General features: G+C 48.3%; 2 protein-coding genes across 2 annotated transcripts; both read right to left on the bottom strand.

Moving 5' to 3' along the window:
• Positions 1 to 1,860: 1,860 nt before the first annotated feature.
• On the bottom strand, positions 1,861 to 5,330 carry LOC149338078 (uncharacterized). The gene is made up of 4 exons (XM_089550263.1): positions 4,425 to 5,330; positions 3,842 to 3,941; positions 3,027 to 3,214; positions 1,861 to 2,408 (listed from the first exon to the last, which is right to left on the bottom strand). Exons 1-4 carry the CDS (start codon positions 5,118 to 5,120, stop codon positions 1,959 to 1,961), a joined length of 1,434 nt encoding a protein of 477 aa, XP_089406389.1. The 5' UTR covers positions 5,121 to 5,330; the 3' UTR covers positions 1,861 to 1,958.
• Positions 5,331 to 26,126: 20,796 nt separating this feature from the next.
• LOC149338077 (uncharacterized) lies at positions 26,127 to 28,915 on the bottom strand. Its single transcript, XM_089550262.1, has 4 exons — positions 28,691 to 28,915; positions 28,108 to 28,207; positions 27,293 to 27,480; positions 26,127 to 26,674 (listed from the first exon to the last, which is right to left on the bottom strand). The coding sequence occupies exons 1-4, from the start codon at positions 28,808 to 28,810 to the stop codon at positions 26,225 to 26,227; spliced, it is 858 nt and encodes a 285-aa protein (XP_089406388.1). The 5' UTR covers positions 28,811 to 28,915; the 3' UTR covers positions 26,127 to 26,224.
• Between the last annotated feature and the right edge of the window lie 42,233 nt (positions 28,916 to 71,148).

Below are 71,148 nucleotides of genomic sequence, written 5' to 3'. Positions count from 1 at the left end.
GTACCCCTCTGAGTGACAAGTGAATCTAAGTATAGCACGCTGCTTTCAATGAAATAATTCGACTCTCTCGTCTTCTTATGCTCGCTGGGGCCATGCAGAGGGAGATTTAGTGTGTGGTACCCTTCTGAGTGACAAGTGAATCTGAGCATAGCACGCTGCTTTCAATGAAATAACTCGATTCTGTCGTCTTCTTATGCTCGCTGGGGCCACGCAGTGGCATATTTAGTCTGTGGTACCCTTCTGAGTGACTAGTGAATCTGAGCATAGCACACTAATTTCAAGAAAATCACTCGACTCTCTCGTCATAATATCGTCTGTGGGGCGACGCAGCGGCAGATTTAGTCTGTGGTACCCTTCTGAGTGACAAGTGAATGTGAGCATAGCACGCTTATTTCAAGAAAATCACTCGACTCTCTCCTCTTCTTATGCTCGCTGGGGCCACGCAACGGCAGGTTTAGTCTGTGGTACCCCTCTGAGTGACAAGTGAATCTAAGTATAGCACGCTGCTTTCAATGAAATCATTCGACTCTCTCGTCTTCTTATGCTCGCTGGGGCCATGCAGAGGGAGATTTAGTGTGTGGTACCCTTCTGAGTGACAAGTGAATCTGAGCATAGCACGCTTATTTCAAGAAAATCACTTGACTCTCTCGTCTTCTTATGCTTCCTGGGGCCACGCAGCGGCGGTTTAGTCTTTGGTACCCTTCTGAGTGACAAGCGAATCTGAGCATAGCACACTAATTTCAAGAAAATCACTCGACTCTCTCGTCATAATATCCTCTGTGGGGCGACGCAGCGGCAGATTTAGTCTGTGGTACCCTTCTGAGTGACAAGTGAATGTGAGCATAGCACGCTTATTTCAAGAAAATCACTCGACTCTCTCCTCTTATGCTCGCTGGGGCCACGCAGCGGCAGATTTAGTCTGTGGTACCCTTCTGAGCGACAAGTGAATCTGAGCATAGCATGCTTATTTCAAGAAAATCACTCGACTCTCTCCTCTTCTTATGCTCGCTGGGGCCACGCAGCGGCAGATTTATTCTGTGGTACCCTTCGGAGTGACAAGTGAATCTGAGCATAGCACATTAATTTCAAGAAAATCACTCGACTCTCTCGTAATAATATCGTCTGTGGGGCGACGCAGCGGCAGATTTAGTCTGTGGTACCCTTCTGCGTGACAAGTGAATGTGAGCATAGCACGCTTATTTCAAGAAAATCACTTGACTCTCTCCTCTTATGCTCGCTGGGGCCACGCAGCGGCAGATTTAGTCTGTGGTACCCTTCTGAGTGACAAGTGAATCTGAGCATGGCATGCTTATTTCAAGAAAATCACTCGACTCTCTCCTCTTCTTATGCTCGCTGGGGCCACACAGCGGCAGATTTAGTCTGTGGTACCCTTCTGAGTGACAAGTGAATCTGAGCATAGCATGCTTATTTCAAGAAGATCACTTGAATCTCTCGTCTTCTTATGCTCGCTGGGGCCACGCAGAGGGAGATTTAGTCTTTGGTACCCTTCTAAATGACAAGTGAATCTGAGCATAGCACGCTTATTTCAAGAAAATCACTCGACTCTCTCCTATTCTTATGCTAGCTGGGGCCACGCAGAGGGAGATTTAGTCTGTGGTACCCTTCTGAGTGACAAGTGAATCTGACATAGCACGCTAATTTCAAGAAAATCACTCGACTCTCTCGTCTTAATATACTCTGTGGGGCGACGCAGCAGCAGGTTTAGTTTGTGGTACCCGTCTGAGTGACAAGTGAGTCCGAGCATAGCATGCTTATTTCAAGAAAATCACTCGACTGTACACGGGCCGGCATCGGGTGATGAACAACGTTTATTCCCGATAAGATGGCATATATATACAGTGCGCTGACGTACTCAGTCATGCGCAGATTACGCTGCAGCGAGTGACGTCAGACTTGCTCGGCTCTGCTACTTCTTCCCTTCTTCGAGCAAACCGTGTTCAGCGTCGCTCCGGTAGAGGGTACCGACAAGGTTCACGTCGCAACCTTGTGCTTCGACGTAGCTCTTGGCCGGGCTCTGTGCAAGGGTCTTCTTGAGGGGCGGAACTGGTTTCCTGTTGCGGACCAATCAGTCGTAGATGTTCTCGTGTGCGTCGAATTTCCCTGCCGTCTTCCGTTTTGAGGATCACCGAGCGAGGTTCGTTAGCTGGCCTGAGGACGACAGCTGGAGACCAGGTCCGGTTGATTGTGTCATACACGGTGACCTGCTGGCCTGGCGTCGCAGGTGGCAGGTACCTGCTGCCACAGTTGTAGTACGTCTTTTGGCGTTGGCGTATCTCACGAAGCCGACTGTGGACCACGTTGCTGGGTATAGCTTGTGGCTCCAAATGGCTTGTAGGCACCGGGAGAGGAGTCCGTGTTTGGCGTCCCATCAGCCTCTGCACAGGGGACTGTAGCAGATCATCACGCGGTGTATTGCGCCATTCCAGCAAAGCCATCTGAAATGCAGGCGTTTTAAGGGAACATTTTTTTAGAAGCTTCTTGGCTTCCTGCACCGCTCTTTCCATCATGCCGTTAGACCGCGGGTGGTAGGGGCTTGACGTGACTTGGGCGATACCTAGGCTGATCAAAAATCTTTAAACTCACGGCTGTTAAAGGGCGGTCCATTATCACTGCATAACTTCACAGGCAAGCCATGAACAGAGAAAATGTCAGAGCACCAGGAGATCAGCGAGGTTGCTGTGGTGGTGCGAAGTTCCCGCAGTTCGAAAAAAAAACGAGTAAAAGTCGACGATAAGGGCAAATTCGCGACCTTCGTAAAAGAACAAGTCAATGCCAACAACTTGCCAGGGTAGGGTGGGAACGTCGTGACTTAAAAGGGGCATTTTGGCGTTTCGCGGCTGATTTTTGAGACACACCTTGCAGGCTTTGCAGAATTGATCAATGTCGCTTGCCATGTTCGGCCAGAACATTACGTTCCTAGCCCTTGCCTTCATTTTATCCGCTCCAGCGTGTGCCGCGTGAAGGAGGCGGATCATGTCGTTTCTTTTTGACTCCGGTATGATTACCTTGTTGCTGCGAAACACGAGGCCATCCTGCGCGTGTATCTCGTCGCGGTACCCCCAGTAGGTCCGAAGTTGCTCTGGGACGTCGAGCTTATGAAGAGGGCAATCTGTCTCTGCATATTCCCGCAGCTTTGTCAGGTTGGTGTCGTCACCGGTTGCTGCAAGCAGGTCTTTCAAACAGTGCTCGGAGGCTGAAACGCAATCAAGAACATTGACTTGAAATTGCTCGTGTTCTTCCATGCATGCCTTACTGGGAAAACGGGATAAAGCATCTGCTAGGAACAGTTCTTTTCCAGGTTTATAAGTCACGATGATGGGGTAACGTTGCAACGTCAGTCGCATGCGTTGCAAGCGTAGCGGGCACTGGTGTAGTGGTTTACTGAATATGGCCTCCAGTGGCCGATGGTCTGTCTCAACTGTCACTGCATGCTGTCCAAATAGATAATCATGAAACTTTGTGCAGCCGTGCACTATCGCGAGAGTTTCCTTTTCTATCTGAGCATATCTTTGCTGGGAATCTGTGAGTGACCGTGAGGAAAACGCAACGGGGTGCGCTTCTTGCATCAGGACGGCGCCTACCCCGAACTGACTTGCATCAACTGATAAGGCAACTGCTTTCTTGGGGTCAAAATAACGAAGGATCGGGGCTGTTATCAGGGCCTGGCGCAACTTTTCGAAGCTTTCTTGGTGCTTTTCCGTCCATACCCATGCAATTTCTTTGTGCAGCAAAGACCGAAGAGGGGAGGTCACTACAGACATGTTAGGGATGAAACGTTGCACAAAATTTATTGTGCCCAAAAAAACTTGCAGTTCCTTACTATTCTTTGGTGCTGGCATTTCCAGAATATCTTGCACGCGTTGTGGATCTACTCGCAGGCAGTCCACAGTGAGCACGTGTCCCAGGTAGCGTACCTCAGTCTGGAAAAATGAACATTTCTTCGAGTTCAGTTTCAAGTTATGTTCGCGACAGCGCGTTAAAAGAAGCTGTAAGTGGTAGTCGTGCTCTTCTTTTGACTTGCCCCATAATAGGATGTCATCCATTACTACTGCAACGTTTGTCAAACCTTCTAGCACGCGGTGCATCGCTGCCTGAAACACTTCCGGGGCTGAGGCAATTCCGAAAGGCATACGCAGGAAGCGATATCGTCCGTAAGGTGTGCTCATTGTGCACAGCTTCGAACTTGCGTCGGTTAGTTTGATTTGCCAGAATCCTGACGCTGCGTCTAGAGTTGTAAAGAACTTTGCTCCGGCAAGTCTAGGCACAACATCTTCAAGGGTCGGCATGGGGTGGTTCTCTCGTAGCAAAGCTTTGTTTAGTGCTGTGGGGTCTAGGCAGATGCGCACTTTTTCTTTCTTAAGCACCGTGACCATATGACTGGACCATTCTGTTGGCTCATTTACCTTGGATATGACTCCTTGTTCTTCCATGCGCTGGAGCTCCTCTTTGACTTTTTCTCGGAGGGCCACCGGAACTCTCCTCGCCGGCACGACAACTCCCACGGATCCGGGCTTTAGCTTCATCGCGTACTCAATGCCTTTTAACTGCCCCAGTCCACTGAAAACATCTTCAAACGATTGCGCTGCTGGGTGCAACGGGTCGGCATGCACATTTTGCACGCGACAAATAAAACCGAGTCGTTCAGCAACTGATCCACTGAGAGTCACGGGCACGTGTTGGTCGACCACGAAAAACGTCTCTTCGTGCACTTTGTCGTTTGCGCGCAAATGCAGCCTAATTTTTGTTTTGGCCAAAGTTTTATGGCCGAAGAACGCTGTTAACGTTACGCGACATTCTTGGTGCGGTTTCCTCGGCAGTTTGTCGACATCCTTGCTTGAAATTACACAGCAGTTAGCTCCTGTGTCCAGCTTGCACGTGTATGGGCGTCCTTCGATGTAAACTGTCGCGCTCCAATGGTCTGAGGCTAGGGCACCGACGGTCAAAGTTTGCAAAATGAAATCACTGTCATCGTCGTCTTGCAGTTGGCGCAGTTCTTTTTTCGTACCTCTGTCCTGACGGGGCGCCAGTGCTTTGCATGCTTGAGCGAAGTGATTACGCCCACCGCAATTCGTGCACACCTTCCCTTGAGCCGGGCACATCACGCCACGGTGAGTGAGATAACCACAACGACTGCAAGGCCGTTTTCGCGGCCCGACCGCATGAACTACTGCGTCGCCTGCTGTTTCGGTGCCGTCACTGATTTCCTTAAACTGCTCCTTTCCTTGTTCGTGGGCTCGGCATATTGTAACTGTCTTCTCATACGACGGGTTTTCGGCAATAAGCTTTTGCTGTAAGCCTTTGTCTTGAACTCCCAGGCTAATCCGGCTGCGGAGCAAGCGGTATTCCAAGTCTCCGAACTCGCAGTTTTTTGCTAGTAGCTTTAGGTCTGTCAGCCAGTCGTTAAAAGGTTCCCCTTGTTTTTGGTCTCTTGATCCGAAGCGGAACTCATGGAATGTCAGGTTCGTCGATGGTTTGTAGAATTCCTCAAACTTTTCAAGCAAAATGTCGACGTCGTTCTTGTCCTCTACCCCGTCGAATTTGAAAGTGCTATAAGTTTTCCTGCCGTCTTCTCCAATCGTTACAACTAACGTCGCTGCTTGCACTTCTTTAGGCTGTTTGCTTAACTGGGTGGCCGTGGAAAACAGCATGAACTCACTTTTCCATGTTTTCCAAGCAGTCCATGCGTCGCCCGAGGTATCCAGTGGTTTCGGGGCCGGGAGCAGCGTCGACGGGGCGGACATAGTGAATGGGCACCGCTGCCACCATGTACACGGGCCGGCATCGGGTGATGAACAACGTTTATTCCCGATAAGATGGCATATATATACAGTGCGCTGACGTACTCAGTCATGCGCAGATTACGCTGCAGCGAGTGACGTCAGACTTGCTCGGCTCTGCTACAGACTGTCTCCTCTTCTTATGCTCGCTGGGGCCACGCAGAGGGAGATTTAGTCCGTGGTACCCTTCTGAGTGACAAGTGAATGTGAGCATAGCACGCTTATTTCAAGAAAATCACTCGACTCTCTCCTCTTCTTATGCTCGCTGGGGCCACGCAGCGGCAGATTTAGTCTGTGGTACCCTTCTGAGTGACAAGTGAATCTGAGCATAGCACGCTTATTTCAAGAAAATCACTCGACTCTCTCCTCTTCTTATGCTCGCTGGGGCCACGCAGCGGCAGATTTATTCTGTGGTACCCTTCTGAGTGACAAGAGAATCTGAGCATAGCACGCTTATTTCATGAAAATCACGCATCTCTCTCGTCTTAATATCCTCTGTGGGGCCACGCAGTGGCAGGTTTAGTCTGTGGTACCCGTCTGAGTGACATATGAATCTGAGCATAGCACGCTTATTTCAAGAAAATCACTCGACTTTCTCCTCTTATTATGCTCGCTGGGGCCACGCAGCCGCAGATTTAGTATGTGGTGCCCTTCTGAGTGACAAGTGAATCTGAGCATAGCACGCTTACTTCAAGAAAATCACTGAACTCTCTCCTCTTCTTATGGTCGCTGGGGCCACGCAGCGGCAGATTTAGTCTGTGGTACCCTTCTGAGTGACAAGTGAATCTGAGCATAGCACGATTATTTCAAGAAAATCACTCCACTCTCTCCTCTTCTTATGCTCGCTGGGGCCACGCAGCGGCAGATTTATTCTGTGGTACCCTTCTTAGTGACAAGTGTATCTGAGTATAGCACGCTGATTTCAATAAAATCACGCGTCTCTTTCGTCTTAATATCCACTGTGGGGCCTCGCAGCGGCAGGTTTAGTCTGTGGTAGCCGTCTGAGTGACAAGTGTATCTGAGTATAGCACGCTGATTTCAATGAAATCACTGGACTCTCTCGTCTTCTTATGCTCGCTGGGGCCACGCCACGGCAGATTTAGTCTATGGTACCCTTCTGAGTGACAAGTGAATCTGAGCATAGCACGCTTATTTCAAGAAAATCACTCGACTCTCTCCTCTTCTTATGCTAGCTGGGGCCATGCAGAGGGAGATTTAGTCTGTGGTACCCTTCTGAGTGACAAGTGAATCTGAGCATAGCACGCTAATCTCAAGAAAATCACTCGACTCTGTCGTCTTAATATCCTCTGTGGGGCGACGCAGCAGCAGGTTTAGTTTGTGGTACCCGTCTGAGTGACAAGTGAGTCTGAGCATAGAACGCTAATTTCAAGAAAATCACATGACTCTCGTATTAATATCCTCTGTGGGGCGACTTAGCCGCAGGTTTAGTCTGTGGTGCCCGTCTGATTGACAAGTGAATCTGAGCATAGCACGCTTATTTCAAGAAAATCACTCGACTCTCTCCTGCTCTTATGCTCGCTGGGGCCACGCAGCGGCAGATTTATTCTGTGGTACCCTTCTGAGTGACAAGTGAATCTGAGCATAGCACGCTTATTTCATGAAAATCACGCATCTCTCTCGTCTTAATATCCTCTGTGGTGCCACGCAGTGGCAGGTTTAGTCTGTGGTACCCGTCTGAGTGACATATGAATCTGAGCATAGCACGCTTATTTCAAGAAAATCACTTGACTCTCTCGTCTTCTTATGCTCGCTGGGGCCACGCAGAGGGAGATTTAGTATTTGGTACCCTTCTCAATGACAAGTGAATCTGAGCATAGCACGCTTATTTCAAGAAAATCACTCGACTCTCTCGTCTTCTTACGCTGGCTGGGGCCACGCAGCGGCAGATTTAGTCTGTGGTACCCTTCTGAATGACAAGTGTATCTGAGTACAGCACGCTGATTTCAATGAAATCACGCGTCTCTCTCGTCTTAATATCCACTGTGGGGCCACGCAGCGGCAGGTTTAGTCTGTGGTAGCCGTCTGAGTGACAAGTGTATCTGAGTATAGCACGCTGATTTCAATGAAATCACTGGACTCTCTCGTCTTCTTATGCTCGCTGGGGCCACTCCACAGCAGATTTAGTCTGTGGTACCCTTCTGAGTGACAAGTGAATCTGAGCATAGCACACTTATTTCAAGAAAATCACTCGACTCTCTCCTCTTCTTATGCTAGCTGGGGCCACGCAGAGGGAGATTTAGTCTGTGGTACCTTTCTGAGTGACAAGTGAATGGGAGCATAGCACGCTTATTTCAAGAAAATCACTCGACTCTCTCCTCTTGTTATGCTCGCTGGGGCCACGCAGCGGCAGATTTATTCTTTGGTACCCTTCTGAGTGACAAGTGCATCTGAGCATAGCACGCTTATTTCATGAACATCACGCATCTCTCTCGTCTTAATATCCTCTGTGGTGCCACGCAGTGACAGGTTTAGTCTGTGGTACCCGTCTGAGTGACTTATGAATCTGAGCATAGCACGCTTATTTCAAGAAAATCACTTGACTCTCTCGTCTTCTTATGCTCGCTAGGGCCACGCAGAGGGAGGTTTAGTCTGTGGTACCCTTTTGAGTGACAAGTGAATATGAGCATAGCACGCTTATATCATGAAAATCACGCATCTATCTCGTCTTAATATCCTCTGTGGTGCCACGCAGTGGCAGGTTTAGTCTGTGGTACCCGTCTGAGTGACATATGAATCTGAGCATAGCAGGCTTACTTCAAGAAAATCACTCGACTCTCTCCTCTTCTTATGCTCGCTGGGGCCACGCAGCGGCAGATTTATTCTGTGGTACCCTTCTGAGTGACAAGAGAATCTGAGCATAGCACGCTTATTTCATGAAAATCACGCATCTCTCTCGTCTTAATATCCTCTGTGGTGACACACAGTGGCAGGTTTAGTCTGTGGTACCCGTCTGAGTGACAAGTGTATCTGAGTATAGCACGCTGATTTCAATGAAATCACGCGTCTCTTTCGTCTTAATATCCACTGTGGGGCCTCGCAGCGGCAGGTTTAGTCTGTGGTAGCCGTCTGAGTGACAAGTGTATCTGAGTATAGCACGCTGATTTCAATGAAATCACTGGACTCTCTTGTCTTCTTATGCTCGCTGGGGCCACGCCGCGGCAGATTTAGTCTGTGGTACCCTTCTGAGTGACAAGTGAATCTGAGCATAGCACGCTTATTTCAAGAAAATCACTCGACTCTCTCCTCTTCTTATGCTAGCTGGGGCCACGCAGAGGGAGATTTAGTCTGTGGTACCCTTCTGAGTGACAAGTGAATCTGAGCATAGCACGCTAATCTCAAGAAAATCACACGACTCTGTCGTCTTAATATCCTCTGTGGGGCGACGCAGCCGCAGGTTTAGTCTGTGGTACCCGTCTGAGTGACAAGTGAATCTGAGCATAGCACGCTTATTTCAAGAAAATCACTCGACTCTCTCCTGCTCTTATGCTCGCTGGGGCCACGCAGCGGCAGATTTATTCTGTGGTACCCTTCTGAGTGACAAGTGAATCTGAGCATAGCACGCTTATTTCATGAAAATCACGCATCTCTCTCGTCTTAATATCATCTGTGGTGCCACGCAGTGGCAGGTTTAGTCTGTGGTACCCGTCTGAGTGACATATGAATCTGAGCATAGCACGCTTATTTCAAGAAAATCACTTGACTCTCTCGTCTTCTTATGCTCGCTGGGGCCACGCAGAGGGAGATTTAGTCTTTGGTACCCTTCTAAATGACAAGTGTATCTGAGTATAGCACGCTGATTTCAATGAAATCACGCGTCTCTCTCGTCTTAATATCCACTGTGGGGCCACGCAGCGGCAGGTTTAGTCTGTGGTAGCCGTCTGAGTGACAAGTGTATCTGAGTATAGCACGCTGATTTCAATGAAATCACTGGACTCTCTCGTCTTCTTATGCTCGCTGGGGCCACTCCACAGCAGATTTATTCTGTGGTACCCTTCTGAGTGACAAGTGAATCTGAGCATAGCACACTTATTTCAAGAAAGTCACTCGACTCTCTCCTCGTCTTATTCTAGCTGGGGCCACGCAGATGGAGATTTAGTCTGCGGTACCTTTCTGAGTGACAAGTGAATGGGAGCATAGCACGCTTATTTCAAGAAAATCACTCGACTCTCTCCTCTTCTTATGCTCGCTGGGGCCACGCAGCGGCAGATTTATTCTGTGGTACCCTTCCGAGTGACAAGTGAATGGGAGCATAGCACGCTTATTTCAAGAAAATCACTCGACTCTCTCCTCTTGTTATGCTTCCTGGGGCCACGCAGCGGCAGATTTAGTCTGTGGTACCCTTCTGAGTGACAAGTGAATCTGAGCATAGCATGCTTATTTCAAGAAAATCACTCGACTCTCTCCTCTTATGCTCGCTGGGGCCACGCAGCGGCAGATTTATTCTGTGGTACCCTTCGGAGTGACAAGTGAATCTGAGCATAGCACATTAATTTCAAGAAAATCACTCGACTCTCTCGTCATAATATCGTCTGTGGGGCGACGCAGCGGCAGATTTAGTCTGTGGTACCCTTCTGAGTGACAAGTGAATGTGAGCATAGCACGCTTATTTCAAGAAAATCACTCGACTCTCTCCTCTTATGCTCGCTGGGGCCACGCAGCGGCAGGTTTAGTCTTTGGTACCCATCTGAGTGACAAGTGAATGTGAGTATAGCACGCTTATTTAAAGAAAATCACTCGACTCTCTCCACTTCTTATGCTCGCTGGGGCCACGCAGCGGCAGGTTTAGTCTGTGGTACCCCTCTGAGTGACAAGTGAATCTAAGTATAGCACGCTGCTTTCAATGAAATCATTCGACTCTCTCGTCTTCTTATGCTCGCTGGGGCCATGCAGAAGGAGATTTAGTCTGTGGTACCCTTCTGCGTGAGAAGTGATATAAGTATAGCACGCTGCTTTCAATGAAATCATTCGACTCTCTCGTCTTCTTATGCTCGCCGGGGCGACGCAGCGGCAGATTTAGTCTGTGGTACCCTTCTGAGTGAAAAGTGATTCTGAGCATAGCACGCTTATTTCAAGAAAATCACTCGACTTTCTCCTCTTCTTATGCTCGCTGGGGCCACGCAGTCGCAGATTTAGTCTGTGGTACTCTTCTGAGTGACAAGTGAATCTGAGCATAGCACGCTTATTTCAACAAAATCCCTCGACTCTCTCCTCTTCTTATGCTCGCTGGGGCCACGCAGCGGCTGATTTTTTCTGTGGTACCCTTCTGAGTGACAAGTGAATCTGAGCATAGCACGCTTATTTCATGAAAATCACTCATCTCTATCGTCCTAATATCCTCTGTGGTGCCACGCAGTGGCAGGTTTAGTCTGTGGTACCCGTCTGGGTGACATGTGAATCTGAGCATAGCACGCTTATTTCAAGAAAATCACTCGACTCTCTCGTCTTCTTATGCTCGCTAGGGCCACGCAGAGGGAGATTTACTCTGTGGTACCCTTCTGAGTGACAAGTGAATGTGAGCATAGCACGCTTAATTCAAGAAAATCACTCGACTCTCTCCTCTTCTTAAGCTCGCTGGGGCCACGCAGCGGCAGATTTAGTCTGTGGTACACTTCTGAGTGACAAGTGAATCTGAGCATACCACGCTTAATTCAAGACAATCACTCGACTCTCTCGTCATAATATCCTCTGTGGGGCGACGCAGCGGCAGATTTAGTCTGTGGTACCCTTCTGAGTGAGAAGTGAATCTGAGGATAGCACGCTGCTATCAATGAAATAACTGGACTCTCTCGTCTTCTTATGCTCGCTGGGGCCACGCAGCGGCATATCTAGTCTGTGGTACCCTTCTGAGTAACAAGTGAATCTGAGCATAGCACACTAATTTCAAGAAAATCACTCGACTCTCTCGTCATAATATCGTCTGTGGGGCGACGCAGCGGCAGATTTAGTCTGTGGTACCCTTCTGAGTGACAAGTGAATGTGAGCATAGCACGCTTATTTCAAGAAAATCACTCGACCTTCTCCTCTTCTTATGCTCGCTGGGGCCACGCAGCGGCAGGTTTGGTCTGTGGTACCCCTCTGAGTGACAAGTGAATCTAATTATAGCACGCTGCTTTCAATGAAATCATTCGACTCTCTCGTCTTCTTATGCTCGCTGGGGCCATGCAGAGGGAGATTTAGTGTGTGATACCCTTCTGAGTGACAAGTGAATCTGAGCATAGCACGCTGCTTTCAATGAAATAACTCGACTCTGTCGTCTTTTTATGCTCGCTGGGGCCACGCAGTGGCATATTTAGTCTGTGGTACCCTTCTGAGTGACAAGTGAATCTGAGCATAGCACACTAATTTCAAGAAAATCACTCGACTCTCTCGTCATAATATCGTCTGTGGGGCGACGCAACGGCAGATTTAGTCTGTGGTACCCTTCTGAGTGACAAGTGAATGTGAGCATAGCACGCTTATTTCAAGAAAATCACTCGACTCTCTCCTCTTCTTATGCTCGCTGGGGCCACGCAACGGCAGGTTTAGTCTGTGGTACCCCTCTGAGTGACAAGTGAATCTAAGTATAGCACGCTGCTTTCAATGAAATCATTCGACTCTCTCGTCTTCTTATGCTCGCTGGGGCCATGCAGAGGGAGATTTAGTGTGTGGTACCCTTCTGAGTGACAAGTGAATCTGAGCATAGCACGCTTATTTCAAGAAAATCACTTGACTCTCTCCTCTTCTTATGCTCGCTGGGGCCACGCAGCGGCAGATTTATTCTGTGGTACCCTTCGGAGTGACAAGTGAATCTGAGCCTAGCACATTAATTTCAAGAAAATCACTCGACTCTCTCGTCATAATATCGTCTGTGGGGCGACGCAGCGGCAGATTTAGTCTGTGGTACCCTTCTGAGTGACAAGTGAATGTGAGCATAGCACGCTTATTTCAAGAAAATCACTTGACTCTCTCCTTTTATGCTCGCTGGGGCCACGCAGCGGCAGATTTAATCTGTGGTACCCTTCTGAGTGACAAGTGAATCTGAGCATGGCATGCTTATTTCAAGAAAATCACTCGACTCTCTCCTGTTCTTATGCTCGCTGGGGCCACACAGCGGCAGATTTAGTCTGTGGTACCCTTCTGAGTGACAAGTGAATCTGAGCATAGCATGCTTATTTCAAGAAGATCACTTGAATCTCTCGTCTTCTTATGCTCGCTGGGGCCACGCAGAGGGAGATTTAGTCTTTGGTACCCTTCTAAATGACAAGTGAATCTGAGCATAGCACGCTTATTTCAAGAAAATCACTCGACTCTCTCCTATTCTTATGCTAGCTGGGGCCACGCAGCGGCAGGTTTGGTCTGTGGTACCCCTCTGAGTGACAAGTGAATCTAAGTATAGCACGCTGCTTTCAATGAAATCATTCGACTCTCTCGTCTTCTTATGCTCGCTGGGGCCATGCAGAGGGAGATTTAGTGTGTGGTACCCTTCTGAGTGACAAGTGAATCTGAGCATAGCACGCTGCTTTCAATGAAATAACTCGACTCTGTCGTCTTCTTATGCTTCCTGGGGCCACGCAGCGGCGGTTTAGTCTTTGGTACCCTTCTGAGTGACAAGCGAATCTGAGCATAGCACACTAATTTCAAGAAAATCACTCGACTCTCTCGTCATAATATCGTCTGTGGGGCGACGCAGCGGCAGATTTAGTCTGTGGTACCCTTCTGAGTGACAAGTGAATCTGAGCATAGCACACTAATTTCAAGAAAATCACTCGACTCTCTCGTCATAATATCGTCTGTGGGGCGACGCAGCGGCAGATTTAGTCTGTGGTACCCTTCTGAGTGACAAGTGAATGTGAGCATATCACGCTTATTTCAAGAAAATCACTCGACTCTCTCCTGTTCTTATGCTCGCTGGGGCCACGCAACGGCAGGTTTAGTCTGTGGTACCCCTCTGAGTGACAAGTGAATCTAAGTATAGCACACTGCTTTCAATGAAATCATTCGACTCTCTCGTCTTCTTATGCTCGCTGGGGCCATGCAGAGGGAGATTTAGTTTGTGGTACCCTTCTGAGTGACAAGTGAATCTGAGCACAGCACGCTTATTTCAAGAAAATCACTTGACTCTCTCGTCTTCTTATGCTTCCTGGGGCCACGCAGCGGCGGTTTAGTCTTTGGTACCCTTCTGAGTGACAATCGAATCTGAGCATAGCACACTAATTTCAAGAAAATCACTCGACTCTCTCGTCATAATATCCTCTGTGGGGCGACGCAGCGGCAGATTTAGTCTGTGGTACCCTTCTGAGTGACAAGTGAATCTGAGCATGGCATGCTTATTTCAAGAAAATCACTCGACTCTCTCCTCTTCTTATGCTCGCTGGGGCCACGCAGCGGCTGATTTTTTCTGTGGTACCCTTCTGAGTGACAAGTGAATCTGAGCATAGCACGCTTATTTCATGAAAATCACTCATCTCTATTGTCCTAATATCCTCTGTGGTGCCACGCAGTGGCAGGTTTAGTCTGTGGTACCCGTCTGGGTGACATGTGAATCTGAGCATAGCACGCTTATTTCAAGAAAATCACTCGACTCTCTCGTCTTCTTATGCTCGCTAGGGCCACGCAGAGGGAGATATACTCTGTGGTACCCTTCTGAGTGACAAGTGAATGTGAGCATAGCACGCTTATTTCAAGAAAATCACTCGACTCTCTCCTCTTCTTAAGCTCGCTGGGGCCACGCAGCGGCAGATTTAGTCTGTGGTACACTTCTGAGTGACAAGTGAATCTGAGCATACCACGCTTAATTCAAGACAATCACTCGACTCTCTCGTCATAATATCCTCTGTGGGGCGACGCAGCGGCAGATTTAGTCTGTGGTACCCTTCTCAGTGAGAAGTGAATATGAGCATAGCACGCTGCTATCAATGAAATAACTGGACTCTCTCGTCTTCTTATGCTCGCTGGAGCCACGCAGCGGCATATCTAGTCTGTGGTACCCTTCTGAGTAACAAGTGAATCTGAGCATAGCACACTAATTTCAAGAAAATCACTCGACTCTCTCGTCATAATATCGTCTGTGGGGCGACGCAGCGGCAGATTTAGTCTGTGGTACCCTTCTGAGTGACAAGTGAATGTTAGCATAGCACGCTTATTTCAAGAAAATCACTCGACTCTCTCCTCTTCTTATGCTCGCTGGGGCCACGCAGCGGCAGGTTTGGTCTGTGGTACCCCTCTGAGTGACAAGTGAATCTAAGTATAGCACGCTGCTTTCAATGAAATAATTCGACTCTCTCGTCTTCTTATGCTCGCTGGGGCCATGCAGAGGGAGATTTAGTGTGTGGTACCCTTATGAGTGACAAGTGAATCTGAGCATAGCACGCTGCTTTCAATGAAATAATTCGACTCTCTCGTCTTCTTATGCTCGCTGGGGCCATGCAGAGGGAGATTTAGTGTGTGGTACCCTTCTGAGTGACAAGTGAATCTGAGCATAGCACGCTTATTTCAAGAAAATCACTTGACTCTCTCGTCTTCTTATGCTTCCTGGGGCCACGCAGCGGCGGTTTAGTCTTTGGTACCCTTCTGAGTGACAAGCGAATCTGAGCATAGCACACTAATTTCAAGAAAATCACTCGACTCTCTCGTCATAATATCCTCTGTGGGGCGACGCAGCGGCAGATTTAGTCTGTGGTACCCTTCTGAGTGACAAGTGAATGTGAGCATAGCACGCTTATTTCAAGAAAATCACTCGACTCTCTCCTCTTATGCTCGCTGGGGCCACGCAGCGGCAGATTTAGTCTGTGGTACCCTTCTGAGTGACAAGTGAATCTGAGCATAGCATGCTTATTTCAAGAAAATCACTCGACTCTCTCCTCTTCTTATGCTCGCTGGGGCCACGCAGCGGCAGATTTATTCTGTGGTACCCTTCGGAGTGACAAGTGAATCTGAGCATAGCACATTAATTTCAAGAAAATCACTCGACTCTCTCGTAATAATATCGTCTGTGGGGCGACGCAGCGGCAGATTTAGTCTGTGGTACCCTTCTGAGTGACAAGTGAATGTGAGCATAGCACGCTTATTTCAAGAAAATCACTTGACTCTCTCCTCTTATGCTCGCTGGGGCCACGCAGCGGCAGATTTAGGCTGTGGTACCCTTCTGAGTGACAAGTGAATCTGAGCATGGCATGCTTATTTCAAGAAAATCACTCGACTCTCTCCTCTTCTTATGCTCGCTGGGGCCACACAGCGGCAGATTTAGTCTGTGGTACCCTTCTGAGTGACAAGTGAATCTGAGCATAGCACACTAATTTCAAGAAAATCACTCGACTCTCTCGTCATAATATCGTCTGTGGGGCGACGCAGCGGCAGATTTAGTCTGTGGTACCCTTCTGAGTGACAAGTGAATGTGAGCATAGCACGCTTATTTCAAGAAAATCACTCGACTCTCTCCTCTTCTTATGCTCGCTGGGGCCACGCAGCGGCAGGTTTGGTCTGTGGTACCCCTCTGAGTGACAAGTGAATCTAAGTATAGCACGCTGCTTTCAATGAAATAATTCGACTCTCTCGTCTTCTTATGCTCGCTGGGGCCATGCAGAGGGAGATTTAGTGTGTGGTACCCTTCTGAGTGACAAGTGAATCTGAGCATAGCACGCTGCTTTCAATGAAATAACTCGACTCTGTCGTCTTCTTATGCTCGCTGGGGCCACGCAGTGGCATATTTAGTCTGTGGTACCCTTCTGAGTGACAAGTGAATCTGAGCATAGCACACTAATTTCAAGAAAATCACTCGACTCTCTCGTCATAATATCGTCTGTGGGGCGACGCAGCGGCAGATTTAGTCTGTGGTACCCTTCTGAGTGACAAGTGAATGTGAGCATAGCACGCTTATTTCAAGAAAATCACTCGACTCTCTCCTCTTCTTATGCTCGCTGGGGCCACGCAACGGCAGGTTTAGTCTGTGGTACCCCTCTGAGTGACAAGTGAATCTAAGTATAGCACGCTGCTTTCAATGAAATCATTCGACTCTCTCGTCTTCTTATGCTCGCTGGGGCCATGCAGAGGGAGATTTAGTGTGTGGTACCCTTCTGAGTGACAAGTGAATCTGAGCATAGCACGCTTATTTCAAGAAAATCACTTGACTCTCTCGTCTTCTTATGCTTCCTGGGGCCACGCAGCGGCGGTTTAGTCTTTGGTACCCTTCTGAGTGACAAGCGAATCTGAGCATAGCACACTAATTTCAAGAAAATCACTCGACTCTCTCGTCATAATATCCTCTGTGGGGCGACGCAGCGGCAGATTTAGTCTGTGGTACCCTTCTGAGTGACAAGTGAATCTGAGCATAGCACGCTTATTTCAAGAAAATCACTCGACTCTCTCCTCTTCTTATGCTAGCTGGGGCCACGCAGAGGGAGATTTAGTCTGTGGTACCCTTCTGAGTGACAAGTGAATCTGAGCATAGCACGCTAATCTCAAGAAAATCACACGACTCTGTCGTCTTAATATCCTCTGTGGGGCGACGCAGCCGCAGGTTTAGTCTGTGGTACCCGTCTGAGTGACAAGTGAATCTGAGCATAGCACGCTTATTTCAAGAAAATCACTCGACTCTCTCCTGCTCTTATGCTCGCTGGGGCCACGCAGCGGCAGATTTATTCTGTGGTACCCTTCTGAGTGACAAGTGAATCTGAGCATAGCACGCTTATTTCATGAAAATCACGCATCTCTCTCGTCTTAATATCATCTGTGGTGCCACGCAGTGGCAGGTTTAGTCTGTGGTACCCGTCTGAGTGACATATGAATCTGAGCATAGCACGCTTATTTCAAGAAAATCACTTGACTCTCTCGTCTTCTTATGCTCGCTGGGGCCACGCAGAGGGAGATTTAGTCTTTGGTACCCTTCTAAATGACAAGTGTATCTGAGTATAGCACGCTGATTTCAATGAAATCACGCGTCTCTCTCGTCTTAATATCCACTGTGGGGCCACGCAGCGGCAGGTTTAGTCTGTGGTAGCCGTCTGAGTGACAAGTGTATCTGAGTATAGCACGCTGATTTCAATGAAATCACTGGACTCTCTCGTCTTCTTATGCTCGCTGGGGCCACTCCACAGCAGATTTATTCTGTGGTACCCTTCTGAGTGACAAGTGAATCTGAGCATAGCACACTTATTTCAAGAAAGTCACTCGACTCTCTCCTCGTCTTATTCTAGCTGGGGCCACGCAGATGGAGATTTAGTCTGCGGTACCTTTCTGAGTGACAAGTGAATGGGAGCATAGCACGCTTATTTCAAGAAAATCACTCGACTCTCTCCTCTTCTTATGCTCGCTGGGGCCACGCAGCGGCAGATTTATTCTGTGGTACCCTTCCGAGTGACAAGTGAATGGGAGCATAGCACGCTTATTTCAAGAAAATCACTCGACTCTCTCCTCTTGTTATGCTTCCTGGGGCCACGCAGCGGCAGATTTAGTCTGTGGTACCCTTCTGAGTGACAAGTGAATCTGAGCATAGCATGCTTATTTCAAGAAAATCACTCGACTCTCTCCTCTTATGCTCGCTGGGGCCACGCAGCGGCAGATTTATTCTGTGGTACCCTTCGGAGTGACAAGTGAATCTGAGCATAGCACATTAATTTCAAGAAAATCACTCGACTCTCTCGTCATAATATCGTCTGTGGGGCGACGCAGCGGCAGATTTAGTCTGTGGTACCCTTCTGAGTGACAAGTGAATGTGAGCATAGCACGCTTATTTCAAGAAAATCACTCGACTCTCTCCTCTTATGCTCGCTGGGGCCACGCAGCGGCAGGTTTAGTCTTTGGTACCCATCTGAGTGACAAGTGAATGTGAGTATAGCACGCTTATTTAAAGAAAATCACTCGACTCTCTCCACTTCTTATGCTCGCTGGGGCCACGCAGCGGCAGGTTTAGTCTGTGGTACCCCTCTGAGTGACAAGTGAATCTAAGTATAGCACGCTGCTTTCAATGAAATCATTCGACTCTCTCGTCTTCTTATGCTCGCTGGGGCCATGCAGAAGGAGATTTAGTCTGTGGTACCCTTCTGCGTGAGAAGTGATATAAGTATAGCACGCTGCTTTCAATGAAATCATTCGACTCTCTCGTCTTCTTATGCTCGCCGGGGCGACGCAGCGGCAGATTTAGTCTGTGGTACCCTTCTGAGTGAAAAGTGATTCTGAGCATAGCACGCTTATTTCAAGAAAATCACTCGACTTTCTCCTCTTCTTATGCTCGCTGGGGCCACGCAGTCGCAGATTTAGTCTGTGGTACTCTTCTGAGTGACAAGTGAATCTGAGCATAGCACGCTTATTTCAACAAAATCCCTCGACTCTCTCCTCTTCTTATGCTCGCTGGGGCCACGCAGCGGCTGATTTTTTCTGTGGTACCCGTCTGGGTGACATGTGAATCTGAGCATAGCACGCTTATTTCAAGAAAATCACTCGACTCTCTCGTCTTCTTATGCTCGCTAGGGCCACGCAGAGGGAGATTTACTCTGTGGTACCCTTCTGAGTGACAAGTGAATGTGAGCATAGCACGCTTAATTCAAGAAAATCACTCGACTCTCTCCTCTTCTTAAGCTCGCTGGGGCCACGCAGCGGCAGATTTAGTCTGTGGTACACTTCTGAGTGACAAGTGAATCTGAGCATACCACGCTTAATTCAAGACAATCACTCGACTCTCTCGTCATAATATCCTCTGTGGGGCGACGCAGCGGCAGATTTAGTCTGTGGTACCCTTCTGAGTGAGAAGTGAATCTGAGGATAGCACGCTGCTATCAATGAAATAACTGGACTCTCTCGTCTTCTTATGCTCGCTGGGGCCACGCAGCGGCATATCTAGTCTGTGGTACCCTTCTGAGTAACAAGTGAATCTGAGCATAGCACACTAATTTCAAGAAAATCACTCGACTCTCTCGTCATAATATCGTCTGTGGGGCGACGCAGCGGCAGATTTAGTCTGTGGTACCCTTCTGAGTGACAAGTGAATGTGAGCATAGCACGCTTATTTCAAGAAAATCACTCGACCTTCTCCTCTTCTTATGCTCGCTGGGGCCACGCAGCGGCAGGTTTGGTCTGTGGTACCCCTCTGAGTGACAAGTGAATCTAATTATAGCAAGCTGCTTTCAATGAAATCATTCGACTCTCTCGTCTTCTTATGCTCGCTGGGGCCATGCAGAGGGAGATTTAGTGTGTGATACCCTTCTGAGTGGCAAGTGAATCTGAGCATAGCACGCTGCTTTCAATGAAATAACTCGACTCTGTCGTCTTTTTATGCTCGCTGGGGCCACGCAGTGGCATATTTAGTCTGTGGTACCCTTCTGAGTGACAAGTGAATCTGAGCATAGCACACTAATTTCAAGAAAATCACTCGACTCTCTCGTCATAATATCGTCTGTGGGGCGACGCAACGGCAGATTTAGTCTGTGGTACCCTTCTGAGTGACAAGTGAATGTGAGCATAGCACGCTTATTTCAAGAAAATCACTCGACTCTCTCCTCTTCTTATGCTCGCTGGGGCCACGCAACGGCAGGTTTAGTCTGTGGTACCCCTCTGAGTGACAAGTGAATCTAAGTATAGCACGCTGCTTTCAATGAAATCATTCGACTCTCTCGTCTTCTTATGCTCGCTGGGGCCATGCAGAGGGAGATTTAGTGTGTGGTACCCTTCTGAGTGACAAGTGAATCTGAGCATAGCACGCTTATTTCAAGAAAATCACTTGACTCTCTCCTCTTCTTATGCTCGCTGGGGCCACGCAGCGGCAGATTTATTCTGTGGTACCCTTCGGAGTGACAAGTGAATCTGAGCCTAGCACATTAATTTCAAGAAAATCACTCGACTCTCTCGTCATAATATCGTCTGTGGGGCGACGCAGCGGCAGATTTAGTCTGTGGTACCCTTCTGAGTGACAAGTGAATGTGAGCATAGCACGCTTATTTCAAGAAAATCACTTGACTCTCTCCTTTTATGCTCGCTGGGGCCACGCAGCGGCAGATTTAATCTGTGGTACCCTTCTGAGTGACAAGTGAATCTGAGCATGGCATGCTTATTTCAAGAAAATCACTCGACTCTCTCCTGTTCTTATGCTCGCTGGGGCCACACAGCGGCAGATTTAGTCTGTGGTACCCTTCTGAGTGACAAGTGAATCTGAGCATAGCATGCTTATTTCAAGAAGATCACTTGAATCTCTCGTCTTCTTATGCTCGCTGGGGCCACGCAGAGGGAGATTTAGTCTTTGGTACCCTTCTAAATGACAAGTGAATCTGAGCATAGCACGCTTATTTCAAGAAAATCACTCGACTCTCTCCTATTCTTATGCTAGCTGGGGCCACGCAGCGGCAGGTTTGGTCTGTGGTACCCCTCTGAGTGACAAGTGAATCTAAGTATAGCACGCTGCTTTCAATGAAATCATTCGACTCTCTCGTCTTCTTATGCTCGCTGGGGCCATGCAGAGGGAGATTTAGTGTGTGGTACCCTTCTGAGTGACAAGTGAATCTGAGCATAGCACGCTGCTTTCAATGAAATAACTCGACTCTGTCGTCTTCTTATGCTTCCTGGGGCCACGCAGCGGCGGTTTAGTCTTTGGTACCCTTCTGAGTGACAAGCGAATCTGAGCATAGCACACTAATTTCAAGAAAATCACTCGACTCTCTCGTCATAATATCGTCTGTGGGGCGACGCAGCGGCAGATTTAGTCTGTGGTACCCTTCTGAGTGACAAGTGAATCTGAGCATAGCACACTAATTTCAAGAAAATCACTCGACTCTCTCGTCATAATATCGTCTGTGGGGCGACGCAGCGGCAGATTTAGTCTGTGGTACCCTTCTGAGTGACAAGTGAATGTGAGCATATCACGCTTATTTCAAGAAAATCACTCGACTCTCTCCTGTTCTTATGCTCGCTGGGGCCACGCAACGGCAGGTTTAGTCTGTGGTACCCCTCTGAGTGACAAGTGAATCTAAGTATAGCACACTGCTTTCAATGAAATCATTCGACTCTCTCGTCTTCTTATGCTCGCTGGGGCCATGCAGAGGGAGATTTAGTTTGTGGTACCCTTCTGAGTGACAAGTGAATCTGAGCACAGCACGCTTATTTCAAGAAAATCACTTGACTCTCTCGTCTTCTTATGCTTCCTGGGGCCACGCAGCGGCGGTTTAGTCTTTGGTACCCTTCTGAGTGACAATCGAATCTGAGCATAGCACACTAATTTCAAGAAAATCACTCGACTCTCTCGTCATAATATCCTCTGTGGGGCGACGCAGCGGCAGATTTAGTCTGTGGTACCCTTCTGAGTGACAAGTGAATCTGAGCATGGCATGCTTATTTCAAGAAAATCACTCGACTCTCTCCTCTTCTTATGCTCGCTGGGGCCACGCAGCGGCTGATTTTTTCTGTGGTACCCTTCTGAGTGACAAGTGAATCTGAGCATAGCACGCTTATTTCATGAAAATCACTCATCTCTATTGTCCTAATATCCTCTGTGGTGCCACGCAGTGGCAGGTTTAGTCTGTGGTACCCGTCTGGGTGACATGTGAATCTGAGCATAGCACGCTTATTTCAAGAAAATCACTCGACTCTCTCGTCTTCTTATGCTCGCTAGGGCCACGCAGAGGGAGATATACTCTGTGGTACCCTTCTGAGTGACAAGTGAATGTGAGCATAGCACGCTTATTTCAAGAAAATCACTCGACTCTCTCCTCTTCTTAAGCTCGCTGGGGCCACGCAGCGGCAGATTTAGTCTGTGGTACACTTCTGAGTGACAAGTGAATCTGAGCATACCACGCTTAATTCAAGACAATCACTCGACTCTCTCGTCATAATATCCTCTGTGGGGCGACGCAGCGGCAGATTTAGTCTGTGGTACCCTTCTGAGTGAGAAGTGAATATGAGCATAGCACGCTGCTATCAATGAAATAACTGGACTCTCTCGTCTTCTTATGCTCGCTGGAGCCACGCAGCGGCATATCTAGTCTGTGGTACCCTTCTGAGTAACAAGTGAATCTGAGCATAGCACACTAATTTCAAGAAAATCACTCGACTCTCTCGTCATAATATCGTCTGTGGGGCGACGCAGCGGCAGATTTAGTCTGTGGTACCCTTCTGAGTGACAAGTGAATGTTAGCATAGCACGCTTATTTCAAGAAAATCACTCGACTCTCTCCTCTTCTTATGCTCGCTGGGGCCACGCAGCGGCAGGTTTGGTCTGTGGTACCCCTCTGAGTGACAAGTGAATCTAAGTATAGCACGCTGCTTTCAATGAAATAATTCGACTCTCTCGTCTTCTTATGCTCGCTGGGGCCATGCAGAGGGAGATTTAGTGTGTGGTACCCTTATGAGTGACAAGTGAATCTGAGCATAGCACGCTGCTTTCAATGAAATAATTCGACTCTCTCGTCTTCTTATGCTCGCTGGGGCCATGCAGAGGGAGATTTAGTGTGTGGTACCCTTCTGAGTGACAAGTGAATCTGAGCATAGCACGCTTATTTCAAGAAAATCACTTGACTCTCTCGTCTTCTTATGCTTCCTGGGGCCACGCAGCGGCGGTTTAGTCTTTGGTACCCTTCTGAGTGACAAGCGAATCTGAGCATAGCACACTAATTTCAAGAAAATCACTCGACTCTCTCGTCATAATATCCTCTGTGGGGCGACGCAGCGGCAGATTTAGTCTGTGGTACCCTTCTGAGTGACAAGTGAATGTGAGCATAGCACGCTTATTTCAAGAAAATCACTCGACTCTCTCCTCTTATGCTCGCTGGGGCCACGCAGCGGCAGATTTAGTCTGTGGTACCCTTCTGAGTGACAAGTGAATCTGAGCATAGCATGCTTATTTCAAGAAAATCACTCGACTCTCTCCTCTTCTTATGCTCGCTGGGGCCACGCAGCGGCAGATTTATTCTGTGGTACCCTTCGGAGTGACAAGTGAATCTGAGCATAGCACATTAATTTCAAGAAAATCACTCGACTCTCTCGTAATAATATCGTCTGTGGGGCGACGCAGCGGCAGATTTAGTCTGTGGTACCCTTCTGAGTGACAAGTGAATGTGAGCATAGCACGCTTATTTCAAGAAAATCACTTGACTCTCTCCTCTTATGCTCGCTGGGGCCACGCAGCGGCAGATTTAGGCTGTGGTACCCTTCTGAGTGACAAGTGAATCTGAGCATGGCATGCTTATTTCAAGAAAATCACTCGACTCTCTCCTCTTCTTATGCTCGCTGGGGCCACACAGCGGCAGATTTAGTCTGTGGTACCCTTCTGAGTGACAAGTGAATCTGAGCATAGCACACTAATTTCAAGAAAATCACTCGACTCTCTCGTCATAATATCGTCTGTGGGGCGACGCAGCGGCAGATTTAGTCTGTGGTACCCTTCTGAGTGACAAGTGAATGTGAGCATAGCACGCTTATTTCAAGAAAATCACTCGACTCTCTCCTCTTCTTATGCTCGCTGGGGCCACGCAGCGGCAGGTTTGGTCTGTGGTACCCCTCTGAGTGACAAGTGAATCTAAGTATAGCACGCTGCTTTCAATGAAATAATTCGACTCTCTCGTCTTCTTATGCTCGCTGGGGCCATGCAGAGGGAGATTTAGTGTGTGGTACCCTTCTGAGTGACAAGTGAATCTGAGCATAGCACGCTGCTTTCAATGAAATAACTCGACTCTGTCGTCTTCTTATGCTCGCTGGGGCCACGCAGTGGCATATTTAGTCTGTGGTACCCTTCTGAGTGACAAGTGAATCTGAGCATAGCACACTAATTTCAAGAAAATCACTCGACTCTCTCGTCATAATATCGTCTGTGGGGCGACGCAGCGGCAGATTTAGTCTGTGGTACCCTTCTGAGTGACAAGTGAATGTGAGCATAGCACGCTTATTTCAAGAAAATCACTCGACTCTCTCCTCTTCTTATGCTCGCTGGGGCCACGCAACGGCAGGTTTAGTCTGTGGTACCCCTCTGAGTGACAAGTGAATCTAAGTATAGCACGCTGCTTTCAATGAAATCATTCGACTCTCTCGTCTTCTTATGCTCGCTGGGGCCATGCAGAGGGAGATTTAGTGTGTGGTACCCTTCTGAGTGACAAGTGAATCTGAGCATAGCACGCTTATTTCAAGAAAATCACTTGACTCTCTCGTCTTCTTATGCTTCCTGGGGCCACGCAGCGGCGGTTTAGTCTTTGGTACCCTTCTGAGTGACAAGCGAATCTGAGCATAGCACACTAATTTCAAGAAAATCACTCGACTCTCTCGTCATAATATCCTCTGTGGGGCGACGCAGCGGCAGATTTAGTCTGTGGTACCCTTCTGAGTGACAAGTGAATGTGAGCATAGCACGCTTATTTCAAGAAAATCACTCGACTCTCTCCTCTTATGCTCGCTGGGGCCACGCAGCGGCAGATTTAGTCTGTGGTACCCTTCTGAGTGACAAGTGAATCTGAGCATAGCATGCTTATTTCAAGAAAATCACTCGACTCTCTCCTCTTCTTATGCTCGCTGGGGCCACGCAGCGGCAGATTTATTCTGTGGTACCCTTCGGAGTGACAAGTGAATCTGAGCATAGCACATTAATTTCAAGAAAATCACTCGACTCTCTCGTAATAATATCGTCTGTGGGGCGACGCAGCGGCAGATTTAGTCTGTGGTACCCTTCTGCGTGACAAGTGAATGTGAGCATAGCACGCTTATTTCAAGAAAATCACTTGACTCTCTCCTCTTATGCTCGCTGGGGCCACGCAGCGGCAGATTTAGTCTGTGGTACCCTTCTGAGTGACAAGTGAATCTGAGCATGGCATGCTTATTTCAAGAAAATCACTCGACTCTCTCCTCTTCTTATGCTCGCTGGGGCCACACAGCGGCAGATTTAGTCTGTGGTACCCTTCTGAGTGACAAGTGAATCTGAGCATAGCATGCTTATTTCAAGAAGATCACTTGAATCTCTCGTCTTCTTATGCTCGCTGGGGCCACGCAGAGGGAGATTTAGTCTTTGGTACCCTTCTAAATGACAAGTGAATCTGAGCATAGCACGCTTATTTCAAGAAAATCACTCGACTCTCTCCTATTCTTATGCTAGCTGGGGCCACGCAGAGGGAGATTTAGTCTGTGGTACCCTTCTGAGTGACAAGTGAATCTGACATAGCACGCTAATTTCAAGAAAATCACTCGACTCTCTCGTCTTAATATACTCTGTGGGGCGACGCAGCAGCAGGTTTAGTTTGTGGTACCCGTCTGAGTGACAAGTGAGTCCGAGCATAGCATGCTTATTTCAAGAAAATCACTCGACTGTACACGGGCCGGCATCGGGTGATGAACAACGTTTATTCCCGATAAGATGGCATATATATACAGTGCGCTGACGTACTCAGTCATGCGCAGATTACGCTGCAGCGAGTGACGTCAGACTTGCTCGGCTCTGCTACTTCTTCCCTTCTTCGAGCAAACCGTGTTCAGCGTCGCTCCGGTAGAGGGTACCGACAAGGTTCACGTCGCAACCTTGTGCTTCGACGTAGCTCTTGGCCGGGCTCTGTGCAAGGGTCTTCTTGAGGGGCGGAACTGGTTTCCTGTTGCGGACCAATCAGTCGTAGATGTTCTCGTGTGCGTCGAATTTCCCTGCCGTCTTCCGTTTTGAGGATCACCGAGCGAGGTTCGTTAGCTGGCCTGAGGACGACAGCTGGAGACCAGGTCCGGTTGATTGTGTCATACACGGTGACCTGCTGGCCTGGCGTCGCAGGTGGCAGGTACCTGCTGCCACAGTTGTAGTACGTCTTTTGGCGTTGGCGTATCTCACGAAGCCGACTGTGGACCACGTTGCTGGGTATAGCTTGTGGCTCCAAATGGCTTGTAGGCACCGGAAGAGGAGTCCGTGTTTGGCGTCCCATCAGCCTCTGCACAGGGGACTGTAGCAGATCATCACGCGGTGTAATGCGCCATTCCAGCAAAGCCATCTGAAATGCAGGCGTTTTAAGGGAACATTTTTTTAGAAGCTTCTTGGCTTCCTGCACCGCTCTTTCCATCATGCCGTTAGACCGCGGGTGGTAGGGGCTTGACGTGACTTGGGCGATACCTAGGCTGTTCAGAAAATCTTTAAACTCACGGCTGTTAAAGGGCGGTCCATTATCACTGCATAACTTCACAGGCAAGCCATGAACAGAGAAAATGTCAGAGCACCAGGAGATCAGCGAGGTTGCTGTGGTGGTGCGAAGTTCCCGCAGTTCGAAAAAAAACGAGTAAAAGTCGACGATAAGGGCAAATTCGCGACCTTCGTAAAAGAACAAGTCAATGCCAACAACTTGCCAGGGTAGGGTGGGAACGTCGTGACTTAAAAGGGGCATTTTGGCGTTTCGCGGCTGATTTTTGAGACACACCTTGCAGGCTTTGCAGAATTGATCAATGTCGCTTGCCATGTTCGGCCAGAACATTACGTTCCTAGCCCTTGCCTTCATTTTATCCGCTCCAGCGTGTGCCGCGTGAAGGAGGCGGATCATGTCGTTTCTTTTTGACTCCGGTATGATTACCTTGTTGCTGCGAAACACGAGGCCATCCTGCGCGTGTATCTCGTCGCGGTACCCCCAGTAGGTCCGAAGTTGCTCTGGGACGTCGAGCTTATGAAGAGGCCAATCTGTCTCTGCATATTCCCGCAGCTTTGTCAGGTTGGTGTCGTCACCGGTTGCTGCAAGCAGGTCTTTCAAACAGTGCTCGGAGGCTGAAACGCAATCAAGAACATTGACTTGAAATTGCTCGTGTTCTTCCATGCATGCCTTACTGGGAAAACGGGATAAAGCATCTGCTAGGAACAGTTCTTTTCCAGGTTTATAAGTCACGATGATGGGGTAACGTTGCAACGTCAGTCGCATGCGTTGCAAGCGCAGCGGGCACTGGTGTAGTGGTTTACTGAATATGGCCTCCAGTGGCCGATGGTCTGTCTCAACTGTCACTGCATGCTGTCCAAATAGATAATCATGAAACTTTGTGCAGCCGTGCACTATCGCGAGAGTTTCCTTTTCTATCTGAGCATATCTTTGCTGGGAATCTGTGAGTGACCGTGAGGAAAACGCAACGGGGTGCGCTTCTTGCATCAGGACGGCGCCTACCCCGAACTGACTTGCATCAACTGATAAGGCAACTGCTTTCTTGGGGTCAAAATAACGAAGGATCGGGGCTGTTATCAGGGCCTGGCGCAACTTTTCGAAGCTTTCTTGGTGCTTTTCCGTCCATACCCATGCAATTTCTTTGTGCAGCAAAGACCGAAGAGGGGAGGTCACTACAGACATGTTAGGGATGAAACGTTGCACAAAATTTATTGTGCCCAAAAAAACTTGCAGTTCCTTACTATTCTTTGGTGCTGGCATTTCCAGAATATCTTGCACGCGTTGTGGATCTACTCGCAGGCAGTCCACAGTGAGCACGTGTCCCAGGTAGCGTACCTCAGTCTGGAAAAATGAACATTTCTTCGAGTTCAGTTTCAAGTTATGTTCGCGACAGCGCGTTAAAAGAAGCTGTAAGTGGTAGTCGTGCTCTTCTTTTGACTTGCCCCATAATAGGATGTCATCCATTACTACTGCAACGTTTGTCAAACCTTCTAACACGCGGTGCATCGCTGCCTGAAACACTTCCGGGGCTGAGGCAATTCCGAAAGGCATACGCAGGAAGCGATATCGTCCGTAAGGTGTGCTCATTGTGCACAGCTTCGAACTTGCGTCGGTTAGTTTGATTTGCCAGAATCCTGACGCTGCGTCTAGAGTTGTAAAGAACTTTGCTCCGGCAAGTCTAGGCACAACATCTTCAAGGGTCAGCATGGGGTGGTTCTCTCGTAGCAAAGCTTTGTTTAGTGCTGTGGGGTCTAGGCAGATGCGCACTTTTTCTTTCTTAAGCACCGTGACCATATGACTGGACCATTCTGTTGGCTCATTTACCTTGGATATGACTCCTTGTTCTTCCATGCGCTGGAGCTCCTCTTTGACTTTTTCTCGGAGGGCCACCGGAACTCTCCTCGCCGGCACGACAACTCCCACGGATCCGGGCTTTAGCTTCATCGCGTACTCAATGCCTTTTAACTGCCCCAGTCCACTGAAAACATCTTCAAACGATTGCGCTGCTGGGTGCAACGGGTCGGCATGCACATTTTGCACGCGACAAATAAAACCGAGTCGTTCAGCAACTGATCCACTGAGAGTCACGGGCACGTGTTGGTCGACCACGAAAAACGTCTCTTCGTGCACTTTGTCGTTTGCGCGCAAATGCAGCCTAATTTTTGTTTTGGCCAAAGTTTTATGGCCGAAGAACGCTGTTAACGTTACGCGACATTCTTGGTGCGGTTTCCTCGGCAGTTTGTCGACATCCTTGCTTGAAATTACACAGCAGTTAGCTCCTGTGTCCAGCTTGCACGTGTATGGGCGTCCTTCGATGTAAACTGTCGCGCTCCAATGGTCTGAGGCTAGGGCACCGACGGTCAAAGTTTGCAAAATGAAATCACTGTCATCGTCGTCTTGCAGTTGGCGCAGTTCTTTTTTCGTACCTCTGTCCTGACGGGGCGCCAGTGCTTTGCATGCTTGAGCGAAGTGATTACGCCCACCGCAATTCGTGCACACCTTCCCTTGAGCCGGGCACATCACGCCACGGTGAGTGAGATAACCACAACGACTGCAAGGCCGTTTTCGCGGCCCGACCGCATGAACTACTGCGTCGCCTGCTGTTTCGGTGCCGTCACTGATTTCCTTAAACTGCTCCTTTCCTTGTTCGTGGGCTCGGCATATTGTAACTGTCTTCTCATACGACGGGTTTTCGGCAATAAGCTTTTGCTGTAAGCCTTTGTCTTGAACTCCCAGGCTAATCCGGCTGCGGAGCAAGCGGTATTCCAAGTCTCCGAACTCGCAGTTTTTTGCTAGTAGCTTTAGGTCTGTCAGCCAGTCGTTAAAAGGTTCCCCTTGTTTTTGGTCTCTTGATCCGAAGCGGAACTCATGGAATGTCAGGTTCGTCGATGGTTTGTAGAATTCCTCAAACTTTTCAAGCAAAATGTCGACGTCGTTCTTGTCCTCTACCCCGTCGAATTTGAAAGTGCTATAAGTTTTCCTGCCGTCTTCTCCAATCGTTACAACTAACGTCGCTGCTTGCACTTCTTTAGGCTGTTTGCTTAACTGGGTGGCCGTGGAAAACAGCATGAACTCACTTTTCCATGTTTTCCAAGCAGTCCATGCGTCGCCCGAGGTATCCAGTGGTTTCGGGGCCGGGAGCAGCGTCGACGGGGCGGACATAGTGAATGGGCACCGCTGCCACCATGTACACGGGCCGGCATCGGGTGATGAACAACGTTTATTCCCGATAAGATGGCATATATATACAGTGCGCTGACGTACTCAGTCATGCGCAGATTACGCTGCAGCGAGTGACGTCAGACTTGCTCGGCTCTGCTACAGACTGTCTCCTCTTCTTATGCTCGCTGGGGCCACGCAGAGGGAGATTTAGTCCGTGGTACCCTTCTGAGTGACAAGTGAATGTGAGCATAGCACGCTTATTTCAAGAAAATCACTCGACTCTCTCCTCTTCTTATGCTCGCTGGGGCCACGCAGCGGCAGATTTAGTCTGTGGTACCCTTCTGAGTGACAAGTGAATCTGAGCATAGCACGCTTATTTCAAGAAAATCACTCGACTCTCTCCTCTTCTTATGCTCGCTGGGGCCACGCAGCGGCAGATTTATTCTGTGGTACCCTTCTGAGTGACAAGAGAATCTGAGCATAGCACGCTTATTTCATGAAAATCACGCATCTCTCTCGTCTTAATATCCTCTGTGGGGCCACGCAGTGGCAGGTTTAGTCTGTGGTACCCGTCTGAGTGACATATGAATCTGAGCATAGCACGCTTATTTCAAGAAAATCACTCGACTTTCTCCTCTTATTATGCTCGCTGGGGCCACGCAGCCGCAGATTTAGTATGTGGTGCCCTTCTGAGTGACAAGTGAATCTGAGCATAGCACGCTTACTTCAAGAAAATCACTGAACTCTCTCCTCTTCTTATGGTCGCTGGGGCCACGCAGCGGCAGATTTAGTCTGTGGTACCCTTCTGAGTGACAAGTGAATCTGAGCATAGCACGATTATTTCAAGAAAATCACTCCACTCTCTCCTCTTCTTATGCTCGCTGGGGCCACGCAGCGGCAGATTTATTCTGTGGTACCCTTCTTAGTGACAAGTGTATCTGAGTATAGCACGCTGATTTCAATAAAATCACGCGTCTCTTTCGTCTTAATATCCACTGTGGGGCCTCGCAGCGGCAGGTTTAGTCTGTGGTAGCCGTCTGAGTGACAAGTGTATCTGAGTATAGCACGCTGATTTCAATGAAATCACTGGACTCTCTCGTCTTCTTATGCTCGCTGGGGCCACGCCGCGGCAGATTTAGTCTATGGTACCCTTCTGAGTGACAAGTGAATCTGAGCATAGCACGCTTATTTCAAGAAAATCACTCGACTCTCTCCTCTTCTTATGCTAGCTGGGGCCATGCAGAGGGAGATTTAGTCTGTGGTACCCTTCTGAGTGACAAGTGAATCTGAGCATAGCACGCTAATCTCAAGAAAATCACTCGACTCTGTCGTCTTAATATCCTCTGTGGGGCGACGCAGCAGCAGGTTTAGTTTGTGGTACCCGTCTGAGTGACAAGTGAGTCTGAGCATAGAACGCTAATTTCAAGAAAATCACATGACTCTCGTATTAATATCCTCTGTGGGGCGACGCAGCCGCAGGTTTAGTCTGTGGTGCCCGTCTGATTGACAAGTGAATCTGAGCATAGCACGCTTATTTCAAGAAAATCACTCGACTCTCTCCTGCTCTTATGCTCGCTGGGGCCACGCAGCGGCAGATTTATTCTGTGGTACCCTTCTGAGTGACAAGTGAATCTGAGCATAGCACGCTTATTTCATGAAAATCACGCATCTCTCTCGTCTTAATATCCTCTGTGGTGCCACGCAGTGGCAGGTTTAGTCTGTGGTACCCGTCTGAGTGACATATGAATCTGAGCATAGCACGCTTATTTCAAGAAAATCACTTGACTCTCTCGTCTTCTTATGCTCGCTGGGGCCACGCAGAGGGAGATTTAGTATTTGGTACCCTTCTCAATGACAAGTGAATCTGAGCATAGCACGCTTATTTCAAGAAAATCACTCGACTCTCTCGTCTTCTTACGCTGGCTGGGGCCACGCAGCGGCAGATTTAGTCTGTGGTACCCTTCTGAATGACAAGTGTATCTGAGTACAGCACGCTGATTTCAATGAAATCACGCGTCTCTCTCGTCTTAATATCCACTGTGGGGCCACGCAGCGGCAGGTTTAGTCTGTGGTAGCCGTCTGAGTGACAAGTGTATCTGAGTATAGCACGCTGATTTCAATGAAATCACTGGACTCTCTCGTCTTCTTATGCTCGCTGGGGCCACTCCACAGCAGATTTAGTCTGTGGTACCCTTCTGAGTGACAAGTGAATCTGAGCATAGCACACTTATTTCAAGAAAATCACTCGACTCTCTCCTCTTCTTATGCTAGCTGGGGCCACGCAGAGGGAGATTTAGTCTGTGGTACCTTTCTGAGTGACAAGTGAATGGGAGCATAGCACGCTTATTTCAAGAAAATCACTCGACTCTCTCCTCTTGTTATGCTCGCTGGGGCCACGCAGCGGCAGATTTATTCTTTGGTACCCTTCTGAGTGACAAGTGCATCTGAGCATAGCACGCTTATTTCATGAACATCACGCATCTCTCTCGTCTTAATATCCTCTGTGGTGCCACGCAGTGACAGGTTTAGTCTGTGGTACCCGTCTGAGTGACTTATGAATCTGAGCATAGCACGCTTATTTCAAGAAAATCACTTGACTCTCTCGTCTTCTTATGCTCGCTAGGGCCACGCAGAGGGAGGTTTAGTCTGTGGTACCCTTTTGAGTGACAAGTGAATATGAGCATAGCACGCTTATATCATGAAAATCACGCATCTATCTCGTCTTAATATCCTCTGTGGTGCCACGCAGTGGCAGGTTTAGTCTGTGGTACCCGTCTGATTGACATATGAATCTGAGCATAGCAGGCTTACTTCAAGAAAATCACTCGACTCTCTCCTCTTCTTATGCTCGCTGGGGCCACGCAGCGGCAGATTTATTCTGTGGTACCCTTCTGAGTGACAAGAGAATCTGAGCATAGCACGCTTATTTCATGAAAATCACGCATCTCTCTCGTCTTAATATCCTCTGTGGTGCCACACAGTGGCAGGTTTAGTCTGTGGTACCCGTCTGAGTGACAAGTGTATCTGAGTATAGCACGCTGATTTCAATGAAATCACGCGTCTCTTTCGTCTTAATATCCACTGTGGGGCCTCGCAGCGGCAGGTTTAGTCTGTGGTAGCCGTCTGAGTGACAAGTGTATCTGAGTATAGCACGCTGATTTCAATGAAATCACTGGACTCTCTTGTCTTCTTATGCTCGCTGGGGCCACGCCGCGGCAGATTTAGTCTGTGGTACCCTTCTGAGTGACAAGTGAATCTGAGCATAGCACGCTTATTTCAAGAAAATCACTCGACTCTCTCCTCTTCTTATGCTAGCTGGGGCCACGCAGAGGGAGATTTAGTCTGTGGTACCCTTCTGAGTGACAAGTGAATCTGAGCATAGCACGCTAATCTCAAGAAAATCACACGACTCTGTCGTCTTAATATCCTCTGTGGGGCGACGCAGCCGCAGGTTTAGTCTGTGGTACCCGTCTGAGTGACAAGTGAATCTGAGCATAGCACGCTTATTTCAAGAAAATCACTCGACTCTCTCCTGCTCTTATGCTCGCTGGGGCCACGCAGCGGCAGATTTATTCTGTGGTACCCTTCTGAGTGACAAGTGAATCTGAGCATAGCACGCTTATTTCATGAAAATCACGCATCTCTCTCGTCTTAATATCATCTGTGGTGCCACGCAGTGGCAGGTTTAGTCTGTGGTACCCGTCTGAGTGACATATGAATCTGAGCATAGCACGCTTATTTCAAGAAAATCACTTGACTCTCTCGTCTTCTTATGCTCGCTGGGGCCACGCAGAGGGAGATTTAGTCTTTGGTACCCTTCTAAATGACAAGTGTATCTGAGTATAGCACGCTGATTTCAATGAAATCACGCGTCTCTCTCGTCTTAATATCCACTGTGGGGCCACGCAGCGGCAGGTTTAGTCTGTGGTAGCCGTCTGAGTGACAAGTGTATCTGAGTATAGCACGCTGATTTCAATGAAATCACTGGACTCTCTCGTCTTCTTATGCTCGCTGGGGCCACTCCACAGCAGATTTATTCTGTGGTACCCTTCTGAGTGACAAGTGAATCTGAGCATAGCACACTTATTTCAAGAAAGTCACTCGACTCTCTCCTCGTCTTATTCTAGCTGGGGCCACGCAGATGGAGATTTAGTCTGCGGTACCTTTCTGAGTGACAAGTGAATGGGAGCATAGCACGCTTATTTCAAGAAAATCACTCGACTCTCTCCTCTTCTTATGCTCGCTGGGGCCACGCAGCGGCAGATTTATTCTGTGGTACCCTTCCGAGTGACAAGTGCATCTGAGAATAGCACGCTTATTTCATGAACATCACGCATCTCTCTCGTCTTAAAATCCTCTGTGGTGCCACGCAGTGGCAGGTTTAGTCTGTGGTACCCGTCTGAGTGACTTATGAATCTGAGCATAGCACGCTTATTTCAAGAAAATCACTTGACTCTCTCGTCTTCTTATGCTCGCTAGGGCCACGCAGAGGGAGATTTAGTCTGTGGTACCCTTTTGAGTGACAAGTGAATCTGAGCATAGCACGCTTATTTCATGAAAATCACGCATCTATCTCGTCTTAATATCCTCTGTGGGGCGACGCAGCAGCAGGTTTAGTTTGTGCTACCCGTCTGAGTGACAAGTGAGTCTGAGCATACAACGCTAATTTCTAGAAAATCACATGACTCTCGTATTAATATCCTCTGTGGGGCGACGCAGCCGCAGGTTTAGTCTGTGGTGCCCGTCTGATTGACAAGTGAATCTGAGCATAGCACGCTTATTTCAAGAAAATCACTCGACTCTCTCCTGCTCTTATGCTCGCTGGGGCCACGCAGCGGCAGATTTATTCTTTGGTACCCTTCTGAGTGACAAGTGAATCAGAGCATAGCACGCTTATTTCATGAAAATCACGCATCTCTCTCGTCTTAATATCCTCTGTGGTGCCACGCAGTGGCAGGTTTAGTCTGTGGTACCCGTCTGAGTGACATATGAATCTGAGCATAGCACGCTTATTTCAAGAAAATCACTTGACTCTCTCGTCTTCTTATGCTCGCTGGGGCCACGCAGAGGGAGATTTAGTATTTGGTACCCTTCTCAATGACAAGTGAATCTGAGCATAGCACGCTTATTTCAAGAAAATCACTCGACTCTCTCGTCTTCTTACGCTGGCTGGGGCCACGCAGCGGCAGATTTAGTCTGTGGTACCCTTCTGAATGACAAGTGTATCTGAGTACAGCACGCTGATTTCAATGAAATCACGCGTCTCTCTCGTCTTAATATCCACTGTGGGGCCACGCAGCGGCAGGTTTAGTCTGTGGTAGCCGTCTGAGTGACAAGTGTATCTGAGTATAGCACGCTGATTTCAATGAAATCACTGGACTCTCTCGTCTTCTTATGCTCGCTGGGGCCACTCCACAGCAGATTTAGTCTGTGGTACCCTTCTGAGTGACAAGTGAATCTGAGCATAGCACACTTATTTCAAGAAAATCACTCGACTCTCTCCTCTTCTTATGCTAGCTGGGGCCACGCAGAGGGAGATTTAGTCTGTGGTACCTTTCTGAGTGACAAGTGAATGGGAGCATAGCACGCTTATTTCAAGAAAATCACTCGACTCTCTCCTCTTGTTATGCTCGCTGGGGCCACGCAGCGGCAGATTTACTCTTTGGTACCCTTCTGAGTGACAAGTGCATCTGAGCATAGCACGCTTATTTCATGAACATCACGCATCTCTCTCGTCTTAATATCCTCTGTGGTGCCACGCAGTGACAGGTTTAGTCTGTGGTACCCGTCTGAGTGACTTATGAATCTGAGCATAGCACACTTATTTCAAGAAAATCACTTGACTCTCTCGTCTTCTTATGCTCGCTAGGGCCACGCAGAGGGAGGTTTAGTCTGTGGTACCCTTTTGAGTGACAAGTGAATCTGAGCATAGCACGCTTATTTCATGAAAATCACGCATCTATCTCGTCTTAATATCCTCTGTGGTGCCACGCAGTGGCAGGTTTAGTCTGTGGTACCCGTCTGAGTGACATATGAATCTGAGCATAGCACGCTTACTTCAAGAAAATCACTCGACTCTCTCCTCTTCTTATGCTCGCTGGGGCCACGCAGCGGCAGATTTATTCTGTGGTACCCTTCAGAGTGACAAGAGAATCTGAGCATAGCACGCTTATTTCATGAAAATCACGCATCTCTCTCGTCTTAATATCCTCTGTGGTGCCACGCAGTGGCAGGTTTAGTCTGTGGTACCCGTCTGAGTGACAAGTGTATCTGAGTATAGCACGCTGATTTCAATGAAATCACGCGTCTCTTTCGTCTTAATATCCACTGTGGGGCCTCGCAGCGGCAGGTTTAGTCTGTGGTAGCCGTCTGAGTGACAAGTGTATCTGAGTATAGCACGCTGATTTCAATGAAATCACTGGACTCTCTTGTCTTCTTATGCTCGCTGGGGCCACGCCGCGGCAGATTTAGTCTGTGGTACCCTTCTGAGTGACAAGTGAATCTGAGCATAGCACGCTTATTTCAAGAAAATCACTCGACTCTCTCCTCTTCTTATGCTAGCTGGGGCCACGCAGAGGGAGATTTAGTCTGTGGTACCCTTCTGAGTGACAAGTGAATCTGAGCATAGCACGCTAATCTCAAGAAAATCACACGACTCTGTCGTCTTAATATCCTCTGTGGGGCGACGCAGCAGCAGGTTTAGTTTGTGGTACCCGTCTGAGTGACAAGTGAGTCTGAGCATAGAACGCTAATTTCAAGAAAATCACATGACTCTCGTATTAATATCCTCTGTGGGGCGACGCAGCCGCAGGTTTAGTCTGTGGTACCCGTCTGAGTGACAAGTGAATCTGAGCATAGCACGCTTATTTCAAGAAAATCACTCGACTCTCTCCTGCTCTTATGCTCGCTGGGGCCACGCAGCGGCAGATTTATTCTGTGGTACCCTTCTGAGTGACAAGTGAATCTGAGCATAGCACGCTTATTTCATGAAAATCACGCATCTCTCTCGTCTTAATATCATCTGTGGTGCCACGCAGTGGCAGGTTTAGTCTGTGGTACCCGTCTGAGTGACATATGAATCTGAGCATAGCACGCTTATTTCAAGAAAATCACTTGACTCTCTCGTCTTCTTATGCTCGCTGGGGCCACGCAGAGGGAGATTTAGTCTTTGGTACCCTTCTAAATGACAAGTGTATCTGAGTATAGCACGCTGATTTCAATGAAATCACGCGTCTCTCTCGTCTTAATATCCACTGTGGGGCCACGCAGCGGCAGGTTTAGTCTGTGGTAGCCGTCTGAGTGACAAGTGTATCTGAGTATAGCACGCTGATTTCAATGAAATCACTGGACTCTCTCGTCTTCTTATGCTCGCTGGGGCCACTCCACAGCAGATTTATTCTGTGGTACCCTTCTGAGTGACAAGTGAATCTGAGCATAGCACACTTACTTCAAGAAAGTCACTCGACTCTCTCCTCGTCTTATGCTAGCTGGGGCCACGCAGATGGAGATTTAGTCTGCGGTACCTTTCTGAGTGACAAGTGAATGGGAGCATAGCACACTTATTTCAAGAAAATCACTCGACTCTCTCTCCTCTTCTTATGCTCGCTGGGGCCACGCAGCGGCAGATTTATTCTGTGGTACCCTTCCGAGTGACAAGTGCATCTGAGAATAGCACGCTTATTTCATGAACATCACGCATCTCTGTCGTCTTAAAATCCTCTGTGGAGCCACGCAGTGGCAGGTTTAGTCTGTGGTACCCGTCTGAGTGACTTATGAATCTGAGCATAGCACGCTTATTTCAAGAAAATCATTTGACTCTCTCGTCTTCTTATGCTCGCTAGGGCCACGCAGAGGGAGATTTAGTCTGTGGTACCCTTTTGAGTGACAAGTGAATCTGAGCATAGCACGCTTATTTCATGAAAATCACGCATCTATCTCGTCTTAATATCCTCTGTGGGGCCATGCAGCGGCAGGTTTAGTCTGTGGTAGCCGTCTGAGTGACAAGTGTGTCTGAGTATAGCACGCTGAATTCAATGAAATCACTGGACTCTCTCGTCTTCATATGCTCGCTGGGGCCACGCCGCGGCAGATTTAGTCTGTGGTACCCTTCTGTGTGACAAGTGAATGTGAGCATAGCACGCTTATTTCATGAAAATCACGCATCTCTCTCGTCTTAATATCCTCTGTGGTGCCACGCAGTGGCAGGTTTAGTCTGTGGTACCCGTCTGAGTGACATATGAATCTGAGCATAGCACGCTTATTTCAAGAAAATCACTTGACTCTCTCGTCTTCTTATGCTCGCTGGGGCCACGCAGAGGGAGATTTAGTCTGTGGTACCCTTCTTAGTGACAAGTGAATGTGAGCATAGCACGCTTATTACAAGAAAATCACTCGACTTTCTCCTCCTATTATGCTCGCTGGGGCCACGCAGCCGCAGATTTAGTCTGCGGTGCCCTTCTGAGTGACGAGTGAATCTGAGCATAGCACGCTTACTTCAAGAAAATCACTGGACTCTCTCCTCTTCTTATGCTCGCTGGGGCCACGCAGCGGCAGATTTATTCTGTGGTACCCTTCTTAGTGACAAGTGTATCTGAGTATAGCACGCTGATTTCAATGAAATCACTGGACTCTCTCGTCTTCTTATGCTCGCTGGGGCCACGCCGCGGCAGATTTAGTCTGTGGTACCCTTCTGAGTGACAAGTGAATGGGAGCATAGCACGCTTATTTCAAGAAAATCACTCGACTCTCTCCTCTTCATATGCTCGCTGGGGCCATGCGGCGGCAGATTTATTCTGTGGTACCCTTCTGAGTGACAACTGCATCTGAGCATAGCACGCTTATTTCATGAACATCACGCGTCTCTCTCGTCTTAATATCCTCTGCGGTGCCACGCAGTGGCAGGTTTAGTCTGTGGTACCCGTCTCAGCGACATGAATCTGAGCATAGCACGCTTATCTCAAGAAAATCACTTGACTCTCTCGTCTTCTTATACTCGCTAGGGCCACGCAGAGGGAGATTTAGTCTGTGGTACCCTTTTGAGTGACAAGTGAATCTGAGCATAGCACGCTTATTTCATGAAAATCACGCATCTATCTCGTCTTAATATCCTCTGTGGGGCGACGCAGCAGCAGGTTTAGTTTGTGGTACCCGTCTGAGTGACAAGTGAGTCCGAGCATAGCACGCTTATTTCAAGAAAATCACTCGACTCTCTCCTCTTCTTATGCTCGCTGGGGCCACGCAGAGGGAGATTTAGTCTGTAGTACCCTTCTGAGTGACAAGTGAATGTGAGCATAGCACGCTTGTTTCAAGAAAATCACTCGACTCTCTCCTCTTCTTATGCTCGCTGGGGCCACGCAGCGGCAGATTTAGTCTATGGTACCCTTTTGAGTGACAAGTGAATCTAAGCATAGCACGCTTATTTCATGAAAATCACGCATCTATCTCGTCTTAATATCCTCTGTGGGGCGACGCAGCAGCAGGTTTAGTTTGTGGTACCCGTCTGAGTGACAAGTGAGTCCGAGCATAGCACGCTTATTTCAAGAAAATCACTCGACTCTCTCCTCTTCTTATGCTCGCTGGGGCCACGCAGAGGGAGATTTAGTCTGTGGTACCCTTCTGAGTGACAAGTGAATGTGAGCATAGCACGCTTATTTCAAGAAAATCACTCGACTCTCTCCTCTTCTTATGCTCGCTGGGGCCACGCAGCGGCAGATTTAGTCTGTGGTACCCTTCTGAGTGACTAGTGAATCTGAGCATAGGACGCTTATTTCAAGAAAATCACTCGACTCTCTCCTCTTCATATGCTCGCTGGGGCCACGCGGCGGCAGATTTATTCTGTGGTACCCTTCTGAGTGACTAGTGCATCTGAGCATAGCACGCTTATTTCATGAACATCACGCATCTCTCTCGTCTTAATATCCTCTGTGGTGCCACGCAGTGGCAGGTTTAGTCTGTGGTACCCGTCTGAGTGACTTATGAATCTGAGCATAGCACGCTTATTTCAAGAAAATCACTTGACTCTCTCGTCTTCTTATGCTCGCTAGGGCCACGCAGAGGGAGATTTAGTCTGTGGTACCCTTTTGAGTGACAAGTGAATCTGAGCATAGCACGCTTATTTCATGATAATCACGCATCTATCTCGTCTTAATATCCTCTGTGGGGCCATGCAGCGGCATGTTTAGTCTGTGGTAGCCGTCTGAGTGACAAGTGTGTCTCAGTATAGCACGCTGAATTCAATGAAATCACTGGACTCTCTCGTCTTCATATGCTCGCTGGGGCCACGCCGCGGCAGATTTAGTCTGTGGTACCCTTCTGAGTGACAAGTGAATGTGAGCATAGCACGCTTACTTCAAGAAAATCACTCGACTCTCTCCTCTTCTTATGCTCGCTGGGGCCACGCAGCGGCAGATTTAGTCTGTGGTACCCTTCTGAATGACAAGTGAATCTGAGCATAGCACGCTTATTTCAAGAAAATCACTCGACTCTCTCCTCTTCTTATGCTCGCTTGGGCCACGCAGCGGCAGATTTATTCTGTGGTACCCTTCTGAGTGACAAGAGAATCTGCCGGAACAGCGCGCACTAAGACACGGACAAGAAGGGAGACACGACACACACGAGCGCTGTTCCGGTGAAAATGAGTTACCAACTTGCCCAAGCATCTGTTTTAAGAGAATCTGAGCATAGCACGCTTATTTCATGAAAATCACGCATCTCTCTCGTCTTAATATCCTCTGTGGTGCCACGCAGTGGCAGGTTTAGTCTGTGGTACCCGTCTGAGTGACAAGTGAATGTGAGCATAGCACGCTTATTTCAAGAAAATCACTTGACTCTCTCGTCTTCTTATACTCGCTAGGGCCACGCAGAGGGAGATTTAGTCTGTGGTACCCTTTTGAGTGACAAGTGAATCTGAGCATAGCACGCTTATTTCATGAAAATCACGCATCTATCTCGTCTTAATATCCTCTGTGGGGCGACGCAGCAGCAGGTTTAGTTTGTGGTACCCGTCTGAGTGACAAATGAGTCCGAGCATAGCACGCTTATTTCAAGAAAATCACTCGACTCTCTCCTCTTCTTATGCTCGCTGGGGCCACGCAGAGGGAGATTTAGTCTGTGGTACCCTTCTGAGTGACAAGTGAATGTGAGCATAGCACGCTTATTTCAAGAAAATCACTCGACTCTCTCCTCTTCTTATGCTCGCTGGGGCCACGCAGCGGCAGATTTAGTCTGTGGTACCCTTCTGAGTGACAAGTGAATCTGAGCATAGCACGCTTATTTCAAGAAAATCACTCGACTCTCTCCTCTTCATATGCTCGCTGGGGCCACGCGGCGGCAGATTTATTCTGTGGTACCCTTCTGAGTGACAAGTGCATCTGAGCGTAGCACGCTTATTTCATGAACATCACGCATGTCTCTCGTCTTAATATCCTCTGTGGTGCCACGCAGTGGCAGGTTTAGTCTGTGTTACCCGTCTGAGTGACTTATGAATCTGAGCATAGCACGCTTATTTCAAGAAAATCACTTGACTCTCTCGTCTTCTTATACTCGCTAGGGCCACGCAGAGGGAGATTTAGTCTGTGGTACCCTTTTGAGTGACAAGTGAATCTGAGCATAGCACGCTTATTTCATGAAAATCACGCATCTATCTCGTCTTAATATCCTCTGTGGGGCGACGCAGCAGCAGGTTTAGTTTGTGGTACCCGTCTGAGTGACAAGTGAGTCCGAGCATAGCACGCTTATTTCAAGAAAATCACTCGACTCTCTCCTCTTCTTATGCTCGCTGGGGCCACGCAGAGGGAGATTTAGTCTGTAGTACCCTTCTGAGTGACAAGTGAATGTGAGCATAGCACGCTTGTTTCAAGAAAATCACTCGACTCTCTCCTCTTCTTATGCTCGCTGGGGCCACGCAGCGGCAGATTTAGTCTATGGTACCCTTTTGAGTGACAAGTGAATCTAAGCATAGCACGCTTATTTCATGAAAATCACGCATCTATCTCGTCTTAATATCCTCTGTGGGGCGACGCAGCAGCAGGTTTAGTTTGTGGTACCCGTCTGAGTGACAAGTGAGTCCGAGCATAGCACGCTTATTTCAAGAAAATCACTCGACTCTCTCCTCTTCTTATGCTCGCTGGGGCCACGCAGAGGGAGATTTAGTCTGTGGTACCCTTCTGAGTGACAAGTGAATGTGAGCATAGCACGCTTATTTCAAGAAAATCACTCGACTCTCTCCTCTTCTTATGCTCGCTGGGGCCACGCAGCGGCAGATTTAGTCTGTGGTACCCTTCTGAGTGACTAGTGAATCTGAGCATAGGACGCTTATTTCAAGAAAATCACTCGACTCTCTCCTCTTCATATGCTCGCTGGGGCCACGCGGCGGCAGATTTATTCTGTGGTACCCTTCTGAGTAACTAGTGCATCTGAGCATAGCACGCTTATTTCATGAACATCACGCATCTCTCTCGTCTTAATATCCTCTGTGGTGCCACGCAGTGGCAGGTTTAGTCTGTGGTACCCGTCTGAGTGACTTATGAATCTGAGCATAGCACGCTTATTTCAAGAAAATCACTTGACTCTCTCGTCTTCTTATGCTCGCTAGGGCCACGCAGAGGGAGATTTAGTCTGTGGTACCCTTTTGAGTGACAAGTGAATCTGAGCATAGCACGCTTATTTCATGAAAATCACGCATCTATCTCGTCTTAATATCCTCTGTGGGGCCATGCAGCGGCATGTTTAGTCTGTGGTAGCCGTCTGAGTGACAAGTGTGTCTGAGTATAGCACGCTGAATTCAATGAAATCACTGGACTCTCTCGTCTTCATATGCTCGCTGGGGCCACGCCGCGGCAGATTTAGTCGGTGGTACCCTTCTGAGTGACAAGTGAATGTGAGCATAGCACGCTTACTTCAAGAAAATCACTCGACTCTCTCCTCTTCTTATGCTCGCTGGGGCCACGCAGCGGCAGATTTAGTCTGTGGTACCCTTCTGAGTGACAAGTGAATCTGAGCATAGCACGCTTATTTCAAGAAAATCACTCGACTCTCTCCTCTTCTTATGCTCGCTTGGGCCACGCAGCGGCAGATTTATTCTGTGGTACCCTTCTGAGTGACAAGAGAATCTGCCGGAACAGCGCGCACTAAGACACGGACAAGAAGGGAGACACGACACACACGAGCGCTGTTCCGGTGAAAATGAGTTACCAACTTGCCCAAGCATCTGTTTTAAGAGAATCTGAGCATAGCACGCTTATTTCATGAAAATCACGCATCTCTCTCGTCTTAATATCCTCTGTGGTGCCACGCAGTGGCAGGTTTAGTCTGTGGTACCCGTCTGAGTGACAAGTGAATGTGAGCATAGCACGCTTATTTCAAGAAAATCACTTGACTCTCTCGTCTTCTTATACTCGCTAGGGCCACGCAGAGGGAGATTTAGTCTGTGGTACCCTTTTGAGTGACAAGTGAATCTGAGCATAGCACGCTTATTTCATGAAAATCACGCATCTATCTCGTCTTAATATCCTCTGTGGGGCGACGCAGCAGCAGGTTTAGTTTGTGGTACCCGTCTGAGTGACAAGTGAGTCCGAGCATAGCACGCTTATTTCAAGAAAATCACTCGACTCTCTCCTCTTCTTATGCTCGCTGGGGCCACGCAGAGGGAGATTTAGTCTGTAGTACCCTTCTGAGTGACAAGTGAATGTGAGCATAGCACGCTTGTTTCAAGAAAATCACTCGACTCTCTCCTCTTCTTATGCTCGCTGGGGCCACGCAGCGGCAGATTTAGTCTGTGGTACCCTTTTGAGTGACAAGTGAATCTGAGCATAGCACGCTTATTTCATGAAAATCACGCATCTATCTCGTCTTAATATCCTCTGTGGGGCGACGCAGCAGCAGGTTTAGTTTGTGGTACCCATCTGAGTGACAAGTGAGTCCGAGCATAGCACGCTTATTTCAAGAAAATCACTCGACTCTCTCCTCTTCTTATGCTCGCTGGGGCCACGCAGAGGGAGATTTAGTCTGTGGTACCCTTCTGAGTGACAAGTGAATGTGAGCATAGCACGCTTATTTCAAGAAAATCACTCGACTCTCTCCTCTTCTTATGCTCGCTGGGGCCACGCAGCGGCAGATTTAGTCTGTGGTACCCTTCTGAGTGACAAGTGAATCTGAGCATAGCACGCTTATTTCAAGAAAATCACTCGACTCTCTCCTCTTCATATGCTCGCTGGGGCCACGCGGCGGCAGATTTATTCTGTGGTACCCTTCTGAGTGACAAGTGCATCTGAGCGTAGCACGCTTATTTCATGAACATCACGCATGTCTCTCGTCTTAATATCCTCTGTGGTGCCACGCAGTGGCAGGTTTAGTCTGTGTTACCCGTCTGAGTGACTTATGAATCTGAGTATAGCACGCTTATTTCAAGAAAATCACTTGACTCTCTCGTCTTCTTATACTCGCTAGGGCCACGCAGAGGGAGATTTAGTCTGTGGTACCCTTTTGAGTGACAAGTGAATCTGAGCATAGCACGCTTATTTCATGAAAATCACGCATCTATCTCGTCTTAATATCCTCTGTGGGGTGACGCAGCAGCAGGTTTAGTTTGTGGTACCCGTCTGAGTGACAAGTGAGTCCGAGCATAGCACGCTTATTTCAAGAAAATCACTCGACTCTCTCCTCTTCTTATGCTCGCTGGGGCCACGCAGAGGGAGATTTAGTCTGTGGTACCCTTCTGAGTGACAAGTGAATGTGAGCATAGCACGCTTATTTCAAGAAAATCACTCGACTCTCTCCTCTTCTTATGCTCGCTGGGGCCACGCAGCGGCAGATTTAGTCTGTGGTACCCTTCTGAGTGACAAGTGAATCTGAGCATAGCACGCTTATTTCAAGAAAATCACTCGACTCTCTCCTCCTCTTATGCTCGCTGGGGCCACGCAGCGGCAGATTTATTCTGTGGTACCCTTCTGAGTGACAAGAGAATCTGAGCATAGCACGCTTATTTCATGAAAATAACGCATCTCTCTCGTCTTAATATCCTCTGTGGTGCCACACAGTGGCAGGTTTAGTCTGTGGTACCCGTCTGAGCGACATATCTGAGCATAGCACGCTTATTTCAAGAAAATCACTTGACTCTCTCGTCTTCTTATACTCGCTAGGGCCACGCAGAGGGAGATTTAGTCTGTGGTACCCTTTTGAGTGACAAGTGAATCTGAGCATAGCACGCTTATTTCATGAAAATCACGCATCTATCTCGTCTTAATATCCCCTGTGGGGTGACGCAGCAGCAGGTTTAGTTTGTGGTACCCGTCTGAGTGACAAGTGAGGCCGAGCATAGCACGCTTATTTCAAGAAAATCACTCGACTCTCTCCTCTTATGCTCGCTGGGGCCACGCAGAGGGAGATTTAGTCTGTGGTACCCTTCTGAGTGACAAGTGAATCTGAGCATAGCACGCTTATTTCAAGAAAATCACTCGACTCTCTCCTCTTCTTATGCTCGCTGGGGCCACGCAGAGGGAGATTTAGTCTGTGGTACCCTTCTTAGTGACAACTGAATGTGAGCATAGCACGCTTATTACAAGAAAATCACTCGACTTTCTCCTCCTATTATGCTCGCTGGGGCCACGCAGCCGCAGATTTAGTCTGCGGTGCCCTTCTGAGTGACAAGTGAATCTGAGCATAGCACGCTTACTTCAAGAAAATCACTGGACTCTCTCCTCTTCTTATGGTCGCTGGGGCCACGCAGCGGCAGATTTAGTCTGTGGTACCCTTCTGAGTGAGAAGAGAATCTGCGCATAGCACGCTTATTTCAACAAAATCACTCCACTCTCTCCTCTTCTTATGCTCGCTGGGGCCACGCAGCGGCAGATTTATTCTGTGGTACCCTTCTTAGTGACAAGTGTATCTGAGTATAGCACGCTTATTTCAATGAAATCACGCGTCTCTTTCGTCTTAATATCCACTGTGGGGCCTCGCAGCGGCAGGTTTAGTCTGTGGTAGCCGTCTGAGTGGCAAGTGTATCTGAGTATAGCACGCTGATTTCAATGAAATCACTGGACTCTCTCGTCTTCTTATGCTCGCTGGGGCCACGCCGCGGCAGATTTAGTCTGTGGTACCCTTCTGAGTGACAAGTGAATGGGAGCATAGCACGCTTACTTCAAGAAAATCACTCGACTCTCTCCTCTTCATATGCTCGCTGGGGCCATGCGGCGGCAGATTTATTCTGTGGTACCCTTCTGAGTGACAACTGCATCTGAGCATAGCACGCTTATTTCATGAACATCACGCATCTCTCTCGTCTTAATATCCTCTGTGGTGCCACGCAGTGGCAGGTTTAGTCTGTGGTACCCGTCTGAGCGACATGAATCTGAGCATAGCACGCTAATCTCAAGAAAATCACTCGACTCTGTCGTCTTAATATCCTCTGTGGGGCGACGCAGCAGCAGGTTTAGTTTGTGGTACCCATCTGAGTGACAAGTGAGTCTGAGCATAGAACGCTAATTTCAAGAAAATCACATGACTCTCGTATTAATATCCTCTGTGGGGCGACGCAGCCGCAGGTTTAGTCTGTGGTACCCGTCTGAGTGACAAGTGAATCTGAGCATAGCACGCTTATTTCAAGAAAATCACTCGACTCTCTCCTGCTCTTATGCTCGCTGGGGCCACGCAGCGGCAGATTTATTCTGTGGTACCCTTCTGAGTGACAAGTGAATCTGAGCATAGCACGCTTATTTCATGAAAATCACGCATCTCTCTCGTCTTAATATCCTCTGTGGTGCCACGCAGTGGCAGGTTTAGTCTGTGGTACCCGTCTGAGTGACATATGAATCTGAGCATAGCAAGCTTATTTCAACAAAATCACTTGACTCTCTCGTCTTCTTATGCTCGCTGGGGCCACGCAGAGGGAGATTTAGTCTTTGGTACCCTTCTAAATGACAAGTGAATCTGAGCATAGCACGCTTATTTCAAGAAAATCACTCGACTCTCTCGTCTTCTTATGCTGGCTGGGGCCACGCAGCGGCAGATTTAGTCTGTGGTACCCTTCTGAATGACAAGTGTATCTGAGTATAGCACGCTGATTTCAATGAAATCACGCGTCTCTCTCGTCTTAATATCCACTGTGGGGCCACGCAGCGGCAGGTTTAGTCTGTGGTAGCCGTCTGAGTGACAAGTGTATCTGAGTATAGCACGCTGATTTCAATGAAATCACTGGACTCTCTCGTCTTCTTATGCTCGCTGGGGCCACTCCACAGCAGATTTATTCTGTGGTACCCTTCTGAGTGACAAGTGAATCTGAGCATAGCACACTTATTTCAAGAAAATCACTCGACTCTCTCCTCGTCTTATGCTAGCTGGGGCCACGCAGATGGAGATTTAGTCTGTGGTACCTTTCTGAGTGACAAGTGAATGGGAGCATAGCACGCTTATTTCAAGAAAATCACTCGACTCTCTCCTCTTATGCTCGCTGGGGCCACGCAGCGGCAGATTTATTCTGTGGTACCCTTCTGAGTGACAAGTGCATCTGAGAATAGCACGCTTATTTCATGAACATCACGCATCTCTCTCGTCTTAAAATCCTCTGTGGTGCCACGCAGTGGCAGGTTTAGTCTGTGGTACCCGTCTGAGTGACTTATGAATCTGAGCATAGCACGCTTATTTCAAGAAAATCACTTGACTCTCTCGTCTTCTTATGCTCGCTAGGGCCACGCAGAGGGAGATTTAGTCTGTGGTACCCTTTTCAGTGACAAGTGAATCTGAGCATAGCACGCTTATTTCATGAAAATCACGCATCTATCTCGTCTTAATATCCTCTGTGCGGCCATGCAGCGGCAGGTTTAGTCTGTGGTAGCCGTCTGAGTGACAAGTGTGTCTGAGTATAGCACGCTGAATTCAATGAAATCACTGGACTCTCTCGTCTTCATATGCTCGCTGGGGCCACGCCGCGGCAGATTTAGTCTGTGGTACCCTTCTGAGTGACAAGTGAATCTGAACATAGCACGCTTATTTCAAGAAAATCACTCGACTCTCTCCTCTTGTTATGCTAGCTGGGGCCACGCAGAGGGACATTTAGTCTGTGGTACCCTTCTGAGTGACAAGTGCATCTGAGCATAGCACGCTTATTTCATGAACATCACGCATCTATCTCGTCTTAATATCCTCTGTGGAGCGACGCAGCAGCAGGTTTAGTTTGTGGTACCCGTCTGAGTGACAAGTGAGTCCGAGCAGAGCACGCTTATTTCAAGAAAATCACTCGACTCTCTCCTCTTCTTATGCTCGCTGGGGCCACGCAGAGGGAGATTTAGTCTGTGGTACCCTTCTTAGTGACAAGTGAATGTGAGCATAGCACGCTTATTTCAAGAAAATCACGCATCTATCTCGTCTTAATATCCTCTGTGGGGCGACGCAGCAGCAGGTTTAGTTTGTGGTACCCGTCTGAGTGACAAGTGGGTCCGAGCAGAGCACGCTTATTTCAAGAAAATCACTCGACTCTCTCCTCTTCTTATGCTCGCTGGGGCCACGCAGAGGGAGATTTAGTCTGTGGTACTCTTCTGAGTGACAAGTGAATGTGAGAATAGCACGCTTATTTCAAGAAAATCACTCGACTCTCTCCTCTTCTTATGCTCTCTGGGGCCACGCAGCGGCAGATTTAGTCTGTGGTACCCTTCTAAGTGACAAGTGAATCTGAGCATAGCACGCTTATTTCAAGAAAATCACTCGACTCTCTCCTCTTGTTATGCTCGCTGGGGCCACGCAGCGGCAGATTTATTCTGTGGTACCATTCTGAGTGACAAGAGAATCTGAGCATAGCACGCTAATTTCTTGAAAATCACGCATCTCTCTCGTCTTAATATCCTCTGTGGTGCCACGCAGTGGCAGGTTTAGTCTGATGTACCCTTCTGAGTGACATATGAATCTGAGCATAGCACGCTTATTTCAAGAAAATCACTTGACTCTCTCGTCTTCTTATGCTCGCTGGGGCCACGCAGAGGGAGATTTAGTCTGTGGTACCCTTCTTAGTGACAAGTGAATGTGAGCATAGCACGCTTATTACAAGAAAATCACTCGACTTTCTCCTCCTATTATGCTCGCTGGGGCTGCGCAGCCGCAGATTTAGTCTGCGGTGCCCTTCTGAGTGACAAGTGAATCTGAGCATAGCACGCTTACTTCAAGAAAATCACTGGACTCTCTCCTCTTCTTATGGTCGCTGGGGCCACGCAGCGGCAGATTTAGTCTGTGGTACCCTTCTGAGTGAGAAGTGAATCTGCGCATAGCACGCTTATTTCAAGAAAATCACTCCATTCTCTCCTCTTCTTATGCTCGCTGGGGCCACGCAGCGGCAGATTTATTCTGTGGTACCCTTCTTAGTGACAAGTGTATCTGAGTATAGCACGCTGATTTCAATGAAATCATTGGACTCTCTCGTCTTCTTATGCTCACTGGGGCCACGCCGCGGCAGATTTAGTCTGTGGTACCCTTCTGAGTGACAAGTGAATGGGAGCATAGCGCGCTTATTTCAAGAAAATCACTCGACTCTCTCCTCTTCATATGCTCGCTGGGGCCATGCGGCGGCAGATTTATTCTGTGGTACCCTTCTGAGTGACAACTGCATCTGAGCATAGCACGCTTATTTCATGAACATCACGCATCTCTCTCGTCTTAATATCCTCTGTGGTGCCACGCAGTGGCAGGTTTAGTCTGTGGTACCCGTCTGAGCGACATGAATCTGAGCATAGCACGCTTATTTCAAGAAAATCACTTGACTCTCTCGTCTTCTGATACTCGCTAGGGCCACGCAGAGGGAGATTTAGTCTGTGGTACCCTTTTGAGTGACAAGTGAATCTGAGCATAGCACGCTTATTTCATGAAAATCACGCATCTATCTCGTCATAATATCCTCTGTGGGGCGACGCAGCAGCAGGTTTAGTTTGTGGTACCCGTCTGAGTGACAAGTGAGTCCGAGCATAGCACGCTTATTTCAAGAAAATCACTCGACTCTCTCCTCTTCTTATGCTCGCCGGGGCCACGCAGAGGGAGATTTAGTCTGTGGTACCCTTCTGAGTGACAAGTGAATGTGAGCATAGCACGCTTATTTCAAGAAAATCACTCGACTCTCTCTTCTTCTTATGCTCGCTGGGGCCACGCAGCGGCAGATTTAGTCTGTGGTACCCTTCTGAGTGACAAGTGAATCTGAGCATAGCACGCTTATTTCAAGAAAATCACTCGACTCTCTCCTCTTCATATGCTCGCTGGGGCCACGCGGCGGCAGATTTATTCTGTGGTACCCTTCTGAGTGACAAGTGCATCTGAGCATAGCACGCTTATTTCATGAACATCACTCATCTCTCTCGTCTTAATATCCTCTGTGGTGCCACGCAGTGGCAGGTTTAGTCTGTGTTACCCGTCTGAGTGACTTATGAATCTGAGCATAGCACGCTTATTTCAAGAAAATCACTTGACTCTCTCGTCTTCTTATACTCGCTAGGGCCACGCAGAGGGAGATTTAGTCTGTGGTACCCTTTTGAGTGACAAGTGAATCTGAGCATAGCACGCTTATTTCATGAAAATCACGCATCTATCTCGTCTTAATATCCTCTGTGGGGTGACGCAGCAGCAGGTTTAGTTTGTGGTACCCGTCTGAGTGACAAGTGAGTCCGAGCATAGCACGCTTATTTCAAGAAAATCACTCGACTCTCTCCTCTTCTTATGCTCGCTGGGGCCACGCAGAGGGAGATTTAGTCTGTGGTACCCTTCTGAGTGACAAGTGAATGTGAGCATAGCACGCTTATTTCAAGAAAATCACTCGACTCTCTCCTCTTCTTATGCTCGCTGGGGCCACGCAGCGGCAGATTTAGTCTGTGCTACCCTTCTGAGTGACAAGTGAATCTGAGCATAGCACGCTTATTTCAAGAAAATCACTCGACTCTCTCCTCTTATGCTCGCTGGGGCCACGCAGCGGCAGATTTATTCTGTGGTACCCTTCTGAGTGACAAGAGAATCTGAGCATAGCACGCTTATTTCATGAAAATAACGCATCTCTCTCGTCTTAATATCCTCTGTGGTGCCACACAGTGGCAGGTTTAGTCTGTGGTACCCGTCTGAGTGACATATGAATCTGAGCATAGCACGCTTATTTCAAGAAAATCACTTGACTCTCTCGTCTTCTTATACTCGCTAGGGCCACGCAGAGGGAGATTTAGTCTGTGGTACCCTTTTGAGTGACAAGTGAATCTGAGCATAGCACGCTTATTTCATGAAAATCACGCATCTATCTCGTCTTAATATCCTCTGTGGGGTGACGCAGCAGCAGGTTTAGTTTGTGGTACCCGTCTGAGTGACAAGTGAGGCCGAGCATAGCACGCTTATTTCAAGAAAATCACTCGACTCTCTCCTCTTCTTATGCTCGCTGGGGCCACGCAGAGGGAGATTTAGTCTGTGGTACCCTTCTGAGTGACAAGTGAATGTGAGCATAGCACGCTTATTTCAAGAAAATCACTCGACTCTCTCCTCTTCTTATGCTCGCTGGGGCCACGCAGCGGCAGATTTAGTCTGTGGTACCCTTCTGAGTGACAAGTGAATCTGAGCATAGCACGCTTATTTCAATAAAATCACTCGACTCTCTCCTCTTCTTATGCTCGCTGGGGCCACGCAGCGGCAGATTTATTCTGTGGTACCCTTCTGAGTGACAAGAGAATCTGAGCATAGCACGCTTATTTCATGAAAATCACGCATCTATCTCGTCTTAATATCCTCTGTGGTGCCACGCAGTGGCAGGTTTAGTCTGTGGTACCCGTCTGAGTGACATATGAATCTGAGCATAGCACGCTTATTTCAAGAAAATCACTTGACTCTCTCGTCTTCTTATGCTCGCTGGGGCCACGCAGAGGGAGATTTAGTCTGTGGTACCCTTCTTAGTGACAAGTGAATGTGAGCATAGCACGCTTATTACAAGAAAATCACTCGACTTTCTCCTCCTATTATGCTCGCTAGGGCCACGCAGCCGCAGATTTAGTCTGCGGTGCCCTTCTGAGTGACAAGTGAATCTGAGCATAGCACGCTTACTTCAAGAAAATCACTGGACTCTCTCCTCTTATGCTCGCTGGGGCCACGCAGAGGGAGATTTAGTCTGTGGTACCCTTCTGAGTGACAAGTGAATCTGAGCATAGCACGCTTATTTCAAGAAAATCACTCGACTCTCTCCTCTTCTTATGCTCGCTGGGGCCACGCAGAGGGAGATTTAGTCTGTGGTACCCTTCTTAGTGACAAGTGAATGTGAGCATAGCACGCTTATTACAAGAAAATCACTCGACTTTCTCCTCCTATTATGCTCGCTGGGGCCACGCAGCCGCAGATTTAGTCTGCGGTGCCCTTCTGAGTGACAAGTGAATCTGAGCATAGCACGCTTACTTCAAGAAAATCACTGGACTCTCTCCTCTTCTTATGGTCGCTGGGGCCACGCAGCGGCAGATTTAGTCTGTGGTACCCTTCTGAGTGAGAAGTGAATCTGCGCATAGCACGCTTATTTCAAGAAAATCACTCCACTCTCTCCTCTTATGCTCGTTGGGGCCACGCAGCGGCAGATTTATTCTGTGGTACCCTTCTTAGTGACAAGTGTATCTGAGTATAGCACGCTTATTTCAATGAAATCACGCGTCTCTTTCGTCTTAATATCCACTGTGGGGCCTCGCAGCGGCAGGTTTAGTCTGTGGTAGCCGTCTGAGTGGCAAGTGTATCTGAGTATAGCACGCTGATTTCAATGAAATCACTGGACTCTCTCGTCTTCTTATGCTCGCTGGGGCCACGCCGCGGCAGATTTAGTCTGTGGTACCCTTCTGAGTGACAAGTGAATGGGAGCATAGCACGCTTATTTCAAGAAAATCACTCGACTCTCTCCTCTTCATATGCTCGCTGGGGCCATGCGGCGGCAGATTTATTCTGTGGTACCCTTCTGAGTGACAACTGCATCTGAGCATAGCACGCTTATTTCATGAACATCACGCATCTCTCTCGTCTTAATATCCTCTGTGGTGCCACGCAGTGGCAGGTTTAGTCTGTGGTACCCGTCTGAGCGACATGAATCTGAGCATAGCACGCTAATCTCAAGAAAATCACTCGACTCTGTCGTCTTAATATCCTCTGTGGGGCGACGCAGCAGCAGGTTTAGTTTGTGGTACCCATCTGAGTGACAAGTGAGTCTGAGCATAGAACGCTAATTTCAAGAAAATCACATGACTCTCGTACTAATATCCTCTGTGGGGCGACGCAGCCGCAGGTTTAGTCTGTGGTACCCGTCTGAGTGACAAGTGAATCTGAGCATAGCACGCTTATTTCAAGAAAATCACTCGACTCTCTCCTGCTCTTATGCTCGCTGGGGCCACGCAGCGGCAGATTTATTCTGTGGTACCCTTCTGAGTGACAAGTGAATCTGAGCATAGCACGCTTATTTCATGAAAATCACGCATCTCTCTCGTCTTAATATCCTATGTGGTGCCACGCAGTGGCAGGTTTAGTCTGTGGTACCCGTCTGAGTGACATATGAATCTGAGCATAGCAAGCTTATTTCAAGAAAATCACTTGACTCTCTCGTCTTCTTATGCTCGCTGGGGCCACGCGGAGGGAGATTTAGTCTTTGGTACCCTTCTAAATGACAAGTGAATCTGAGCATAGCACGCTTATTTCAAGAAAATCACTCGACTCTCTCGTCTTCTTATGCTGGCTGGGGCCACGCAGCGGCAGATTTAGTCTGTGGTACCCTTCTGAATGACAAGTGTATTTGAGTATAGCACGCTGATTTCAATGAAATCACGCGTCTCTCTCGTCTTAATATCCACTGTGGGGCCACGCAGCGGCAGGTTTAGTCTGTGGTAGCCGTCTGAGTGACAAGTGTATCTGAGTATAGCACGCTGATTTCAATGAAATCACTGGACTCTCTCGTCTTCTTATGCTCGCTGGGGCCACTCCACAGCAGATTTATTCTGTGGTACCCTTCTGAGTGACAAGTGAATCTGAGCATAGCACACTTATTTCAAGAAAATCACTCGACTCTCTCCTCGTCTTATGCTAGCTGGGGCCACGCAGATGGAGATTTAGTCTGTGGTACCTTTCTGAGTGACAAGTGAATGGGAGCATAGCACGCTTATTTCAAGAAAATCACTCGACTCTCTCCTCTTCTTATGCTCGCTGGGGTCACGCAGCGGCAGATTTATTCTGTGGTACCTTTCTGAGTGACAAGTGAATGGGAGCATAGCACGCTTATTTCAAGAAAATCACTCGACTCTCTCCTCTTCTTATGCTCGCTGGGGCCACGCAGCGGCAAATTTATTCTGTGGTACCCTTCTGAGTGACAAGTGCATCTGAGCATAGCACGCTTATTTCATGAACATCACGCATCTCTCTCGTCTTAATATCCTCTGTGGTGCCACGCAGTGGCAGGTTTAGTCTGTGGTACTCTTTTGAGTGACAAGTGAATCTGAGCATAGCACGCTTATTTCATGAAAATCACGCATCTATCTCGTCTTAATATCCTCTGTGGGGCGACGCAGCAGCAGGTTTAGTTTGTGGTACCCGTCTGAGTGACAAGTGAGTCCGAGCAGAGCACGCTTATTTCAAGAAAATCACTCGACTCTCTCCTCTTCTTATGCTCGCTGGGGCCACGCAGAGGGAGATTTAGTCTGTGGTACCCTTCTGAGTGACAAGTGAATGTGAGCATAGCACGCTTATTTCAAGAAAATCACTCGACTCTCTCCTCTTCTTATGCTCTCAGGGGCCACGCAGCGGCAGATTTAGTCTGTGGTACCCTTCTGAGTGACAAGTGAATCTGAGCATAGCACGCTTATTTCAAGAAAATCACTCGACTCTCTCCTCTTCTTATGCTCGCTGGGGCCACGCAGCGGCAGATTTATTCTGTGGTACCCTTCTGAGTGACAAGAGAATCTGAGCATAGCACGCTAATTTCATGAAAATCACGCATCTCTCTCGTCTTAATATCCTCTGTGGTGCCACGCAGTGGCAGGTTTAGTCTGATGTACCCTTCTGAGTGACATATGAATCTGAGCATAGCACGCTTATTTCAAGAAAATCACTTGACTCTCTCGTCTTCTTATGCTCGCTGGGGCCACACAGAGGGAGATTTAGTCTGTGGTACCCTTCTTAGTGACAAGTGAATGTGAGCATAGCACGCTTATTACAAGAAAATCACTCGACTTTCTCCTCCTATTATGCTCGCTGGGGCCACGCAGCCGCAGATTTAGTCTGCGGTGCCCTTCTGAGTGACAAGTGAATCTGAGCATAGCACGCTTACTTCAAGAAAATCACTGGACTCTCTCCTCTTCTTATGGTCGCTGGGGCCACGCAGCGGCAGATTTAGTCTGTGGTACCCTTCTGAGTGAGAAGTGAATCTGCGCATAGCACGCTTATTTCAAGAAAATCACTCCACTCTCTCCTCTTATGCTCGCTGGGGCCACGCAGCGGCAGATTTATTCTGTGGTACCCTTCTTAGTGACAAGTGTATCTGAGTATAGCACGCTGATTTCAATGAAATCACTGGACTCTCTCGTCTTCTTATGCTCGCTGGGGCCACGCCGCGGCAGATTTAGTCTGTGGTACCCTTCTGAGTGACAAGTGAATGGGAGCATAGCGCGCTTATTTTAAGAAAATCACTCGACTCTCTCCTCTTCATATGCTCGCTGGGTACATGCGGCGGCAGATTTATTCTGTGGTACCCTTCTGAGTGACAACTGCATCTGAGCATAGCACGCTTATTTCATGAACATCACGCATCTCTCTCGTCTTAATATCCTCTGTGGTGCCACGCAGTGGCAGGTTTAGTCTGTGGTACCCGTCTGAGCGACATGAATACGAGCATAGCACGCTTATTTCAAGAAAATCACTTGACTCTCTCGTCTTCTTATACTCGCTAGGGCCACGCAGAGGGAGATTTAGTCTGTGGTACCCTTTTGAGTGACAAGTGAATCTGAGCATAGCAAGCTTATTTCATGAAAATCACGCATCTATCTCGTCTTAATATCCTCTGTGGGGCGACGCAGCAGCAGGTTTAGTTTGTGGCACCCGTCTGAGTGACAAGTGAGTCCGAGCATAGCACGCTTATTTCAAGAAAATCACTCGACTCTCTCCTCTTCTTATGCTCGCTGGGGCCACGCAGAGGGAGATTTAGTCTGTGGTACCCTTCTGAGTGACAAGTGAATGTGAGCATAGCACGCTTATTTTAAGAAAATCACTCGACTCTCTCCTCTTCTTATGCTCGCTGGGGCCACGCAGCGGCAGATTTAGTCTGTGGTACCCTTCTGAGTGACAAGTGAATCTGAGCATAGCACGCTTATTTCAAGAAAATCACTCGACTCTCTCCTCTTCATATGCTCGCTGGGGCCACGCGGCGGCAGATTTATTCTGTGGTACCCTTCTGAGTGACAAGTGCATCTGAGCATAGCACGCTTATTTCATGAACATCACGCATCTCTCTCGTCTTAATATCCTCTGTGGTGCCACGCAGTGGCAGGTTTAGTCTGTGTTACCCGTCTGAGTGACTTATGAATCTGAGCATAGCACGCTTATTTCAAGAAAATCACTTGACTCTCTCGTCTTCTTATACTCGCTAGGGCCACGCAGAGGGAGATTTAGTCTGTGGTACCCTTTTGAGTGACAAGTGAATCTGAGCATAGCACGCTTATTTCATGAAAATCACGCATCTATCTCGTCTTAATATCCTCTGTGGGGTGACGCAGCAGCAGGTTTAGTTTGTGGTACCCGTCTGAGTGACAAGTGAGTCCGAGCATAGCACGCTTATTTCAAGAAAATCACTCGACTCTCTCCTCTTCTTATGCTCGCTGGGGCCACGCAGAGGGAGATTTAGTCTGTGGTACCCTTCTGAGTGACAAGTGAATGTGAGCATAGCACGCTTATTTCAAGAAAATCACTCGACTCTCTCCTCTTCTTATGCTCGCTGGGGCCACGCAGCGGCAGATTTAGTCTGTGGTACCCTTGTGAGTGACAAGTGAATCTGAGCATAGCACGCTTATTTCAAGAAAATCACTCGACTCTCTCCTCCTCTTATGCTCGCTGGGGCCACGCAGCGGCAGATTTATTCTGTGGTACCCTTCTGAGTGACAAGAGAATCTGAGCATAGCACGCTTATTTCATGAAAATAACGCATCTCTCTCGTCTTAATATCCTCTGTGGTGCCACACAGTGGCAGGTTTAGTCTGTGGTACCCGTCTGAGTGACATATGAATCTGAGCATAGCACGCTTATTTCAAGAAAATCACTTGACTCTCTCGTCTTCTTATACTCGCTAGGGCCACGCAGAGGGAGATTTAGTCTGTGGTACCCTTCTGAGTGACAAGTGAATCTGAGCATAGCACGCTTATTTCATGAAAATCACGCATCTATCTCGTCTTAATATCCTCTGTGGGGTGACGCAGCAGCAGGTTTAGTTTGTGGTACCCTTCTGAGTGACAAGTGAATCTGAGCATAGCACGCTTATTTCAAGAAAATCACTCGACTCTCTCCTCTTGTTATGCTCGCTGGGGCCACGCAGAGGGAGATTTAGTCTGTGGTACCCTTCTGAGTGACAAGTGAATGTGAGCATAGCACGCTTATTTCAAGAAAATCACTCGACTCTCTCCTCTTCTTATGCTCGCTGGGGCCACGCAGCGGCAGATTTAGTCTGTGGTACCCTTCTGAGTGACAAGTGAATCTGAGCATAGCACGCTTATTTCAAGAAAATCACTCGACTCTCTCCTCTTCATATGCTCGCTGGGGCCACGCGGCGGCAGATTTATTCTGTGGTACCCTTCTGAGTGACAAGTGCATCTGAGCATAGCACGCTTATTTCATGAACATCACGCATCTCTCTCGTCTTAATATCCTCTGTGGTGCCACGCAGTGGCAGGTTTAGTCTGTGTTACCCGTCTGAGTGACTTATGAATCTGAGCATAGCACGCTTATTTCAAGAAAATCACTTGACTCTCTCGTCTTCTTATACTCGCTAGGGCCACGCACAGGGAGATTTAGTCTGTGGTACCCTTCTGAGTGACATATGAATCTGAGCATAGCATGCTTATTTCAAGAAAATCACTTGACTCTCTCGTCTTCTTATGCTCGCTGGGGCCACGCAGAGGGAGATTTAGTCTGTGGTACCCTTCTGAGTGACAAGTCAATCTGGGCATAGTACGCTAACTTCAAGAAAATCACTCGACTCTCTCGTCTTAATATCCTCAGTGGGGCGACGCAGAAGCAGGTTTAGTTTGTGGTACCCGTCTGAGTGACAAGTGAGGCCGAGCATAGCACGCTTATTTCAAGAAAATCACTCGACTCTCTCCTCTTCTTATGCTCGCTGGGGCCACGCAGCGGCAGATTTATTCTGTGGTACCCTTCTTAGTGACAAGTGTATCTGAGTATAGCACGCTTATTTCAATGAAATCACGCGTCTCTTTCGTCTTAATATCCTCTGTGGTGCCACGCAGTGGCAGGTTTAGTCTGTGGTACCCGTCTGAGTGACATATGAATCTGAGCATAGCACGCTTATTTCAAGAAAATCACTTGACTCTCTCGTCTTCTTATGCTCGCTGGGGCCACGCAGAGGGAGATTTAGTCTGTGGTACCCTTCTGAGTGACAAGAGAATCTGAGCATAGCACGCTTATTTCATGAAAATCACGCATCTCTCTCGTCTTAATATCCTCTGTGGTGCCACGCAGTGGCAGGTTTAGTCTGTGGTACCCGTCTGAGTGACATATGAATCTGAGCATAGCACGCTTATTTCAAGAAAATCACTTGACTCTCTCGTCTTCTTATGCTCGCTGGGGCCACGCAGAGGGAGATTTAGTCTGTGGTACCCTTCTTAGTGACAAGTGAATGTGAGCATAGCACGCTTATTACAAGAAAATCACTCGACTTTCTCCTCCTATTATGCTCGCTAGGGCCACGCAGCCGCAGATTTAGTCTGCGGTGCCCTTCTGAGTGACAAGTGAATCTGAGCATAGCACGCTTACTTCAAGAAAATCACTGGACTCTCTCCTCTTCTTATGGTCGCTGGGGCCACGCAGCGGCAGATTTATTCTGTGGTACCCTTCTTAGTGACAAGTGTATCTGAGTATAGCACGCTTATTTCAATGAAATCACGCGTCTCTTTCGTCTTAATATCCACTGTGGGGCCTCGCAGCGGCAGGTTTAGTCTGTGGTAGCCGTCTGAGTGACAAGTGTATCTGAGTATAGCACGCTGATTTCAATGAAATCACTGGACTCTCTCGTCTTCTCATGCTCGCTGGGGCCACGCCGCGGCAGATTTAGTCTGTGGTACCCTTCTGAGTGACAAGTGAATGGGAGCATAGCACGCTTATTTCATGAACATCACGCATCTCTCTCGTCTTAATATCCTCTGTGGTGCCACGCAGTGGCAGGTTTAGTCTGTGGTACCCGTCTGAGCGACATGAATCTGAGCATAGCATGCTTATTTCAAGAAAATCACTTGACTCTCTCGTCTTCTTATGCTCGCTGGGGCCACGCAGAGGGAGATTTAGTCTGTGGTACCCTTCTGAGTGACAAGTGAATGTGAGCATAGCACGCTTATTTCATGAATATCACGCATCTATCTCGTCTTAATATCCTCTGTGGGGTGACGCAGCAGCAGGTTTAGTTTGTGGTACCCGTCTGAGTGACAAGTGAGGCCGAGCATAGCACGCTTATTTCAAGAAAATCACTCGACTCTCTCCTCTTCTTATGCTCGCTGGGGCCACGCAGAGGGAGATTTAGTCTGTGGTACCCTTCTGAGTGACAAGTGAATGTGAGCATAGCACGCTTATTTCAAGAAAATCACTCGACTCTCTCCTCTTCTTATGCTCGCTGGGGCCACGCAGCGGCAGATTTAGTCTGTGGTACCCTTCTGAGTGACAAGTGAATCTGAGCATAGCACGCTTATTTCAAGAAAATCACGCATCTCTCTCGTCTTAATATCCTCTGTGGTGCCACGCAGTGGCAGGTTTAGTCTGTGGTACCCGTCTGAGTGACATATGAATCTGAGCATAGCACGCTTATTTCAAGAAAATCACTTGACTCTCTCGTCTTCTTATGCTCGCTGGGGCCACGCAGAGGGAGATTTAGTCTGTGGTACCCTTCTTAGTGACAAGTGAATGTGAGCATAGCACGCTTATTACAAGAAAATCACTCGACTTTCTCCTCCTATTATGCTCGCTAGGGCCACGCAGCCGCAGATTTAGTCTGCGGTGCCCTTCTGAGTGACAAGTGAATCTGAGCACAGCACGCTTACTTCAAGAAAATCACTGGACTCTCTCCTCTTCTTATGGTCGTTGGGGCCACGCAGCGGCAGATTTAGTCTGTGGTACCCTTCTGAGTGAGAAGTGAATCTGCGCATAGCACGCTTATTTCAAGAAAATCACTCCACTCTCTCGTCTTCTTACACTGGCTGGGGCCACGCAGCGGCAGATTTAGTCTGTTGTACCCTTCTGAATGACAAGTGTATCTGAGTAGAGCACGTTGATTTCAATGAAATCACGCGTCTCTCTCGTCTTAATATCCACGGTGGGGCCATGCAGCGGCAGGTTTAGTCTGTGGTAGCCGTCTGAGAGACAGGTGTGTCTGAGTATAGCACGCTGAATTCAATGAAATCACTGGACTCTCTCTTCTTCTTATGCTCGCTGCGGCCACGCCGCGGCAGATTTAGTCTGTGGTACCCTTCTGAGTGACAAGTGAATCTGAGCATAGCACGCTTATTTCAAGAAAATCACTCGACTCTCTCCTCTTGTTATGCTAGCTGGGGCCACGCAGAGGGAGATTTAGTCTGTGGTACCCTTCTGAGTGACAAGTCAATCTGGGCATAGTACGCTAACTTCAAGAAAATCACTCGACTCTCTCGTCTTAATATCCTCAGTGGGGCGACGCAGAAGCAGGTTTAGTTTGTGGTACCCGTCTGAGTGACAAGTGAGTCTGAGCATAGAACGCTAATTTCAAGAAAATCACTCGACTCTCTCGTCTTAATATCCTCTGTGGGGCGACGCAGCAGCAGGTATAGTCTGTGGTACCCGTCTGAGTGACAAGTGAATCTGGCCCTAGCACGCTAATTTCAAGAAAATCACTCGACTCTCTCGTCTTAATATCCTCTGTGGGGCGACGCAGCGCAGATTTAGTCTTTGGTACCCTTCTGAGTGACAAGTGAATCTGAGCATAGCACGCTTTTCAAGAAAATCACTCGACTCTCTCCTCTTCTTATGCTCGCTGGGGCCACGCAGCGGCAGATTTATTCTGTGGTACCCTTCTTAGTGACAAGTGTATCTGAGTATAGCACGCTGATTTCAATGAAATCAGTGGACTCTCTCGTCTTCTTATGCTCGCTGGGGCCACGCCGCGGCAGATTTAGTCTGTGGTACCCTTCTGAGTGACAAGTGAATGGGAGCATAGCGCGCTTATTTCAAGAAAATCACTCGACTCTCTCCTCTTCATATGCTCGCTGGGTACATGCGGCGGCAGATTTATTCTGTGGTACCCTTCTGAGTGACAACTGCATCTGAGCATAGCACGCTTATTTCATGAACATCACGCATCTCTCTCGTCTTAATATCCTCTGTGGTGCCACGCAGTGGCAGGTTTAGTCTGTGGTACCCGTCTGAGCGACATGAATCTGAGCATAGCACGCTTATTTCAAGAAAATCACTTGACTCTCTCGTCTTCTTATACTCGCTAGGGCCACGCAGAGGGAGATTTAGTCTGTGGTACCCTTTTGAGTGACAAGTGAATCTGAGCATAGCACGCTTATTTCATGAAAATCACGCATCTATCTCGTCTTAATATCCTCTGTGGGGCGACGCAGCAGCAGGTTTAGTTTGTGGTACCCGTCTGAGTGACAAGTGAGTCCGAGCATAGCACGCTTATTTCAAGAAAATCACTCGACTCTCTCCTCTTCTTATGCTCGCTGGGGCCACGCAGAGGGAGATTTAGTCTGTGGTACCCTTCTGAGTGACAAGTGAATGTGAGCATAGCACGCTTATTTCAAGAAAATCACTCGACTCTCTCCTCTTCTTATGCTCGCTGGGGCCACGCAGCGGCAGATTTAGTCTATGGTACCCTTTTGAGTGACAAGTGAATCTGAGCATAGCACGCTTATTTCATGAAAATCACGCATCTATCTCGTCTTAATATCCTCTGTGGGGCGACGCAGCAGCAGGTTTAGTTTGTGGTACCCGTCTGAGTGACAAGTGAGTCCGAGCATAGCACGCTTATTTCAAGAAAATCACTCGACTCTCTCCTCTTCTTATGCTCGCTGGGGCCACGCAGAGGGAGATTTAGTCTGTGGTACCCTTCTGAGTGACAAGTGAATGTGAGCATAGCACGCTTATTTCAAGAAAATCACTCGACTCTCTCCTCTTCTTATGCTCGCTGGGGCCACGCAGCGGCAGATTTAGTCTGTGGTACCCTTCTGAGTGACAAGTGAATCTGAGCATAGCACGCTTATTTCAAGAAAATCACTCGACTCTCTCCTCTTCATATGCTCGCTGGGGCCACGCGGCGGCAGATTTATTCTGTGGTACCCTTCTGAGTGACAAGTGCATCTGAGCATAGCACGCTTATTTCATGAACATCACGCATCTCTCTCGTCTTAATATCCTCTGTGGTGCCACGCAGTGGCAGGTTTAGTCTGTGTTACCCGTCTGAGTGACTTATGAATCTGAGCATAGCACGCTTATTTCAAGAAAATCACTTGACTCTCTCGTCTTCTTATACTCGCTAGGGCCACGCAGAGGGAGATTTAGTCTGTGGTACCCTTTTGAGTGACAAGTGAATCTGAGCATAGCACGCTTATTTCATGAAAATCACGCATCTATCTCGTCTTAATATCCTCTGTGGGGTGACGCAGCAGCAGGTTTAGTTTGTGGTACCCGTCTGAGTGACAAGTGAGTCCGAGCATAGCACGCTTATTTCAAGAAAATCACTCGACTCTCTCCTCTTCTTATGCTCGCTGGGGCCACGCAGAGGGAGATTTAGTCTGTGGTACCCTTCTGAGTGACAAGTGAATGTGAGCATAGCACGCTTATTTCAAGAAAATCACTCGACTCTCTCCTCTTCTTATGCTCGCTGGGGCCACGCAGCGGCAGATTTAGTCTGTGGTACCCTTCTGAGTGACAAGTGAATCTGAGCATAGCACGCTTATTTCAAGAAAATCACTCGACTCTCTCCTCTTCTTATGCTCGCTGGGGCCACGCAGCGGCAGATTTATTCTATGGTACCCTTCTGAGTGACAAGAGAATCTGAGCATAGCACGCTTATTTCATGAAAATCACGCATCTCTCTCGTCTTAATATCCTCTGTGGTGCCACGCAGTGGCAGGTTTAGTCTGTGGTACCCGTCTGAGTGACATATGAATCTGAGCATAGCACGCTTATTTCAAGAAAATCACTTGACTCTCTCGTCTTCTTATGCTCGCTGGGGCCACGCAGAGGGAGATTTAGTCTGTGGTACCCTTCTGAGTGACAAGTGAATGTGAGCATAGCACGCTTATTACAAGAAAATCACTCGACTTTCTCCTCTTATTATGCTCGCTGGGGCCACGCAGCCGCAGATTTAGTCTGTGGTACCCTTCTGAGTGACAAGTGTATCTGAGTATAGCACGCTGATTTCAATGAAATCACGCGTCTCTTTCGTCTTAATATCCACTGTGGGGCCTCCTAGCGGCAGGTTTAGTCTGTGGTAGCCGTCTGAGTGACAAGTGAATGGGAGCATAGCACGCTTATTTCAAGAAAATCACTCGACTCTCTCCTCTTCTTATGCTCGCTGGGGCCACGCAGCGGCAGATTTATTCTGTGGTACCCTTCTGAGTGACAAGTGCATCTGGGCATAGCACGCTTAGTTCATGAACATCACGCATCTCTCTCGTCTTAATATCCTCTGTGGTGCCACGCAGTGGCAGGTTTAGTCTGTGGTACCCGTCTGAGTGACATATGAATCTGAGCATAGCACGCTTACTTCAAGAAAATCACTTCACTCTCTCGTCTTCTTATGCTCGCTGGGGCCACGCAGAGGGAGATTTAGTCTTTGGTACCCTTCTAAATGACAAGTGAATCTGAGCATAGCACGCTTATTTCAAGAAAATCACTCGACTCTCTCGTCTTCTTACACTGGCTGGGGCCACGCAGCGGCAGATTTAGTCTGTTGTACCCTTCTGAATGGCAAGTGTATCTGAGTAGAGCACGCTGATTTCAATGAAATCACGCGTCTCTCTCGTCTTAATATCCACGGTGGGGCCATGCAGCGGCAGGTTTAGTCTGTGGTAGCCGTCTGAGAGACAAGTGTGTCTGAGTATAGCACGCTGAATTCAATGAAATCACTGGACTCTCTCTTCTTCTTATGCTCGCTGGGGCCACGCCGCGGCAGATTTAGTCTGTGGTACCCTTCTGAGTGACAAGTGAATCTGAGCATAGCACGCTTATTTCAAGAAAATCACTCGACTCTCTCCTCTTGTTATGCTAGCTGGGGCCACGCAGAGGGAGATTTAGTCTGTGGTACCCTTCTGAGTGACAAGTCAATCTGGGCATAGTACGCTAACTTCAAGAAAATCACTCGACTCTCTCGTCTTAATATCCTCAGTGGGGCGACGCAGAAGCAGGTTTAGTTTGTGGTACCCGTCTGAGTGACAAGTGAGTCTGAGCATAGAACGCTAATTTCAAGAAAATCACTCGACTCTCTCGTCTTAATATCCTCTGTGGGGCGACGCAGCAGCAGGTATAGTCTGTGGTACCCGTCTGAGTGACAAGTGAATCTGGCCCTAGCACGCTAATTTCAAGAAAATCACTCGACTCTCTCGTCTTAATATCCTCTGTGGGGCGACGCAGCGCAGATTTAGTCTTTGGTACCCTTCTGAGTGACAAGTGAATCTGAGCATAGCACGCTTTTCAAGAAAATCACTCGACTCTCTCCTCTTCTTATGCTCGCTGGGGCCACGCAGCGGCAGATTTATTCTGTGGTACCCTTCTTAGTGACAAGTGTATCTGAGTATAGCACGCTGATTTCAATGAAATCACTGGACTCTCTCGTCTTCTTATGCTCGCTGGGGCCACGCCGCGGCAGATTTAGTCTGTGGTACCCTTCTGAGTGACAAGTGAATGGGAGCATAGCGCGCTTATTTCAAGAAAATCACTCGACTCTCTCCTCTTCATATGCTCGCTGGGTACATGTCGCGGCAGATTTATTCTGTGGTACCCTTCTGAGTGACAACTGCATCTGAGCATAGCACGCTTATTTCATGAACATCACGCATCTCTCTCGTCTTAATATCCTCTGTGGTGCCACGCAGTGGCAGGTTTAGTCTGTGGTACCCGTCTGAGCGACATGAATCTGAGCATAGCACGCTTATTTCAAGAAAATCACTTGACTCTCTCGTCTTCTTATACTCGCTAGGGCCACGCAGAGGGAGATTTAGTCTGTGGTACCCTTTTGAGTGACAAGTGAATCTGAGCATAGCACGCTTATTTCATGAAAATCACGCATCTATCTCGTCTTAATATCCTCTGTGGGGCGACGCAGCAGCAGGTTTAGTTTGTGGTACCCGTCTGAGTGACAAGTGAGTCCGAGCATAGCACGCTTATTTCAAGAAAATCACTCGACTCTCTCCTCTTCTTATGCTCGCTGGGGCCACGCAGAGGGAGATTTAGTCTGTGGTACCCTTCTGAGTGACAAGTGAATGTGAGCATAGCACGCTTATTTCAAGAAAATCACTCGACTCTCTCCTCTTCTTATGCTCGCTGGGGCCACGCAGCGGCAGATTTAGTCTGTGGTACCCTTTTGAGTGACAAGTGAATCTGAGCATAGCACGCTTATTTCATGAAAATCACGCATCTATCTCGTCTTAATATCCTCTGTGGGGCGACGCAGCAGCAGGTTTAGTTTGTGGTACCCGTCTGAGTGACAAGTGAGTCCGAGCATAGCACGCTTATTTCAAGAAAATCACTCGACTCTCTCCTCTTCTTATGCTCGCTGGGGCCACGCAGAGGGAGATTTAGTCTGTGGTACCCTTCTGAGTGACAAGTGAATGTGAGCATAGCACGCTTATTTCAAGAAAATCACTCGACTCTCTCCTCTTCTTATTCTCGCTGGGGCCACGCAGCGGCAGATTTAGTCTGTGGTACCCTTCTGAGTGACAAGTGAATCTGAGCATAGCACGCTTATTTCAAGAAAATCACTCGACTCTCTCCTCTTCATATGCTCGCTGGGGCCACGCGGCGGCAGATTTATTCTGTGGTACCCTTCTGAGTGACAAGTGCATCTGAGCATAGCACGCTTATTTCATGAACATCACGCATCTCTCTCGTCTTAATATCCTCTGTGGTGCCACGCAGTGGCAGGTTTAGTCTGTGTTACCCGTCTGAGTGACTTATGAATCTGAGCATAGCACGCTTATTTCAAGAAAATCACTTGACTCTCTCGTCTTCTTATACTCGCTAGGGCCACGCAGAGGGAGATTTAGTCTGTGGTACCCTTTTGAGTGACAAGTGAATCTGAGCATAGCACGCTTATTTCATGAAAATCACGCATCTATCTCATCTTAATATCCTCTGTGGGGTGACGCAGCAGCAGGTTTAGTTTGTGGTACCCGTCTGAGTGACAAGTGAGTCCGAGCATAGCACGCTTATTTCAAGAAAATCACTCGACTCTCTCCTCTTCTTATGCTCGCTGGGGCCACGCAGAGGGAGATTTAGTCTGTGGTACCCTTCTGAGTGACAAGTGAATGTGAGCATAGCACGCTTATTTCAAGAAAATCACTCGACTCTCTCCTCTTCTTATGCTCGCTGGGGCCACGCAGCGGCAGATTTAGTCTGTGGTACCCTTCTGAGTGACAAGTGAATCTGAGCATAGCACGCTTATTTCAAGAAAATCACTCGACTCTCTCCTCCTCTTATGCTCGCTGGGGCCACGCAGCGGCAGATTTATTCTGTGGTACCCTTCTGAGTGATAAGAGAATCTGAGCATAGCACGCTTATTTCATGAAAATAACGCATCTCTCTCGTCTTAATATCCTCTGTGGTGCCACACAGTGGCAGGTTTAGTCTGTGGTACCCGTCTGAGTGACATATGAATGTGAGCATAGCACGCTTATTTCAAGAAAATCACTTGACTCTCTCGTCTTCTTATACTCGCTAGGGCCACGCAGAGGGAGATTTAGTCTGTGGTACCCTTCTGAGTGACAAGTGAATCTGAGCATAGCACGCTTATTTCATGAAAATCACGCATCTATCTCGTCTTAATATCCTCTGTGGGGTGACGCAGCAGCAGGTTTAGTTTGTGGTACCCGTCTGAGTGACAAGTGAGGCCGAGCATAGCACGCTTATTTCAAGAAAATCACTCGACTCTCTCCTCTTCTTATGCTCGCTGGGGCCACGCAGAGGGAGATTTAGTCTGTGGTACCCTTCTGAGTGACAAGTGAATGTGAGCATAGCACGCTTATTTCAAGAAAATCACTCGACTCTCTCCTCTTCTTATGTCCGCTGGGGCCACGCAGCGGCAGATTTAGTCTGTGGTACCCTTCTGAGTGACAAGTGAATCTGAGCATAGCACGCTTATTTCAAGAAAATCACTCGACTCTCTCCTCTTCTTATGCTCGCTGGGGCCACGCAGCGGCAGATTTATTCTATGGTACCCTTCTGAGTGACAAGAGAATCTGAGCATAGCACGCTTATTTCATGAAAATCACGCATCTCTCTCGTCTTAATATCCTCTGTGGTGCCACGCAGTGGCAGGTTTAGTCTGTGGTACCCGTCTGAGTGACATATGAATCTGAGCATAGCACGCTTATTTCAAGAAAATCACTTGACTCTCTCGTCTTCTTATGCTCGCTGGGGCCACGCAGAGGGAGATTTAGTCTGTGGTACCCTTCTTAGTGACAAGTGAATGTGAGCATAGCACGCTCATTACAAGAAAATCACTCGACTTTCTCCTCCTATTATGCTCGCTAGGGCCACGCAGCCGCAGATTTAGTCTGCGGTGCCCTTCTGAGTGACAAGTGAATCTGAGCATAGCACGCTTACTTCAAGAAAATCACTGGACTCTCTCCTCTTCTTATGGTCGCTGGGGCCACGCAGCGGCAGATTTAGTCTGTGGTACCCTTCTGAGTGAGAAGTGAATCTGCGCATAGCACGCTTATTTCAAGAAAATCACTCCACTCTCTCCTCTTCGTATGCTCGCTGGGGCCACGCAGCGGCAGATTTATTCTGTGGTACCCTTCTTAGTGACAAGTGTATCTGAGTATAGCACGCTTATTTCAATGAAATCACGCGTCTCTTTCGTCTTAATATCCACTGTGGGGACTCGCAGCGGCAGGTTTAGTCTGTGGTAGCCGTCTGAGTGACAAGTGTATCTGAGTATAGCACGCTGATTTCAATGAAATCACTGGACTCTCTCGTCTTCTTATGCTCGCTGGGGCCACGCCGCGGCAGATTTAGTCTGTGGTACCCTTCTGAGTGACAAGTGAATGGGAGCATAGCACGCTTATTTCATGAACATCACGCATCTCTCTCGTCTTAATATCCTCTGTGGTGCCACGCAGTGGCAGGTTTAGTCTGTGGTACCCGTCTGAGCGACATGAATCTGAGCATAGCATGCTTATTTCAAGAAAGGGAGATTTAGTCTGTGGTACCCTTCTGAGTGACAAGTGAATCTGAGCATAGCACGCTAATTTCAAGAAAATCACTCGACTCTCTCGTCTTATTATCCTCTGTGGGGCGACGCAGCAGCAGGTTTAGTCAGTGGTACCCGTCTGAGTGACAAGTGAGTCTGAGCATAGCACGCTTATTTCAAGAAAATCACTCGAATCTCTCCTCTTCTTATGCTCGCTGGGACCACGCAGAGGGAGATTTAGTCTGTGGTACCCTTCTGAGTGAGAAGTGAATGTGAGCATAGCACGCCTATTTCATGAAAATCACGCATCTTTCTCGTCTTAATATCCTCTGTGGTGCCACGCAGTGGCAGGTTTAGTCTGTGGTACCCGTCTGAGTGACATATGAATCTGAGCATAGCACGCTTATATCAAGAAAATCACTTGACTCTCTCGTCTTCTTATGCTCGCTGGGACCACGCAGCGGCAGATTTAGTCTGTGGTACCCTTCTGAGTGAGAAGTGAATGTGAGCATAGCACGCTTATTTCATGAAAATCACGCATCTTTCTCGTCTTAATATCCTCTGTGGTGCCACGCAGTGGCAGGTTTAGTCTGTGGTACCCGTCTGAGTGACATATGAATCTGAGCATAGCACGCTTATTTCAAGAAAATCACTTCACTCTCTCGTCTTCTTATGCTCGCTGGGGCCACACAGAGGGAGATTTAGTCTGTGGTAGGTACCCTTCTGAGTGACATATGAATCTGAGCATAGCATGCTTATTTCAAGAAAATCACTTGACTCTCTCGTCTTCTTATGCTCGCTGGGGCCACGCAGAGGGAGATTTAGTCTGTGGTACCCTTCTGAGTGACAAGTGAATGTGAGCATAGCACGCTTATTACAAGAAAATCACTCGACTTTCTCCTCTTATTATGCTCGCTGGGGCCACGCAGCCGCAGATTTAGTCTGTGGTACCCTTCTGAGTGACAAGTGAATCTGCGCATCGCACGCTTATTTCAAGAAAATCACTCAACTCTCCTCTACTTATGCTCGCTGGGGCCACGCAGCGGCAGATTTATTCTGTGGTACCCTTCTTAGTGACAAGTGTATCTGAGTATAGCACGCTGATTTCAATGAAATCACGCGTCTCTTTCGTCTTAATATACACTGTGGGGCCTCGCAGCGGCAGGTTTAGTCTGTGGTAGCCGTCTGAGTGACAAGTGTATCTGAGTATAGCACGCAGATTTCAATGAAATCACTGGACTCTCTCATCTTCTTATGCTCGCTGGGGCCACGCCACGGCAAATTTAGTCTGTGGCACCCTTCTGAGTGACAAGTGAATCTGAGCATAGCACGCTTATTTCAAGAAAATCACTCGACTCTCTCCTCTTCTTGTGCTAGCTGGGGCCACGCAGAGGGAGATTTAGTCTGTGGTACCCTTCTGAGTGGCAAGTGAATCTGAGCATAGCACGCTAATCTCAAGAAAATCACTCGACTCTGTCGTCTTAGTATCCTCTGTGGGGCGACGCAGCAGCAGGTTTAGTTTGTGGTACCCGTCCTAGTGACAAGTGAGTCTGAGCATAGAACGCTAATTTCAAGAAAATCACATGACTCTCGTATTAATATCCTCTGTGGGGCGACGCAGCCGCAGGTTTAGTCTGTGGTACCGGTCTGAGTGACAAGTGAATCTGAGCATAGCACGCTTATTTTAAGAAAATCACTCGACTCTCTCCTCCTCTTATGCTCGCTGGGGCCACGCAGCGGCAGATTTATTCTGTGGTACCCTTCTGAGTGACAAGTGAATCTGAGCATAGCACGCTTATTTCATGAAAATCACGCATCTCTCTCGTCTTAATATCCTCTGTGGTGCCACGCAGTGGCAGGTTTAGTCTGTGGTACCCGTCTGAGTGACATATTGCCGCCAGGTGTCCCCGTGCGGCGCCTAAAGGACGAAGAAGTGAGTAACTCGCGTGCTCTCGGAGCTGAGACTGTTTCTCTGTTTGCGGCCTGTGCCTAGCCTGTGTGATTAAGGACCCATCTGTGACATTTGTGGTGGAGTGCGCTGGGTACATCGTCTGGAATATGTTGCACACCCCTCCTAACACCGAGGACCACCCCAGACCTCTCCCTATCGACACGCCAGTGCATCGGGTCAGTCGCGGCAATCTAGGACTGCCGCCTGAGCAGGGGCTGTTGGAGACTACCTCGACACCTGGCCGGCTGCCTCCTGAGCTCAGGCCATTTGACACTACCTCGGCGCCTGCCCCTCAACCAGTTATGCAAGGCGCCGCGTACTACACCCTCCACAACCCACGGCTACCAAAATCCTTTCACGGGACTCAGCTGGAGGACGTGGAAGATTGGCTCCTCCAGTTTGAACGTGTCGCCACATTTAACCAGTGGGATGACGCCGCCAAACTGAGGAACGTTTTCTTCAGCTTGGAGGACGGTGCTCGGACGTGGTACGAAAACCGTGAGGACGCTCTTTTGTCATGGCATGAGTTCCGACGTCAACTGCTCGCCGCGTATGTCAGCG

This window comes from Amblyomma mixtum, chromosome 6 (genome assembly GCF_055824585.1).
Source record: "Amblyomma mixtum isolate Tamu chromosome 6, ASM5582458v1, whole genome shotgun sequence".
NCBI lineage: Eukaryota > Metazoa > Arthropoda > Arachnida > Ixodida > Ixodidae > Amblyomma > Amblyomma mixtum.
The sequence above is the reverse complement of the archived record's forward strand: the minus strand, read 5'-3'. Positions and strand labels throughout refer to the sequence as shown.

Coding starts and splice junctions, on each gene's coding strand:
- LOC149338078 (XM_089550263.1), bottom strand. CDS start 5,120: ATGTGCCCGGCTCAAGGGAAGGTGTGCACGAATTGCGGTGGGCGTAAT. Junction 3,215..3,841: donor AATGCCAGCACCAAAGAATA/GTAAGGAACTGC, acceptor ATTGCGTTTCAG/CCTCCGAGCACTGTTTGAAA. Junction 2,409..3,026: donor TCGTGTTTCGCAGCAACAAG/GTAATCATACCG, acceptor GATCTGCTACAG/TCCCCTGTGCAGAGGCTGAT.
- LOC149338077 (XM_089550262.1), bottom strand. CDS start 28,810: ATGAAGCTAAAGCCCGGATCCGTGGGAGTTGTCGTGCCGGCGAGGAGA. Junction 28,208..28,690: donor AACAAGGAGTCATATCCAAG/GTAAATGAGCCA, acceptor TCATTTTTCCAG/ACTGAGGTACGCTACCTGGG. Junction 26,675..27,292: donor TCGTGTTTCGCAGCAACAAG/GTAATCATACCG, acceptor GATCTGCTACAG/TCCCCTGTGCAGAGGCTGAT.